The sequence below is a fragment of the Pinus tabuliformis genome, chromosome 1_1 (assembly GCF_031772625.1).
Source record: "Pinus tabuliformis cultivar Carrire ecotype Pingquan chromosome 1_1, CPIR1, whole genome shotgun sequence".
Taxonomy (NCBI): domain Eukaryota; kingdom Viridiplantae; phylum Streptophyta; class Pinopsida; order Pinales; family Pinaceae; genus Pinus; species Pinus tabuliformis.
In genome coordinates this window covers 973,356,644-973,428,732 of record NC_142297.1, presented here as the reverse complement: position 1 = coordinate 973,428,732, position 72,089 = coordinate 973,356,644, and the positions used below count along the sequence as shown (strand labels likewise).

General features: G+C 40.6%; 2 protein-coding genes across 2 annotated transcripts; both read right to left on the bottom strand.

Annotated features, from left to right (window-relative positions):
• Positions 1 to 34,246: 34,246 nt before the first annotated feature.
• Positions 34,247 to 34,726, bottom strand: LOC149217757 (uncharacterized). The gene has a single exon (XM_089390342.1). The coding sequence runs from the start codon at positions 34,724 to 34,726 to the stop codon at positions 34,247 to 34,249; it is 480 nt and encodes a 159-aa protein (XP_089246468.1).
• A 4,637-nt stretch (positions 34,727 to 39,363) lies between these two features.
• On the bottom strand, positions 39,364 to 42,239 carry LOC149217756 (uncharacterized). The gene is made up of 2 exons (XM_089390341.1): positions 40,670 to 42,239; positions 39,364 to 40,439 (listed from the first exon to the last, which is right to left on the bottom strand). The coding sequence occupies exons 1-2, from the start codon at positions 42,237 to 42,239 to the stop codon at positions 39,364 to 39,366; spliced, it is 2,646 nt and encodes an 881-aa protein (XP_089246467.1).
• Positions 42,240 to 72,089: the final 29,850 nt, after the last annotated feature.

Sequence of the window (72,089 nt, the reverse complement as noted above, 5' to 3'; positions counted from 1 at the left end):
CCCAAATGTGGATGGTGTGGCGAGGACCATGGTGATGAGACCGGTGAATGAAACAACCCAACCCGATGTGATACGGAGGACAAAGTGTCATGTTCAAGAGCGACTTGCTACCATTAAAGCTGTGAGGTTCTCCCAATTTTTCCCCAGTCATTGCTGACCAGTACCTCTTTATTTTTATCAAGCTTGAGGAGGATAACATATGCTTGTTCTATAACCTGCCCTTCGGGCAAGCCCATCGCTATGTTTTAACGAGCCTAGCGATAGGGAAACTCGTTCTCGTCTAAAGACAAGTTTGTCGCTATTTAATGAATTTAACGAGTCTAACGACAAGGATAACTCGGTCCTTTTCATTTTTAGAGAGTCTGAAAAGTACATAAAGTCAACTCCAGAATTCCTTTTTCGTCATCTAATCCCTTAAGTCCGAAAAAGTATAAAACAATACAGAAGGGATGAATTTTCGATTGCTTTAATGAGCCGAACAAAACAAGCGCTCGATCTTTTTGTGCAATAATCCCTCAGGTCCAAAAAGATTAAAATCTAGAGGAGGGATAGCTCTTCCGGTCGTTTAACGAGCTGGAAGGCCAAAACTCGGCAAACTTTTCATATTTTACGAGTCAGGAGAAAAGAGCTCAAAGAAGACTCGTCTTTTGAGGAACGAGTGATAAACAGGGATAGCAGCAGATTCCAGGTACAGGTTGGAATATTCCAATCACGGCAGTGTCACAAGGATGGCTAAGTGAAATCACTCTTCGCAGCTGTTCCTCAAAATGGGTAAACAAACATATGGAGATGAACGATTGGCCAAATGAACGGATGGAGGTGAGACTGCAAGAACACGACCAAGGGCTTTAATATGGCTGTCAAAGGTTACATTTACCAAGGTTATTTACCGGTTCATTTTTTCTGGGTGAGCTTGAACTCTAGGGGAAGATTGCTCACAACTTATGTTTATTTTTTAACGAGCATGAACTATGTGCTAAAACTGCTCGGATCTTGCGTTTATTTTTTAACGAGCATGAACTGTGTGCTAAAACTGCTCGATTATATGGTTTACTTTTTGATTTTTTTTTTACCATAACTAGCTTCTCTTTTTCACTGATAGCACTGCATTTTCAAATTGCTGCAACAAACTAGTTAGAAATGAGTAATATTTACTTGAAAATGAGATTAACACATTAATATTTACCTTGAACTACGTAAAAAAGCAAATAAAAAGGGTTTTTACCTCTCACTTTACCATTTCATTTGCATTTTGCTTGTTGGAGCTTTGGAGGAGCCTCTTTCCCCTTGATTTTCATCAGCTGATTCAGGGAGATTCTGCGGACGATTTTCAGCGCCGTTTGGACCAGGTAGGAGCTAAACCTTAGCTCTTCATTTTCATGGTTTCATTTTCCTGTTTTATGCCTGTTTTGCTGTCCTATTGAGCCTCTGGGGTTTTGCCAGGGCGCCCTCTGATCAGCGCAGGTTCCCCATTCGAAAACTGCGTTGGGATTCAAGCTGTTTGAAGGAAGCTTGTCCCCCAACGCAGGTAGTACACTGGGCACCTGCGTTGGGGCATAAAAACAACAATTTTTCACAGATTTTGATGAAATTTTCGCCAGTTTTTCATCAATTTCAGGAGCTGACTCATTCTCTTGTTTGTTTTGCAGGGATTCTTGATCAAGATGGCCCTAACATGGCGAGAACGAGAACATGAAGAAGAAGATATGATTGCCCTTCATGATCCTGTTACGGTGGGCACATTACGAGACTGTGGTTTGCTGAAGTTTTTCCGTATCTCTAGCATGAGAGCACAGATTTCTCTACTGCAGTATATGCTTGATGCTTGGGATCCTGTTAACCAAGTATTCCAGATCAGGAAGAAACCTATTCCATTGACCGTGACAGATATTTATTTCTTGACTGGCTTGTCAAGGCGGGGTGCCCCCATTTCTTTATCAGGTACAGTTCGGGGGAATGATTCCGTGAGAGATTATGTCCGCCAGTACTGCAGGGAGGGGTCCCAGCCGAGCAGAGACGGCAAGGTGGTTATCCGTGATGTTACTAGCAGGCTCTCAGGTCCATTCTTTATACTCTTGGTAGGATGGGCGGTAGCGCATCTTTACATGTTGCCAACAGGTCTAATATGCAGCACGCCTTGGAATGTCTCCAACCGAAGATCTTCAACTGGAGTGATGTGGTGCTTACTCAGATGAAAAATCAATTGAACAAGGTGAAGGACGGGAAGCTGAAGAACTTTGGTTTTGGTTCGATTCTGACTGCCTTCGCCTTGGAGAAGATCCCTCTGATGCAACCTCAGTACATTGATCTCGGAGTGCCTTCTCCTACCGAGCCACGTATGCAGCGATGGGTCGATCACATGTCCAGACATGCAGGTCAATCCCAAATTTCTTTCAATGCCGCTTTCTTCAGGTGGTTCGATCGCCAGGAGATGGCTTTTTCCGAGTACCCATATGTTGGTATGGATTTCCGGGGTGATCCGGATATGGTACTGCCAGACGGTGCTCAGTGGGATGCTACTGGTAAGAACTTCAACCATATTACTGTTCATTGTTTTCATTTATAATGTTCTTGTGCTTTATTCTATCAAGACTTTAATTGAACTCATGTGTGCTTGCAGATGTTGGTCCTGTTCGTCCGGCAGTTCGTCTGAGACCACCTGTTGCTGCTCCGGCAGAGGAACCTGCTCGGAGAGTTATTATCCGTGATCTTAGCGATACTGAGACCCTTACAGCTGTGCAGGGGCAAGTTGAGAACCTTACCCGTGGTCTTCCGGATGTACAGATTGACGAGTTACCTTTACCGATGCAGCAGCATACTATCGGTGTACCTAGACGATGGACCCGTCTTCTGCGTATGATAGCACAGACTGTGGCTTACTATCAGGAGCATCACTAGGCTAGGGTGCCCCCTAGCACTTTTGAGTTTTTAGGTCACATGACCAATTTTGTCTTGGTTACAGAACGTTATGTATGAACTTTATGAACAGCTTATATATATTTTGATTTTCGATTTTCATTCTGGTTGATTTGGATGATTCATATGTACACTTTTTATGATGTGTCCCTTTTATAAATGTTGCAGATGTCTATCTAACACATAGTTTGCTAATGAGTCAGTTAATGTGTTTAAATTTCTTGAAATATGTTGATATTGAATTGAATCAAATCGTCTTTCCAAGATCTTTACTCTTAGGAACATGCGATAAATAGCTGGATTACGAACAGAATATATGCCATTGAGTTGTAGTACTACGAGCTGTGAGTCTAGCCTGACAATTAGTCGGCGTATGCCTCGTGTGACGGCATTAGAGAGTAGTTCTATCAACACGCTATACTCAGCGATGTTATTCGTTGATTGCCCAATACATACACCTCTGAAACTTACTAACTCGCCACTTGGATAAAAAATGGCCCATGCTGTAGAGGATAGGTTCCGCGAACTACGACTCGCTCCGTCGGCATATCCAACACATGTCTCCATAAGGTTTGACATCTGCAACGAATGAAAAAGGGGAATCACTCAACCAGAACAAGAACTTTGGTGAAAACAAAATACAACAAAAGCATGCAGGTTACTATTTAAGCATAGTAACGCTTGAGGTACAGCCCGTTCCGGGGCTGCGCCAGTGGAATTCCGTCGTAATCTATTAACTCGTAGGCTCCTTTTGCTAACACTCTTTTAACAATATAGGGGCCCATCCATAAGGAATTGAATTTACCTTCTCCTAATTTATCGGATTCTTGGTCATAAAGCAAGACCAAATCACCTTCTGAGAAGACACGGGGTTTAACATTTTTGTCGAACTGAGCCTTGACTCGTTTCTTATGGGCTTCGTTAGCCAAAGCGGCATCACGACGGGTTTCATCCAAGTGGATTAATTCCAAGAAACGAGCCTCTTCTTCCGAAGTTCCGGGGAGGAGATAAATTGCGAGTTTAAGCGACGAAATTTCACACTGGATCGGTAAGACTGCTTCTAGACCGTACACCAATTGGAAAGGTGTGAATCCAGTTGCGTTTCTTACCGAAGTTCGGTAGGCCCACAAGGCTGCATACAGGATTAGGTGCCATCTTCTTTTATGAACTCCGATCATCCTTTGCAACATACGCTTCAGGACGTTGTTGATTGCTTCAACTTGTCCGTTGGCTTGTGGATAATACGGAGTAGAGCTGTCGTGAGATAGCCCTAGTTTGGCAGCTAATTCGACCATCATGTGATTGCGGAAATGCGATCCATGATCTGTAACTATAGCCTGGGGTACGCCGAACCTGGCGACTACGTGATTGAAAAAGAATAGGGCAGCTGTTTCACCGGTATTGTCCAATGTAGGCATCGCCTCGGCCCACTTGGTAAAATAGTCTACTGCGACTATAATATACCCATGCCCCCCGGTCGAGGTGGGGTTACATTGCATGAAATCGATGCCCCATTTGGCGAAAGGCCCAACTGCAACTATTGGTTGCAGGGGTGCGGGCGGTCTTCTGGTTTTGCTATCAAAGATTTGGCAGGAATGGCAACCTCGGACTGCGATTATGCAATCTTTGAACATTGTTGGCCAAAAATATCCTGCTCTTAATATCTTTTGGGCTGTAGCGAAACCTGATTGATGCCCTCCACACGCGCCTGAATGACACTCATTCAGGGATTTTTCGGCCTCTTCATGGGTGAGACACCTCCTCAGAACTGTATCGATACCACGACGGTAAAGGGTATCACCGACGATCACGTAATCTTTTGCTTGGTATCATATCTTGAAAAGTATCATCAAAAACCTTCATTTCATCAACTCTAAGGGTAATGAATTGAGAAAGGATGAGTCATCTTGCAACTGATGTGTAGCTGCCTTGTGTCCTCTCTCTCTTCAGTTGATCTTCAGTTCTTGAGTCCACTTGGAGAACCTTGCTTCCACTTGGAGAAACAGAGCCTCTGACTCATCATAAGGCGAAATCCCTGATCCAAGTGTCATTTTTGGAAGATTCCAGAGTAATCACTCAGTGTGCCACTTGTCCCATCTCGCTCAGCGCAGGTGGCCTTTGTTCTACCTTCTTTGCAACGTAGGTACACCATGGAGGAGTTGAGTTTCAGCACAGAAGCCTAGTGGAGCACCTGCTTTGATTTCAGGATTGCTTGTTTTTTAGTGTTTTCAGGTGGAGAACTGATCTGAGAGCTGTTGGTTTGCTGACCTTGTTCCTCTAGGGGTAGGAACATCATGTTTAGGGACTTTGGATCCCTTGGATTATTGACAATTCATGCCTGATGCTGCAAGGCACAAAATTGTCTATAACAGATGCCCCCTAAAGTATGAGGTCGTTTATCGGGTGAAATGCTTTATTAGGAGGATCCGAAGTTCATCCAATCTGCTGAGAAGTGTCCTGTAATAAGATACAATACAATACATTATTTTTCATTCTTTTTCATGATCTAGCTGAGGCGGGCATTCCCATGCTCAGCTTTATAAATTCATTTTGGTACATAGCACAGACGATCCTCTGATGATAGACTGATAATTCTCTGCTGAAATTATCATCCTTTGAGAAGGATGATCATCTGCTGCAATGATGTACATATCAAATGTCTTTATATCCTGAATATATATCGCAGCCCGGATGGATGAAGCTAGATCCGGGGTCTTCAATCTCTTCCGATCTTCACTCGATGTACAAGTCGATCCATGTGAGAATTTCTTGAAGTCGAACATGGAAAGACATCGCTTGATTACCGGTCAATGATGTAAACCGTTAACAAGCGCGAGAGGAATCACCGATAAGGCTGATGACCCTCAAGGTACAGCAGTACAATTCACATGGTGGGAATAAAGGACTTGGCGTCGACCACCATGCAAAATCTTCTGGTCGAAGGTCATTGATGTATACCCGTCGCCGGAAGTGAGAAACTTGCCATTGAGGCATGCAAGCTTCAAAGTACTGAAGGGGTTGTTCCTAGATCAACTCCTTGGATAATGAGCTGATGTCGACAAGGAGCGATCCGTCAAAGGAGGGCCTTAATGAATCCCACATCAGTGACATGGAACGGAGCTAGTGATTGTGATGAGGTGAAAAAACAAACTGTGATGTATGATTCAGGGTGGCGGTCATGAAATGGATGAAGGACAATGTATGGCAGTGGATGGGACACAGTTGACTCTTTGCAGAACAACATCTCTTGAACATATAATGACACTGATGTAATGGATCAGTAGCATTACCCCAAATGTGGATGGTGTGGCGAGGACCATGGTGATGAGACCGGTGAATGAAACAATCCAACCTGATGTGATACAGAGGACAAAGTGTCATGTTCAAGAGCGACTTGCTACCATTAAAGCTGTGAGGTTCTCCCAATTTTTCCCCAGTCATTGCTGACCAGTACCTCTTTATTTTTATCAAGCTTGAGGAGGATAACATATGCTTGTTCTATAACCTGCCCTTCGGGCAAGCCCATCGCTATGTTTTAACGAGCCGAGCGATAGGGAAACTCGTTCTCGTCTAAAGACAATTTTGTCGCTATTTAATTAATTTAACGAGTCTAACGACAAGGATAACTCGGTCCTTTTCATTTTTAGAGAGTCTGAAAAGGTACATAAAGTCAACTCCAGAATTCCTTTTTCGTCATCTAATCACTTAAGTCCGAAAAAGTATAAAACAATACAGAAGGGATGAATTTTCGATTGCTTTAACGAGCCGAACAAAACAAGCGCTCGATCTTTTTGTGCAATAATCCCTCTGGTCCAAAAAGATTAAAATCTAGAGGAGGGATAGCTCTTCCGGTCGTTTAACGAGCTGGAAGGCAAAACTCGGCAAACTTTTCATATTTTACGAGTCAAGAGAAAAGAGCTCAAAGAAGACTCGTCTTTTGAGGAACGAGTGATAAACAGGGATAGCAGCAGATTCCAGGTACAGGTTGGAATATTCCAATCACGGCAGTGTCATAAGGATGGCTAAGTGAAATCACTCTTCGCAGCTGTTCCTCAAAATGGGTAAACAAACATATGGAGATGAACGATTGGCCAAATGAACGGATGGAGGTGAGACTGCAAGAACACGACCAAGGGCTTTAATATGGCTGTCAAAGGTTACATTTACCAAGGTTATTTACCGGTTCATTTTTTCTGGGTGAGCTTGAACTCTAGGGGAAGATTGCTCACAACTTATGTTTATTTTTTAACGAGCATGAACTATGCGCTAAAACTGCTCGGATCTTGCGTTTATTTTTTAACGAGCATGAACTGTGTGCTAAAAATGCTCGATTATACCAGTCATAATACAAGAAACGCCTCGGGTGAGATAGCTATTTTTTAAGGAGCTTTATCTCACGAAGCTATGCTCCTATTTGGCAAGTTTTGACTTTTGCCCCACATCCTTTCTTTATGCAAGCTGGAAACAGCTAATCCTACGAGTTTAACGGGTTAGACCTACGGGTTTAAAGGGAGGACCTAAAAATTTAAAAAATAAATAGTCGTCCCGTGCTTGCACTCCAAAAGGTTCGCATGCCCCCAGGTATAAAGTATAATTTCAAGGCTACCCCTCCTCTGTCCCACCTCTGTTTTTCTACTTGTCGTCTTGCTATATTTTTAACGATACTTGTCTTCTCGTTATTTTTCGGTGCCGACGGTACTTGTCTTCCCATCAGTTCACTTTTAGATTTTTGCAAGATCGCAACAGATAAAACATTGGCGTTACGGAGGGAGGCTTGCCTCTTACTTATTATCCGAAAAATGGTTCTGTTCGCTGCCGCAAACTAAACTCTCTTTTCGGCGATGTCTATCATTAGGTTGCTAAGGATGGTGACTACTTGTTGCAGCAATTTCATCTCTTTCTTTGGAGGCTGCCCCTACTTATCCTTCAAAACATATGTTTTAATGGGTGAGGCTTGCCTTCAAAGATGGTGGCTACTTGCCGCCACAAATGGATCTCCTCCCTCAGGAGAGCCTACTTTTTAGACAAAGGGAGCGAGAAGCTGATTATCTCACTCACATAACTTTGACAAAAGAACTTTATCCTAGAACAACCCTCTCTTCCTTCTTTCAGACGGGGTACGGACTAGTCCCATTCTTCTGCGGAAATTAACTTTATACCCAAGGTTTCCTCTGCCCAAGGCAGGCCAGGGTGCATGCCCCCTGGGTCCAGTTCTTTCTTCCGAATCACTCGCATTCATCGGGAAGTAGACCCGGGGGTGGAGGCATTCCTTGAGTGAATAAACTGTTAAGGGATGGTATTTGACTATTTGCGATGCGTGATCCTGGAAATGAAAGTTGGTCTACGAGCTTGACCATTCTTCCTTCGTGCGGAAAACACATAACTCTGAAGAGTGAGGACACTATCGCCTCCATGCAATATATATAGTCTCGTCCAAGGAGTAAGTTATAAACCAAGGGTCCCTGGACGACCATGACGTTCATATGAACTGTCTTCCCCCTCAATGTAATGGGAACATTGGGAGAATCCCTAACGGGCGACTGGTTCCTTTATCAAAACCTGATAGATTTCTCATCTCAAGTAAAAAGCGCCGGGGAACCCAGTGCTTTCCAAGCAATAGAGGAAAGGATACTCACAGATGCCCCTTCATCAATGATAGTTCCAGCCATCACCATTCTGTAGATTTGGACGATGATTCTGAATGGGATACTGGCTTGTAACCGGGGTCTGCCTAGTTGATTCCAATCAAAGGACACAACCAGGTTTTGCTTGGTGGTGACCGAATATACGGGCCGGGATACGACCCTGACGATGTTCCTTCCTACAATAAAGGAATGGGCGCGTTGCCCTGATGCTCATCAGAGTCTGTGTTGATGAAATGAATCTGGATGGTGTCATCCTTGTTCTCTTCAGTGAGGGTGTCATTTCAAGATGAATCTTCAACGACGGTGTCATTTGAGGATGAAAACCTTGAAGGAGAGAACCGGGTCAACTGCCATTTCGACCTTGAGACTTTCGTTGGTCTGGATTCAGTAGGTTCATTCTCAATGACCGACACTTCAGTTGACCCACTTGATCGGGCCAGCTGGATTTTCAACTATCGAGGGACTTGGCACGAAATTTTGGTATCCAGGAGGAAGTCGTAACGGTGAGACCGGACAATCTTCCAAAACTCTCTTTGCCTCATCTAAGAATGGACAACGGTGGATGGCGTGATCGCCTTCACACAGTCTGCAGGGTGATCTTGGTCTCCCTCTTTGTCCTTCACTCTCGCTAGTTGACGGAATGCAATCAACATGTCTGTCAGAGGTTGATGCTACGGATTGTGCAACCTGGGGGACCAGTCCCTTAGTATCCGGGGAAATACAAGGACAGTCACAGTGGAAGTGGGTCCCTTTGCAAATGACACATGGCGATTTAGGCCCGGTCGGTTGCAGTGTGTGTGGATTTTTGTCAGATGTCTTTTGCTTGCCCCCAGTCGCCTTCGCCTTAGGATCCTTCTGCTTCTTTTCTTTCTTCTTCTTCTCCTTCTTCTCCATGGGAGGCTGACTTTTGCGGCTCTACCTTGCGAAGATGAAGGTTCAGAGGAAGAAATTGTAAGAAGTGGAGGGTGGTGGGTAGCTCTAGACTGGTCTGACTGTTGATTCAAACTGCTCAGGATTAGTGGTGATCTGAAACTACATTAGTTGAAAAGAGCCATACAGGTAGGCCAATTGTCAATCCTGGAAGTGACAATGTGGCCATATGAGGCGCACCAACATCTCCCAGAGGAGAAGGGATTGGGACTTCCACCAAGGTGACTTCCTTGGTTGGTGGGCTCCATACTTTTCAACTGAAAGATCAACGTGGGGAATAACAGGTGATTATGTTCCGATTAAAATAAATTTTATTAACGACGCTTTAGACACAATTTTGCTTTTTCATGTTTTAAGAGTCGATATAAAGCTAAAGATGACTCTAGTCTCCTTCGATGTTTTAACGAGCCCGAAGTGACAAATGCTCGGATGGACTTTTTCAGTTATAGAGTTTGAAAAAGGCCAAAAGAAACTACTCTGGAGTTCTAGGCAGAGGGTGTGCCAAACTTTTCGCGAAACCACAGAATACGTTTTACGGTACGGGTGGTCGATCTTCGTGAATGCTGTGTTCACTGCATCGCGATCAGTAGGGCGGCCGACACGGGCTTCCTATGGATAAAGGCTTTGTTCCTATAGGGGTCTCCCAATATATACGCGATGGTACGTGGGAGCACATGTCCGTATTAGTGCACCACGACTCTCAGTGAGGAATCTCCACACCTTCGTATAGAGATCGACAGTCACTATGTTTAACGACGCCGGAACACGTCTCTACCTAGACCTCTATGTGTTTGCGTTATGTTTCAAAGCGTTGTTAAGTAAATTGGATTTTTTTTAATGTTGATCTTGTTTAGCAGTTTGCCTTTAAGGATCACCACGAGATGTATGTAACAAATTCCTGAATGCAGTCTAAGATGAGAAGCAAACTTTTCAATCTTTCAACTTTGAAAATCTTAACTACTGAGGAGAAGAAAGGCAAATCTTTTCACACAGATATAGAGCACACACTAATGCAAAATTTCCTAAAATCAGCATGCAAACAGTCAAATGCAAAATTCACAATGCATGTATTTTCTTTTCCCTTTCTTAATGTTGATGTATTACAAAAAGAAAGTTGTTATATAACTTTGATTTCGATTTCAAGCGAAAGTAAACAAGCTAGTCCAAAATCAAAAGACACCTTAAGATTTACTTGTTTAAACACTGGAAATGCATGAATCAAACCATAATGATGAAAGTAAAAAGACCTAATCAGCTATGGACAAACAAACAAGCTAACTCTTTAGACAGCAAAATGCTAACACAGGTTCAGATCTAAGAGGCCAAAGCAAGACTAGTTCACTTTCGTTATGGGAAATTGTAAATGATGTAAGAAATACAAAAGAACAAGTACAATTTCGTTATATAACAGAGGCGGAATGATGGCAAGTAAGGTTGGTTCAGAACAGGTACAGACTGGTAACTGGGCTGCAAAATCTATAGTGAAAACAGGCAAGAAAAAGGGAAGGAAACCCCAAATGCACAAGGCAAAATTGGGGCCAACGCAGGTGCTGCACAGCCAGTCTGGCTCTCAGCGCAGGTAGCCCCTTCGGGACCTGCGTTGCAAAGCAGGTAGCCTGTGTACTACCTGCTTTGGAAAACGAAAGTTGCGTTTTCTCAGTTTCCGGGGTCACAATTTTCTCAAAAATTCACAGTTTTTGCTCAAATCAGAAGCTATCAGTCAGAACACACTAGGGATGACAAGGAAAGATGAAAAGATATCACTAAGAGCTTACAAGGATCCTTGTAGATCAGCTCTTCAAATCATGAACATGCTCAGAAATGAGCTAGAGTAGCTGCCCCTCTACTTCGCTTTTGTATAGTTCAAAAGCTTTCGATTTGGTACTCTTTTGTTCAGGAAATGAATAGCAAAATACTACAAACAATCAAATAGATACGATCCCCAGTGGAGTCGCCAGTTTGTTGTAGGGAAAAGTATCCGTTCGGGTGACCCTATCCCACTCTAAGGGTGATAGTACCTCAGCAACAACTGTAAATAAAAACTACTTAAGGTTTACTTCTTTATGAAAGCAAGAGAGAATGAAGAAATGCACTAATTGACCGTTGCCTTGCGCTTAATATTTGCTCCAATCTCTTCTCTTTGCTGCTTGCTCCCATCTCCTTGCTCTTTTGCTGACCAGCTACAATGAGTTCTGCAAAATAACAAAGAAGGAAACTACCAAGAAGCATGCCATCTATATTGATTCAAGGATTAGCATAAATTTTCAAATATACAATTATCACAATACATCATTGAAAAACAAATGCATATAGAAGAACTCAATAGTTTTTATTAATGGAAGAAGTAAAGTTCTGAGAAGGTTACAACCATTGAAGGCCCCAATCCAGCAACACCTCCCAGCAGAAAGAATTTCTCCTCTTCACCTCCTTATAGCAATCACCCAATAGTTCTATAGTGAAACCAACAGCATATCATTACTTTGCCCAAAATTCCAGCCCTCTGAGCTCATAGGAGAGAGCTCAATATATAGATGAAATTGAGAAAGGATGAGTCAGCTTGCAAATGATGATGTGTAGCTGCCTTGTGTCCTCTCTCTCTTCAGTTGATCTTCAGTTCTTGAGTCCACTTGGAGAACCTTGCTTCCACTTGGAGAAGAGAAACAGAGCTCTGACTCATCACAAGGCGAAATCCCTGATCAAGTGTCATTTTTGGAAGATTCCAGAGCAATGACTCAGTGTGCCACTTGTCCATCTCGCTCAGCGCAGGTGGCCTTTGTTCTACCTACTCTGCAACGCAGGTACACCATGGAGGAGTTGTGTTTCAGCGCAGAAGCCTAGTGGAGCACCTGCTTTGATTTCAGGATTGCTTGTTTTTGAGTGTTTTCAGGGGAGAGAATGATCTGAGAGCTGTTGGTTTGCTGACCTTGTTCCTCTAGGGGTAGGAACATCATGTTTAGGGACTTTGGATCCCTTGGATTATTGACAATTCATGCCTGATGCTGCAAGGCACAAAATTGTCTATAACAGATGCCCCCTAAAGTATGAGGTCGTTTATCGGGTGAAATGCTTTATTAGGAGGATCCGAAGTTCATTCAATCTGCTGAGAAGTGTCCTGTAATAGATACAATACAATACATTATTTTTCATTCTTTTTCATGATCTAGTGAGGCGGGATATTCCCATGCTCAGCTTTATAAATTCATTTTGGTACATAGCACAGACGATCGTCTGATGATATTGACTGATAATTCTCTGCTGAAATTATCATCGTTTGAGAAGGATGATCATCTGCTACAATGATGTACATATCAAATGTCTTTATATCTGAATATATATCGCAGCCCGGATGGATGAAGCTAGATCTGGGGTCTTCAATCTCTTCCGATCTTCACTCGATGTACAAGTCGATCCCATGTGAGAATTTCTTGAAGTCGAACATGGAAAGACATCGCTTGATTTCCGGTCAATGATGTAAACCGTTAACAAGCGCGAGAGGAATCACCGATATGGCTGATGACCCTCAAGGTACAGCAGTACAATTCACATGGTGGGAATATAAAGGACTTGGCGTCGACCACCATGCAAAATCTTCTGGTTGCGAAGGTCATTATCATTACCTAAAACTCTATCTTACCCAAGGTTTCCCTAAAGTATTGTTATACGAAGTTTGCTTGTCCCACTCTAAGGGTGATAGTACCTCAGCAACAAATACAAATAAAAACTACTTAAGGTTAACTTCTTTATGAAAGCAAGAGAGAATGAATGAAAATGCACTACCGTTGCCTTGCCGCTTAATGTCGAATCCAAACTCTTCTCTTTGGCTGCTTGCTCCCAGCTCCTTGCTCTTTTGCTGCCCAACTACAATGAGATCCTGCAAAATAACAAAGAAGGAAACTACAAGAAGCATGCAATCATAACTGATTTAATGATTAGCATAAATCAAATATATAATTATCACAACACATCATTGAAACAAGTGCATATAGAAGAACCTCAATAGCTTTTATTAATGAAGAAGTAAAGTTCTGAGAAGGTTACAACCATTGAAGGCCCCAATCCAGCAACACCTCCCAGCAGAAAGAATTTCTCCTCTTCACCTCCTTCAAGCAATCACCCAATAGCTCTATAGTGAAACCAACAGCATATCATTACTTTGCACAAAATTCCAGCCTCCTGAGCTCATAGGAGAGAGCTCAATATATAGATGAATTGAGAAAGGATGAGTCAGCTTGCAACTGATGTGTAGCTGCCTTGTGTCCTCTCTCTCTTCAGTTGATCTTCAGTTCTTGAGTCCACTTGGAGAACCTTGCTTCCACTTGGAGAAACAGAGCCTCTGACTCATCAACAAGGCGAAATCCCTGATCCAAGTGTCATTTTTGGAAGATTCCAGAGCAATGACTCAGTGTGCCACTTGTCCCATCTCGCTCAGCGCAGGTGGCCTTTGTTCTACCTGCTTTGCAACGCAGGTACACCATGGAGGAGTTGAGTTTCAGCGCAGAAGCCTAGTGGAGCACCTGCTTTGATTTCAGGATTGCTTGTTTTTGAGTGTTTTCAGGTGGAGAACTGATCTGAGAGCTGTTGGTTTGCTGACCTTGTTCCTCTAGGGGTAGGAACATCATGTTTAGGGACTTTGGATCCCTTGGATTATTGACAATTCATGCCCGATGCTGCCAGGCACAAAATTGTCTATAACAGATGCCCCCTAAAGTATGAGGTCGTTTATCGGGTGAAATGCTTTATTAGGAGGATCCGAAGTTCATTCAATCTGCTGAGAAGTGTCCTGTAATAAGATACAATACAATACATTACTTTTCATACTTTTTCATGATCTAGTTGAGGCGGGCATTCCCATGCTCAGCTTTATAAATTCATTTTGGTACATAGCACAGACGATCGTCTGATGATAGACTGATAATTCTCTGCTGAAATTATCATCCTTTGAGAAGGATGATCATCTGCTGCAATGATGTACATATCAAATGTCTTTATATCCTGAATATATATCGCAGCCCGGATGGATGAAACTAGATCCGGGGTCTTCAATCTCTTCTGATCTTCACTCGATGTACAAGTCGATCCATGTGAGAATTTCTTGAAGTCGAACATGGAAAGACATCGCTTGATTACCGGTCAATGATGTAAACCGTTAACAAGCGCGAGAGGAATCACCGATAAGGATGATGACCCTCAAGGTACGGCAGTACAATTCACATGGTGGGAATAAAGGACTTGGCGTCGACCACCATGCAAAATCTTCTGGTCGAAGGTCATTGATGTATACCTGTCGCCGGAAGTGAGAAACTTGCCATTGAGGCATGCAAGCTTCAAAGTACTGAAGGGGGTGTTCCTAGATCAACTCCTTGGATAATGAGTTGATGTCGACAAGGAGTGATCCGTCAAAGGAGGGCCTTAATGAATCCCACATCAGTGACACGGAACGGAGCTAGTGATTGTGATGAGGTGAAAACAAACTGTGATGTATGATTCAGGGTGGCGGTCATGAAATGGATGAAGGACAATGTATGGCAGTGGATGGGACACGGCCGACTCTTTGCAGAACAACATCTCTTGAACATATAACGACACTGATGTGATGGATTGGTAGCATTACCCCAAATGTGGATGGTGTGGCGAGGACCATGGTGATGAGACCGGTGAATGAAACAACCCAACCCGATGTGATACGGAGGACAAAGTGTCATGTTCAAGAGCGACTTGCTACCATTAAAGCTGTGAGGTTCTCCCAATTTTTCCCCAGTCATTGCTGACCAGTACCTCTTTATTTTTATCAAGCTTGAGGAGGATAACATATGCTTGTTCTATAACCTGCCCTTCGGGCAAGCCCATCGCTATGTTTTAACGAGCCTAGCGATAGGGAAACTCGTTCTCGTCTAAAGACAAGTTTGTCGCTATTTAACGAATTTAACGAGTCTAACGACAAGGATAACTCGGTCCTTTTCATTTTTAGAGTCTGAAAAGGTACATAAAGTCAACTCCAGAATTCCTTTTTCGTCATCTAATCCCTTAAGTCCGAAAAAGTATAAAACAATACAGAAGGGATGAATTTTCGATTTCTTTAACGAGCCGAACAAAACAAGCGCTCGATCTTTTTGTGCAATAATCCCTCAGGTCCAAAAAGATTAAAATCTAGAGGAGGGATAGCTCTTCCGGTCGTTTTAACGAGCTGGAAGGCCAAAACTCGGCAAACTTTTCATATTTTACGAGTCAGTGAAAAGAGCTCAAAGAAGACTCGTCTTTTGAGGAACGAGTGATGAACAGGGCAGCAGCAGATTCCAGGTACAGGTTGGAATATTCCAATCACGGCAGTGTCACAAGGATGGCTAAGTGAAATCACTCTTCGCAGTTGTTCCTCAAAATGGGTAAACAAACATATGGAGATGAACGATTGGCCAAATGAACGGATGGAGGTGAGACTGCAAGAACACGACCAAGGGCTTTAATATGGCTGTCAAAGGTTACATTTCTCAAGGTTATTTACCGGTTCATTTTTTCTGGGTGAGCTTGAACTCTAGGGGAAGATTGCTCACAACTTATGTTTATTTTTTAACGAGCATGAACTATGTGCTAAAACTGCTCGGATCTTGCGTTTATTTTTTAACGAGCATGAACATTGCTAAAACTGCTCGAATGGATGCCCCCAGTATAATAATGCAGACGACGCATATGCCCCCTAAACCTTAAGGGGAAGTTCATTTTTTAACGAGCTTGAATGCGACCAAACCTTGCTCAATTATACCAGTCTTAATACAAGGAACGCCTCAGGTGAGGTAGTCATATTTAAGGAGCTATACCTCACTAGTTACTCCAATTTGGCAAGTTTTAACTTTTGCCCCACATCCTTTCTTTATGCAAGCTGGAAACGGCTAATCCTACGAGTTTAACGGGTAGACCTACAGGTTTAAAGGGAGGACCTAAAAAATTTAAAAAATAAATAGCCGTCCCATGCTTGCACTCCAAAAGGTTCGCATGCCCCCAGGTATAAAGTATAATTTCGAGGCTCTGCCTCTTTCTTATTACCCGAAAAATGGTTTTATTTGCTGCCGCAAACTAAACTCTTTTTCCCGGCGATGTCTATTATTAGGTTGCTAAGGATGGTGACTACTTGTTGCAGCAATTTCATCTCTTTCTTTGGAGGCTGCCCCTACTTATCCTTCAAAACATATGTTTTAATGGGTGAGGCTTGCCTTCAAAGATGGTGGCTACTTGCCGCCACAAATGGATCTCCTTCCTCAGGAGAGCCTATTTTTTAGACAAAGGGAGCCGATTATTTCGCTCACATAACTTTGACAAAAGAACTTTATCCTAGAACAACCCTCTCTTCCTTCCTTCGGACGGGGTACGGACTAGTCCCATTCTTCTGCGGAAATTAACTTTATACCCAAGGTTTTCTCTGCCCAAGGCAGGCCAGGGTGCATGCCCCCTGGGTCCCAGTTCCGTCTTTCCGAATCACTCGCATTCATCGGGAAGTGGAACCAGGTGTGGAGGCATTCCTTGAGTGAATAAACCGTTAAGGGATGGTATTTGACTATTTGCGATGCGTGATCCTGGAAACGAAAGTTGGTCTACGAGCTTGACCATTCTTCCTTCGTGCGGAAAACACATAACTCTGAAGAGTGAGGACACTATCGCCTCCATGCAATATATATAGTCTCGTCCAAGGAGTAAGTTATAAACCAAGGGTCCCTGGATGACCATGACGTTCATATGAACTATCTTCCCTTTCAATGTAATGGGAACATTGGGGAGAATCCCTAACGGGCGACTGGTTCCTTTATCAAAACCTGATAGATTTCTCATCTCAGGTAAGAGCGCTGGGGAACCCAGTGCTTTCCAAGCAATAGAGGAAAGGATACTCACAGATGCCCCTTCATCAATGATAGTTCCAGCCATCACCATTCTATAGATTTGGACGATGATTCTGAATGGGATACTGGCTGGTAACCGGGGTCTGCCTAGTTGATTCCAATCAAAGGATACAACCAGGTTGCTTGGAGGTGGGACCGAATACACGGCCGGATACGACTCTGACGATGTTCCTTCCTGCGATAAAGGAATGGGCGCATTGCCCTGATGCTCATCAGAGTCTGTGTCGATGAAAAGAATCTGGATGGTGTCATCCTTGTTCTCTTCAGTGACGGTGTCACTTGAAGATGAATCTTCAACGATGGTGTCATTTGAGGATGAAACCTCTGAAGGAAGAACCGGGTCAACTGCCGTTTCGACCTTTAGACTTTCATCTAGTCTGGATTCAGCAGGTTCATTCTCAATGACTGACACTTCAGCTGACCACTTGATCGGGCCAGCTGGATTTTCAACTATCGAGGGACTTGGCACGAGTTTTTTGTATCCAGGAGGAAGCCGTAACGGTGAAATCGGACGATCTTCCAAAACTCTCTTCGCCTCATCTAAGAATGGACAATGGTGGATGGCGTGATCACCTTCACACAGCATACAGGGTGATCTTGGTCTCCCTCTTGGTCCTTCACTCTCGCTAGTTGACGGAATGCAATCAACATGTCTATCAGAGGTTGATGCTACCGGATTGTGCAACCTGGGGGACCAGTCCCTTAGTATCCGGGGAATACAAGGACAATCACAATGGAAGTGGGTCCCTTTGCAAATGACACATGGCGATTTAGGCCCGGTCGGTGCAGTGCGTGGATTTTTGTCAGATGTCTTTTGCTTGCCCCCAGTCGCCTTCGCCATACGCCCCTTCTGCTTCTTTTCTCTCTTCTTCTTTTCCTTCTTCTCCATGGGAGGCTGACTTTTGCCGGCTCTACCTCGCGAAGATGAAGGATCAGAGGAAGAATTGTAAGAAGTGGAAGGCTGGTGGGTAGCTCTAGACTGGTCTGACTGTTGATTCGACTGCTCAGGATTAGTGGCGATCTGAGCTACATTAGTTGAAAAGAGCCATACAGGTAGGCCAATTGTCAATCTTGGAAGTGACAATGTGGCCATATGAGGCGCACCAACATCTCCCTAAGAGGAGAAGGGATTGGGACTTCCGCCAAGGTGACTTCCTTGGTTGGTGGGCTCCATACTTTTCAACTGAAAGATCAACGTGGGAATAACAGGTGATTATGTTCCGATTAAAATAAATTTTATTAACGACGCTTTAGACACAACTTTGCTTTTTCGTGTTTTAAGAGTCGAGAAAAAGCTAAAGATGACTCTAGTCTCCTTCGATGTTTTAACGAGCCCGAAGTGACAAATGCTCGGATGGACTTTTTCAGTTATAGAGTTTGAAAAAGGCCAAAAGAAACTTCTCTGGAGTTCTAGGCAGAGGGTGTGCCAAACTTTTCGCGAAACCACAGAATACGTTTTACGGTACGGGTGGTCGATCTTCGTGAATGCTGTGTTCACTGCATCGCGATCAGTAGGGCGGTCGACACGGCTTCCTATGGATAAAGGCTTTGTTCCTATAGGGGTCTCCCAATATATACGCGACGGTACGTGGGAGCACAAGTCCGTATTAGTGCCACCGACTCTCAGGAGGAATCACCCACCTTCGTAGAGATCGACAGTCACTATGTTTAACGACGCCAGAACACGTCTCTACCTAGACCTCTATGTGTTTGCGTTATGTTACAAAGCGTTGTTATGTAAATTGAATTTATTTTAATGTTGATCTTGTTTAGCAGTTTGCCTTTAAGGATCACCACGAGATGTATGTAACAAATTCCTGAATGCAGTCTAAGATGAGAAGCAAACTTTTCAATCTTTCAACTTTGAAAATCTTAACTACTGAGGGAGAAGAAAGGAAAATCTTTTCACACAGATCATAGAGCACACACTAATGCAATTTTTCCTAAATCAGCATGCAAACAGTCAAATGCAAAATGCACAATGCATGTATTTTCTTTTCCCTTTCTTAATGTTGATGTATTACAAAAAGAAAGTTGTTATTTAACTTTGATTTCGATTTAAAGCGAAAACAAACAAGTTTGTCCAAAATCAAAAGACACCTTAAGATTTACTTGTTTAATCACTGGAAATACATGAAATCAAACCATAATGACGAAAGTAAAAAGACTAATAAGCTATGGACAGCAAACAAGCTAACTCTTTAGACCAGCAAAATGCCTAACACAGGTTCAGATCTAAGAGGCCAAAGCAAGACTAGTTCACTTTCGTTATGGGAAATTGTAAATGATGTAAGAAATACAAAAGAACAAGTACAATTTCGTTATATAACAGAGGCAGAATGATGGCAAGTAAGGTTGGTTTCAGAATAGGTACAAGACTGGTAACTGGCTGCAAAACCTATAGTGAAAATAGGCAAGAAAAAGGGAGGAAACCCCAAATGCACAAGGCAAAATTGGGCCAATGCAGGTGCTGCACAGCCAGTCTGGCTCTCAGCGCAGGTAGCCCCTTCGGGACCTGCGTTGCAAAGAAGGTAGCCTGTGTACTACCTGCTTTGGAAAACGAAAATTGCGTTTTCACAGTTTCCGGGTCACAATTTTCTCAAAAATTCACAGTTTTTGCTCAAATCAGAAGCTATCAGTCAAGCACACACTAAGGGATGACAAGGAAGATGAAAAGCTATCACTAAGAGCTTACAAGGATCCTTGTAGATCAGCTCTCCAAATCATGAACATGCTCAGAAATGAGCCAGAGTAGCTGCCCTCTACTTCGCTTTTGATATAGTCAAAAGCTTTTCGATTTGGTACTCTTTTGTTCAGGAAATGAATAGCAAAATACTACAAACAATCAAACAGATACGATCCCCAGTGGAGTCGCCAGTTTGTTGTAGGGAAAAGTATCCGATTCGGATGACCCTATCCCACTCTAAGGGTGATAGTACCTCAGCAACAACTGTAAAGAAAACTACTTAAGGTTTACTTCTTTACGAAAGCAAGAGAGAATGAGGAAATGCACTAACCGTTGCCTTGCGCTTAATGTCGAATACAAACTCTTCTCTTTGGCTGCTTGCTCCCAGCTCCTTGCTCTTTTGCTGGCCCAACTACAATGAGATCCTGCAAAATAACAAAGAAGGAAACTACAAGAAGCATGAAATCATAACTGATTCAAGGATTAGCATAAATCAAATATACAATTATCACAACACATCATTGAAACAAGTGCATATAGAAGAACCTCAATAGCTTTTATTAATGAAGAAGTAAAGTTCTGAGAAGGTTACAACCATTGAAGGCCCCAATCCAGCAACACCTCCCAGCAGAAAGAATTTCTCCTCTTCACCTCCTTCAAGCAATCACCCAATAGCTCTATAGTGAAACCAACAGCATATCATTACTTTGCACAAAATTCCAGCCTCCTGAGCTCATAGGAGAGAGCTCAATATATAGATGAATTGAGAAAGGATGAGTCAGCTTGCAACTGATGTGTAGCTGCCTTGTGTCCTCTCTCTCTTCAGTTGATCTTCAGTTCTTGAGTCCACTTGGAGAACCTTGCTTCCACTTGGAGAAGCAGAGCCTCTGACTCATCACAAGGCGAAATCCCTGATCCAAGTGTCATTTTTGGAAGATTCCAGAGCAATGACTCAGTGTGCCACTTGTCCCATCTCGCTCAGCGCAGGTGGTCGTTGTTCTACCTGGTTTGCAACACAGGTACACCATGGAGGAGTTGAGTTTCAGCGCAGAAGCCTAGTGGAGCACCTGCTTTGATTTCAGGATTGCTTGTTTTTGAGTGTTTTCAGGTGGAGAACTGATCTGAGAGCTGTTGGTTTGCTGACCTTGTTCCTCTAGGGGTAGGAACATCATGTTTAGGGACTTTGGATCCCTTGGATTATTGACAATTCATGCCCGATGCTGCCAGGCACAAAATTGTCTATAACAAATAGTAATTCCAACAACCACCATTAACGCTGTGTCTAGCTTCTTCTACAATTCGACGGAATTGGATAGCTTCTTGGAGAAGTCACCGACTCCAGAAGGTTCTTTATTGTGTATAAAAACCTGTTCAGCCATCAAATGAAAACAAGTTCTGTGTTTATGTGTTCAAATGTGTGTTCTCTGATTTGGTATGAGAGCAAGGTGAGTGCTGCAAGGTTGAGTGCGAAGAGCCTAAGTGATCAAAGTCTGAGATCGCCAAGGGTGTGTTGCAGAGTGTGTGCGCAACACATTAAGCTTTGGCAATGGGAGAGATTGCATAAGGACTCATATTACTACGTCCCTGTGTGTGAGTTTTCGCCGTTGTGAACTTCCAGTTCGTCTGCATGTGCATAAGAACCCTCTGGTGCGAAGGACTCGTTCGTGAGGCTCATCGAGGGAAGCCATCTGTTGCTTTAGCCCCAAGACAAGCAAGTGGGGTAAGCATTTGGTACAAAATATTCTCTTTATTTGCTGGTATCAATTTTTTTTTTTTGTGGAGAATATTGAACAATTTCAAAGAAAAAGAGTTGTATTTCATTCTTTCTGCGCATGAACATAAGTGGGGCAAGCTTTTGCTAGCTGGGTGTAATATTTCCACCGTGGTTAACAAAACATCAGTTTTGACTTTGAGGTTTGGATGTAGTATTCCCACAGTGGTGAATTTTTTATTTTTTATTTTCCGACTTTGTGGCTGGATATGACTTGGTGGGTGGGAATAGTTTTTTTTTTTATGAAAATGAATGCACCTCGGGTAACTCGAGTGAGTGAAAAAATAGTTTAAAAACTCCAACTTTGAATTAACTTAATTTGTGGTTCCTCCAAGTTAAATGATGTGTGTTTGAATTAAGAGCTCCAAGATTGAATTAAATTAGTTTGTGGTGGCTGTGATTGAGTGGGTTTATATTTGTGAAAAATTTGTATCTTTGTGGTTGGTACTAAAGAGTTTATAAGCTTATTGAAAATGGCTAATATACTGGCAGAATCTTATTTATCTAACTCTAACAAGTTAGATGGTGAAAATTATTCAAATTGGAAGTTTAAGTTGCAGACTTTGATGGAAGGCAACAATACATGGGCGATTGTGTCTTGAGCTGAAGTTAAGCCAGTGTCCCCTCAAGCCACAGACGCTGCAATTCAAGATTGGGAGCGACGGGAAAAAAAAGCAAAGGTGCTTTTGCAGATGAAAGTTAAGGACAACATTATTCCACACATTAGAGAGTGCAAAACATCCAAGGAGACATGAAACACTCTCAAAAATTTGTATGAGACGAAGACTACAAATCGAATATTGTATTTAAAGAGTAAGCTTCTTTCAATTAAGATGGAAGAAAATGAAAGTGTGAGTGATTTCATTTCGAGAATTAGAGATCTAAATGATAAATTAGGTGACATTGGTGAATCAATATCTAGTACAGACTTGGTTATTGTGACATTAAATGGAATGCTTGATGAATATCAAATGTTTATCACTGGTCTTTCAGCTAGAGAGAAGGCTTCTACTTTTGATGAGTTGGCAAGTATACTTATGCAGGAAGAAGAGCGGAGAAGAAGCCTTAAACAGAAATCTCTCAATTCAGATTTGGCAGTAATGGCCAAAGGGAAGCAGTCCTTCAAAGGCAAACAGTGGGAGGAAAATAAAGTCAAAAAGCCACAGGTAAAATCATTTCAAGGTACCGCTTTCCCAAGTAGAGATGATGTGTGTTATTATTGTGGAAAACCTGGTCATTTTGCTAAGAATTGTATGAAAAGGAGGTTTGATCAATTTAAACAAAGAAGGCATTCAGGAAATTATGTTGATAGAGATGAAGCAATTAGTCAAGATGTTAGCAATCTTAAATTGCTTGTGTCAAATGCTGCTTTGTTATAGATCTAACCCAAAGATATTATGATAATAGAAATAACCCAAGAATAACAAGATATAATTAGATAGAAATGCTTCTTTATTGATCAAACCCTTAAGGTAGGGCAACACCATACATTCACTCCTTAAGGAAGGAGAACACTCCGCAAGCCATATGCCTGTTCATATAATAATCCTTCACTTCATCCTCCATGTGGAGTCTCTAGCCTCTATATAGGCCTCATACACAATACCATGGGTCATTACCATGGTTCCCTCACACCATCAACTAATACCATGGGCCCATTACATTATTATTAACTACTTGTGGTCCCTTACATGACATGGGTTAACCACCTTATTTATTACTATGGCCCATCCCATTATTACATTATTACCTTGGGTACCACCCTTGGTACGCCATATTATCCCCCTAGGTACATAACATTCCATCCCCCTAAGCATGTTTCGTTCCCGAAACATGGGAAGAACACAAATAATAAGATCTACTCAAAAGAGTAGTCCACTGATACCATGCACGTACATCTAGCCATCCAAGAGAAAGGTGAACCCTCGATCTCGTTGGTGCCTCGCTCGCTTGAGATGGAAGTTGACCGTGGCAGCTCTTCTGTGTTGATGTGTAGTGGGTGGATCTTCTATCCTCGCGATCCGTCATGTGACGACTTGGTTTCCATCTTGATGGTTGTCTCGATGGGTGATGTGGGTGAGGATATGTTGAAGTTTTAACCCATGATGGCTTTTGCTTGACTTCACCCTGCTGTGGTGCCTGTTGTGGTGTCTTCTTTTTCAATATGACTTCAACCACTGAGCCCTCCTCTGATGTATCATCACCTGTAACCTTTTCTTCTGCAGCCTCTGTTTGTGTTTGATTGTCGATCATCAAAGGCTCATCATCTAATATGTCAGTCCCTTGAACATCTTCTACTTCAGCCTCCATGTGCTCTACCTGTTTATGGATGGAAATATCCTGTAATGTAATTTTCTTCTTTTTATACCATAGCTTCAGGAATTTCTTCTGCACATTAATATTGATAGTACCCACGGATTCCATCCAAAGATATCCCAAAACAACATCCATATTATCCATCTCTGACGCATAAAAATCACCATGCAACACATATTTATCCATAGAAATCTTCAAATCCTTATAGATTTGAACATCCTTATCATCAACCTGTGTATTTTGAATTTGTTTTGCTGGGACTTGCAACTTTTTTTCCAAATTAACACTGATAAAATTATGTTTACAACTAGGATTGATAGAAACAATGATCTTCTCTTTCTGAATCAATCCATGAACCTGCAATAAGGATATACCAGTAGGAAATAGACCCACATGTTTCTCCTTATCTTGTTTTCTGGCATGAGACCATCTGTCTAAAAGTAATTTTTCAAATTCTTTATCCGACAAGTCGTCGAACTGTTTGATGCCAAGTGATCTCCACCATCTGTCAGCCTCTTCTGTCAAATTAAGTCGTACCATACCTTTCCAACATATCCAATATTTGGACTTTATTCTTTGTATGAATTCTTCAATAGTAGTACCATCATCTTTTCCTGTAAAATATAGATCCTTGCTAGAAGCCATGAAGAGTGTTTTGAAAAAATTCACTTACTTGGCGAAAAGTTGAAATTGTTGTAATTTAGTCAATATTGCTCAGAATTCTTATTATGACCTGCTTTTGGAAATGGAACAACCCTTCTGCATCTGCCCATGTGATATAAATTTTGATCCAAGCTCTATAATTCCAGATCTACGCTGCAACTTTCCCGTCGTCACCCAAAATTTCTGAAAAAAGAGCTGATTTTAAATCAGCGATATCTTCCTCATCCGGACTCCGATTCACCTGATTTTTTTTTTTGAAATCAGGTGTTTTGTCACAAGGATTCCGGATCTACAATTAGATCTTACAGATCTGGCACCAGGACGTCCAGATTTGCGCTGCAAATTCGCTGGCCCTAAAAATTCTCTGCAACCCCACTGATCAGCGATATCTCCTTCATCCGGACTCCAATTCAACCGATTTTTTTTTGAAATCGGCTATTTTTTTCACAAGGAATACATATCTGCAATTAGATTCTGCAGATATTGCACCAAAACATACAGATCTGATCTGCAACTTTGCCACCCCAGAAACCCTGCAAAAATGAAAAAAAATTCTCCACGGTTTGCCCAAGAAAGAGCTCTGATACCACTTGTTATAGATCTAACCCAAAGATATTATGATAATAGAGATAACCCAAGAATAACAAGATATAATTAGATAGAAATGCTTATTTATTGATCAAACCCTTAAGGTAGGGCAACACCATACATTCACTCCTTAAGGAAGGAGAACACTCCACAAACCATATGCCTGTTCATACAATAATCCTTCACTTCATCCTCCATGTGGAGTCTCTAGCCTCTATATAGGCCTCATACACACAATACCATGGGTCATTACCATGGTTCCCTCATACCATCAACTAATACCATGGACCCATTACATTATTATTAACTACTTGTGGTCCCTTACATGACATGGGTTAACCACCTTATTTATTACTATGGCCCATCCCATTATTACATTATTACCTTGGGTACCACCCTTGGTACCCCATATTATCCCCCCTAGGTACATAACATGCTTTATCAGCAGCAACTGATGATGATAATGCTTGGTTTATAGATTCTGGTGCATCAATCCATATGTCATGCAAAAGAGATTGGTTTGATACTTATCATGAGATCAATAATGGTGAACACATCTATTTAGGAGATAATAGATCACATGAAATTAAAGGATAAGATAATATAAGTGTTATGATGCCTAATGGACAAGAAAAACAAATTCAAAATGTGGTGTATGTTCCAGGATTAAAGAAGAACTTAATTTTAGTCTCTACTATCACAGATCAACATTTAAAAGTTGAATTTTTGAAATCACGTTGTTTGGTAAAGGATGTGCAGGACAACTACAAGGTTGTTGCAAAAGAAATGAGAATTGGAGGCTTATACAAGTTGGATGTAATGAAGAATGGGCATCAAGCTTTGGCATCAACAGGGATGTCAACTATAGAACTTTGGCATCAAAGGTATGGACACTTAAATCATAATGACCTAATGTTACTACAAAAGAAAATGATGGTAGAAGGTCTTCCAATTATAAAGGGTGAATAGTTTGAATGTGAAGGTTGTGCACTAGGAAAACAACATAGGGAAGAATTCCCTGTGCATGAAAATAAAAGAAAACATGAAATACTTGAACTAGTGCATACTGATGTATGTGGTCCAATGCAAACTAAGTCACTTGGTGGAGCATATTACTTTCTTATATTTATGATGATATCACTAGATACACATGGGTATACTTTATAAGAAACAAAAGTGACGTGTTTGGATACTTTAAAGAATTCAAGAGTATGGTTGAAAAGAAAACAAGAAAGAGCATTAAAATTCTTCGATCTGATAAAGGTGGTGAGTACACTTCAGGCCCTTTTACCAAATATTGCAAACAAAAAGGAATTATGCAACAATTTACAATACCACATACATCTCAACAAAATGGAATAGTTGAAAGAAAGAATAGAACATTAGTTGAATGTGCTCAAAGTATGTTAAAAAGTAAAGGACTTTCTGATAGTTTTTGGGCTGAAGCCATTAATACAAATGTATATCTTAAAAATAGAAGCCCTGCTAAGTATCTTGAGCACAAAAAACCATTTGAAGCATTGTATGGTTTTAAACCTAAAGTTGGTCATTTAAGGATATTTGGATGCAAGGCCTTTGCTCATATTCCTAAAGTGGATAGGGGAAAGTTAGATGCCAAAGCCATGAAATGTATTTTTATTGGATATATTGCTCTGATCAAAAAGCATATAAAATGATCCAAGTACTCACAAGGTCTTTGCAAGTAGAGATGTTATATTTCATGAGCATGTAAATAAACAAATAAAAGAAGATGAACATAATACATGGTAGTCTTCTTATGAAAGCTTTAAGGAAGAAGAAGAAGTTGTGGAATCAACTCAAGAACTAGAACACAAGGACATTCCAAAAGACACATCAAGGAATCAAAGTCCACAAAGAAATGAAGGCACTCCACAGAGAAGAAAAGGAGAAGGTACTCCACAAAGTAATGAACCTCTAAGAAGGTCAACACGACAAATTCAAGCCCCCATCAGGTATAAAGATTATGCTTTAATGTCTCAAGTAATGATTGTTTTTGAGCCCTTAAATTATGAACAAGGCAAAAATCATAAAGAATGGATGGAAGCTATGAAAGAAGAATATGATTTTATAATGAAAAATGAAACTTGGGAATTAACATAATTACCTGAAAATAAAGTCCCTATAGGATCAAAATGGTTGTACAAGACAAAGTTTAATGCAGATGGTAGCATAGACAAGTATAAGGCAAGATTGGTTGCAAAAGGTTATTCACAAAAATAAGGTATCGATTATGAAGATACCTTTGCTCCAGTTTCAAAAATGAATACAATTAGAATAATGATAGCATTGGCAACTAAATATGATTGGAAGCTACATCAATTAGATGTAAAGTCAGCTTTTCTAAATGGTGACTTAAAAGAAGAGATTTATCTTGTTCAACCAGAAGGATTTGTAAAAAAGGGTCCAGAACATCTTGTATGCAAATTAAAAAAGGCCTTATATGGACTAAAACAGAGCCCTAGATATTCATATGAGAAAATCGACAAATTCTTCTTTCAGCGAAAATTTAAAAACAGTAAAAATGATCCTAATTTGTATATCAAGACAGACAGAAATGGGGATATAGTATTAATTTCTATATATGTTGATGATCTAATAATAACAGGGAGTGCTGATAAATTAATTACAGATATAAAAATGAATTCAAGATGAAGGATCTTGGTGAGATGCATTATTGTCTAGGTCTTGAAGTATGGAGGGATGATGGAAGAACCTTAATCACACAAAGCAAATCTAAAAATGAAATACTAAAAAGATTTCATATGAATGAATGTAACGCTGTTATGAAACCAGCTCAAGAAAAGATAGAAAAGATAGATCAACGCCTTAGAATTCAGCCTCTTCGAGGGGGCAACCTCCTTTACATTACATAAATGAACAATTCTTTTATGATTCAAATGAAAAAACCTCCTTTCTATATATAGGAGTCTAAAGTGTCACAATATAATGCAGCCGACCTAACAATAATAATATAAAGCCACAAAAATAACAATAGAGGGATTCCATGGGGCACAAAAATAACAATATGGGGGTAATAGGGGCACAACAATATAAACAAGGGGTATAACTAAAATAGTAATGGAGTAATCACTAGTATTATAGGGACCCAACATGCCCCCCTCCTTCAAAAAAGTGTTGTCCTCAACGCTTGAGTAATTCTGGATACTTCTGCATAAAATTCTCATCCTCCCATGTTGAATCTTCAGCGGATAAGTTCTTCCACTTGATAAGATACTCTGAAATTGATCGATTTCGTAGTTGTCGAGTTCTTGTTTCTGTGACTGCTTCCGGTTCCAATATAATTTTTCCTTTCTCGTCAAGTTCTGGCAATATTGTTTGAATTGGGAGCTTGTCGCCTATAACCTTCTTTAAACATGAAACATGGAAAACTGGGTGCAATCAAGAAGCTGCAGGAAGCTCCAATTTGTATGCCATAGTACCAATCTTTTGCAACACCTTGTACGGACCATAATACTTTGGTGATAGTTTATTATCCTTCTTAGCTTGCTTTAGGGAAATTTGCTTATATGGTTGTAGCCGTAGGAATACCCAATCCCCTACATCAAAACCTCTTTCACTGCGATGTTGATCTGCCTGTTGTTTCATTCTATTTTGTGCCAACACGAGGTTATCCTTTAAGAGTTGGAGGACTTGTTGTTGATGTTCGATGTGATGTTCCACTGCCTGAACCTTAGAATTTTCTCTTAAATATGACGTGATGGATGGTGGTTGATACCCATAAAGTGCCATAAATGGGGTCATTTTTGTTGTTGTATGGAAGGAAGTGTTATACCATCATTCAGCCAGAGGCAACCATTTGACCCGTTGTGTATGTTTATCAGATACAAAGCAACGAAGATATCCTTCCAAACATTTGTTTACTATCTCAGTTTGCCCATCAGATTGAGGATGGTAAGATGAGCTATGAGCTAACTGAGTACCAAGACAAGAAAATAATTCTGTCCAAAAATTTCCAGTGAAAATGGGATCTCTATCACTTACAATAATCTTTGGGTTTCCATGTAGCTTTTGAACTGTTTCCATAAATGCAGTAGAAACTGTACTGGCTTTAAATGGGTGTGATAATGCACAAAAGTGTGCATACTTGGTAAGTCTGTCAACTACCACCATGATGACACTTTTTCCCTCAGACTTGGGTAAACCTGTGATAAAATCCACTGAAACCTCCTGCCAACGTTGGCTTGGAATGGATAAAGGCTGTAATAGACCCGGTGTCTTAATTGTTTCAACTTTATTTTGTTGGCAAACCAAACATTCCGCCACAAACTTTTGAATATTTGATTTAAGGCCATCCCAAAAAAATTCCTTCTTAACCCTGTGGTAAGTTTTCAAAAATCCTGAGTGCCCTCCTAAGGGAGAAGTGTGCAATTCCATAAGAATCTTTTGTTTTAGCTCGGAATTCTTACAGAGGTATAAGCGATCTTTGTACCATAACGAATCATTTTGCCAGCTAAATGTATCAGAAGTACTAGAATCTTGTTGTAGCTTTCGAATAAGTGCCCACACTTCTTTGTCATTCTTCCATTCCTCCCTTGCTTCATTTATCCAATCTGGTTGTATAATAGAAATGGCACACAACAATGCTTCCACATCCTCATCCTTTCTTGAGAGTGCATCTGCCACCACATTTTGCTTCCCTTTTTTGTAGATGATTTCAAAGTCATAACTCAACATCTTTGTGACCCAATTTTGTTGCTCTTTAGACGATAATATTTGTTCTAAAAAGTATTTAAGGCTATCATGATCCATTTTTACCTTGAAGTGTCTTCCCATTAGGTAGGGTCGCCATTTCTTAAGTGCATGGAGTATTGCCAACATTTACTTCTCATAAATAGCTTTGCTTAAAAACTTCCCTTGATTGGACGACTTTCAAAAGCAATGGGTCTTTCATCTTGCATTAGAATAGCACCAATTCCATTTCCTGAAGCATCACATTCCACAATAAAGGTTTTTGTGAAGTCCGGTGTAGCTAAGACCGGTGCTTGGCACATTGCCTCTTTAAGATGTTCAAAGGCCTTTGTTTCTTCCAGAGTCCATGAAAATGAATCTTTCTTCAATAATGTTGTTAGAGGTGCTGCTATTCTCCCATAATTCTTAACAAACTTGCGATAATACCCTGTCAACCCAAGAAATCCTCGCAGATGCTTTATGGATGTGGGGATTTTCCATTCCTTAATGGCTTTAATTTTGCTAGGGTCTACCTTAACTCCTTCATGAGATACAATATGACCCAAATATTCCACCTCCTGGACTCCAAAGAAACATTTGGATCTTTTTGCATATAATTGTTTCTCCTCCAATAGTTGTAGCACCCTGTCAACATGTTCAACATGATCCTTCCAAGACTTGCTGTAGATTAGTATATCATCAAAAAATACTAACACAAATTTTCTAAGGAATGGAATTGCACACTTCTCCCTTAGGAGGGCACTCAGGATTTTTAAAAACTTACCACAGGGTTAAGAAGGAATTTTTTTGGGATGGCCTTAAATCAGATATTCAAAAGCTTGTGGCGGAATGTTTGGTTTGCCAACAAAATAAACTTGAAAAAATTAAGACACCGGGTCTATTACAACCTTTATCCATTCCAAGCCAACGTTGGGAGGAGGTTTCAATGGATTTTATCACAGGTTTACCCAAGTCTGAGGGAAAGAGTGTCATCATGGTGGTAGTTGACAGACTTACCAAGTATGCACACGTTTGTGCATTATCACACCCATTTAAAGCCAGTACAGTTTCTACTGCATTTATGGAAACAGTTCAAAAGCTACATGGAAACCCAAAGATTATTGTAAGTGATAGAGATCCCATTTTCACTGGAAATTTTTGGACAGAATTATTTTCTTGTCTTGGTACTCAGTTAGCTCATAGCTCATCTTATCATCCTCAATCTGATGGGCAAACTGAGATAGTAAACAAATGTTTGGAAGGATATCTTCGTCGCTTTGTATCTAATAAACAGACATAATGGGTCAAATGGTTGCCTCTGGCTGAATGGTGGTATAACACTTCCTTCCATACAGCAACAAAAATGACCCTATTTATGGCACTTTATGGGTATCAACCACCATCCATCACATCATATTTAAGAGAAAATTCTAAGGTTCAAGCAGTGGAACATCACATCGAACATCAACAACAAGTCCTCCAACTCTTAAAGGATAACCTCGTGTTGGCACAAAATAGAATGAAACAATAGGCAGATCAACATCACAGTGAAAGATGTTTTGATGTAGGTGATTGGGTATTCCTACGGATACAACCATATAAGCAAATGTCCCTAAAGCAAGCTAAGAAGGATAATAAACTATCACCAAATTATTATGGTCCGTACAAGGTGTTGCAAAAGATTGGTACTATGGCATACAAATTGGAGCTTCCTGTAGCTTCTCGATTGCACCCAATTTTCCATGTTTCATGTTTCAATAAGGTTATAGGCGACAAGCTCCTAATTCAAACAATATTGCCAGAACTTGACGAGGAAGGAAAAATTATATTGGAACTGGAAGAAGTCACAGAAACAAGAACTCGACAGTTACGAAATCGATCAATTTCAGAGTATCTTATCAAGTGGAAGAACTTATCTGCTGAAGATTCCACATGGGAGGATGAGAATTTTATGCAGAAATATCCAGAATTACTCAAGCGTTGAGGACAACACTTTTTTGAAGGAGAGGGGCATGTTGGGTCCCTATAATACTAGTGATTACCCCATTACTGTTATAGTTATACCCCTTATTTATATTGTTGTGCCCCTATTACCCCCATATTGTTGTGCATTTTCTTTCCTCGGGGCATCAGTTACCGATAATAATTCTCTACTATTCCCTTTGAATTCCTTCAAAATAAATTTTCAAACCAAGCTTAAGCAAAAATTTAAAAAAATCTACACACCTTTTTTCACTTTGTAGGATCTCGATATTGCCTCTGATGTATCTCTGTACTTTCCAATCATCTAGTTCTGAATTTGTGATCTGTAGTAGCTCTTTGTGTCCTCTTTCCAATGCCACCAGTCTGATCCAAATTGGATTCTCCAAGAAAGAGTTATGCACAATCTCCCAAGATGACCTGATTATAGACCTTTCCAGAAGAGCGAAGTTGTATGAAGTTCCACGTGTACAATTTTTGATATTTGGTTCTGAAAAAGATATAAAAGAAACTACAGTCCGTCCTCTTTCTGTACCTTCTTACGAAATTTCAATCTGATTCCCAGAGAGAAAGTTATGACAATTTTCCCCAGGTCACCTGTTTTGAATGTAATTCAGGAGTCTGCAAAAAGACCAACTTCCTCAGATCATATCTCCGAAAATATCACGCGAAAAGCTCTGAAATTTGGACCCAAGGTTCAGCGCGATTTTTCCTCAAATGGGTTTTTTTGCGACTTCTGAAACGTCAGAGAAAAAAAGTTATAACGAAAATTCCACGATGACCTGTTTGGAGCAGCGAAACCCTAGAATCCAAAGCTCTGATACCAAATGATATGAAACCAGCTCAAGAAAAGATAGATCAACGCCTTAGAATTCAGCCTCTTTGAGGGGGCAAGCTCCTTTACATTACATAAATGAACAATTCTTTTATGATTCAAATGACAAAACCTCCTTTCTATATATAGGAGTCTAAAGTGTCACAATATAATCCAGCTGACCTAACAATAATAATATAAAGCCACAAAAATAACAATAGAGGGATTCTATGGGGCACAAAAATAACAATATGGGGGTAATAGAGGCACAACAATATAAATAAGGGGTATAACTATAATAGTAATGGGGTAATCACTATTATTATAGGGACCCAACAAAAGCAGTGAGTACTCCATTGGAACAAAATATCAAATTAAGAAGTGATGATGGAACAAAAGAGGTGAATGGAACATTGTATCGACAATTAGTGGGAAGTCTACATTATCTCACTACCACTAGACTAGACATTGCTTATGCAGTAAGCATACTTAGTCAATTCATGGCTAAGCCTCATGAAAGCCATTGGATAGCTACAAAAAGGGTCCTTCGATACTTAAGGGGAACTATCAATTTTGGTATTGATATACTAATGCTTGTAATGTTGAATTGACAGGTCATTCTGATTCTGACTGGGCTGGAAATCCAGATGACAGGAGATCCACCACTGGATACGTCTTCAATAGAGGACCGGGAGCTATATCAGAGAGCAATAAGAAACAGGGAACAATTTCCTTGTCATCAACTGAAGCAGAATATAAAGCATTATGTAGTGGCACCTGTGAAGCTATATGGCTCAGAAGAATACTTGAAGATGTTGGTGAAAGTCAACAAGAACCTAAAGTGATCAGATGTGACAATCAAAGCACCATCAAACAGGGGAACAATCCTGTATGTCATGCAAGGTCAAAACTTATAGACACACAATATCATTTTGTAAGAGAAAAGGTCCAATCAAAAGAAATTTCTCTAATGTACTGTAATACAAATGAAAATGTAGCTGACATATTCACTAAACCTCTTGGGAAGACAAAATTTGAGTTTTGTAGAAGTAAGTTATGTGTTGTAGAAAATCAAGATTATATTGTAAGCCTAGTTGAGACTTAGACCAGCAGGCATGTCAATTAAGAGTATGTTTACAGTGTCTTATATATTTTGTATTTGTCATATGGTTGAAATTAAGGGGGAGTGTTGGAAAAACAATAGTAATTCCAAACACCACCATTAACGCTGCGTCGAGCTTCTTCTAGAATTAGGCGGAGTTGGATAGCTTCCTGGAGAAGCCACCGACTCCAAAAAGACTCCAACAACAAACTGATTCATACAACAAACTGATTATGTGTTCAAGTGTGTGTTCTCTGATTCATACAACAAACTGAGGAATAATGGTATTCCTCTCCAGATTCATCATTATGGTTATGAATATCGAATAAAGGTTGCACTTGTACTTTAGCTTTACCAAACCCACATGACAATCTTCTGCTTTTTCTCTTCTTCTTATGCGCTGATAGCGTAATGCTAATCTTGGAAAGAAGAGAAGCCATGTCTGAGTCCGTAAGCGCAAACTGTAACTTTCGCTGAGGAAGAAGAAAATACAGCTGACCAATCTGCAATCGATCATCATCGCTCAGAACCTGGGAGATGTTCTGACCGACAAATAAACCGTCTGAGTTACAGATGAAGTGGTCCTCATATTCTTCCAGAATCTCTTGGATTTTCGGCTCTTGAGAAAACTCCTGGATGCTCCCATCCATCAGTATGAGCTTTGCAGTAACCACTGTCACGAATGAACTGGTGGCATTTGAAGAAATGCAAATCCTCATCTTTGGAATTCAGATGGAAAATATTGTTGTCTATATATAGAGAAGGGTATTCACCTAACTCAGATAAACCATGACAGGTTTTATGTGCGGTCGTCAAACCAGAGACGGTTTAAGAAGTTCATATGAGATCGAGAAGCGCTAACGAAAACTGTTGGCTACCCGATCATTTGGTGACCATTGAGCGTCGGCAATACCGCCTAATTTCCAAAAAAAGGGAATTTTGTTTTTCGAAGTTTTTTTTTTTTTCTAAATAAGACTGAACTATTATATTACAGCAAGAGCAAAATTACATCAGCAGTATTACAACAGGGCCGAGGCCCTGTAAAACTTGTCCTGGGACAGACACTAAACTCAGGAGTATTCATTCCAAGATTACAAAAGATGGAAACCAGAGTGATACTCATGTAACCAACACATTGACTGTAGCACTAGGAGACTGAAACAACAGAAACACATGGAGGACATCGACACCATGACAGAGATAACAGATAACCGACACCATAACAGAGATGGACAGAGATACATAGTGACAAAGTACAGACACATATATGATCGCGAAGGGAGCTGACAGAGAGAAAAATTCGTGCAGTGAAACCTGGAGCGCGAGCTGGGCATGCTAATCTTCTTCCGTAGTCTGCGGTTCATCCTCCATCTTGCAGCAGGGAGGCTGGAGAATAGCCTTACCAGCATTGCGCTGCACAGGTTCACTCGGGCCTGCTCCAGGATCATGTACAGGCCTCAGCATATCTATGGCAGGAAATTCCATGTCCACTGTGGGAACAATCCCAGGAATACGCGGAGGGTTGGCACGAGGAGCTTCATCTTCACCCCACGGATTGCTGCAATGCTCCACTGAAACAGTTACGAAGAAAGTGGAATTGGACAAAGTACATGGAAGGCGGTATCTTACCATTGGGTGCTCAGTGTGCCCACATTCCATTCTCTCTGGAGGTTCCGCCATTCTTCCTCTGCCCGGGGGCCTTCCCCTCGGCCTTCTGCGTTCAGAAGATTCTTCAATTGAGGAAGAGGGCGAAGGGGCTCTTCCACTGTAGCTGCCACGCCGACTTGTTCCCCTTTGGCGTTCACGCTGCATATTGAAAATGAGCGGGTGGCGAGAGTGCACACACGGATTGTCCCTCTGAACTAGACGCCCAATCCCCCAACCAGATTGCGGATGGCAGGTTTGCAACACCGCCAATCTCCCAGGTTCACAACCAGACTGCCCGTATGCTCTCCAATTTCCCAAGTCTATGGCCTCTAAACCATCACAGTCGCTCTCAGAGCCTGAATGAGAGCCGAAACAATGAGCCTCCGCCACTTCCCTCAAGACAAGAACAGGAGCAGACGAGAAATGCGGGAGAATGTCTGAGAACTTCCGGCTATGAAGCGCCATGTTTCGTTTCTCAAGGCGAGCAGTGAATGTCGAAGGGACGTCTCTGCAGTGAACCATAACTCCTCTCCTTAAATGCTGCATGCCGGAATGGTTAAGGCGAGTCCTCCTGGTGTACGTGGCTTGTCCGGGCGGACACATGCCCTGCTGACAAGCCATGAGCCATATGTATCTAACAACCACCCGCATCCGGGGGGGAAAGATCCTTTTGCACCAAAGTGATGCAGTCTTTTTTGAGTTGTTCATCTTCAACTATGTCCAGGGGACCTGAAAAGTATGTTGATGTCTGAGAAACTCCTTGGTTAGCCAATCTATCGGCTACCTGATTTGCTGTTCTTCGCACATGCTGAAAGGTAAGGCTATGTGGATTTGTAAGCTTTGCTTCCAAGGATTCCAACCTGCTCAAAAGTCTCCAGCTGGTTGCTACTTTGTCCGCTGTTGTTCCTGCTTGGATTTTCTTAGCGGCATTGATTAGTATGAGAGAATCACCTTCTACCTCAAGTGGAAAGAAGTGAAGTTGCTCTGCGAAACAGATCCCTTGCCAAAGTCCTTCCATTTCCGCTACATTATTAGTATCTTTGCCGAGAGAGCCATAATAGATGTGCATGGGTGCGCCTGTATGACTTCTTATGATTCCTCCATAACCTGCTGGACCAGGATTACACTTTGCTGCTCCATCAAAGTTGAGCTTGAAAGAGTTGAGAGCTGGTGAGGACCATGAGGACGGGGAGGTGGGGCTGCGAGGGGGACGTGTGATGACCTTTGCAAAGGTTGAAAGGTCAAGATTCCATTCTTTAAAAATATCCCTTTCTTGTTGCACTTCTGGCATATCAGTGTCAAACCAGGTTCTTATGGCTAAGGTTTCCTGGATATTTCTTTTGTAGACAAGCCACAGAGCGTCTATTGTTCGGGAGGTATTGTTGAAGATGCGTGAGTTACGCTCTTTCCAGAGAAGCCAGTACAGAAAACCTGGAATAAGATCCCATAAGGTATTGAGGAGTTGGCTTCGGAACGGGTTCTTGTCCCAGTTCCTAATATTGTCTGTTACATCCTCGCCTCTTGGTGCTGCTCTTTTATTGCAGTACTCCACCCTCTCCCAGAGCTGCTTTGCTAGTGGACAGGACTCCATTAGATGGTTGATTGTCTCAGAGTGAAGATTGCAGTTTGGGCATCTAGAGGGCCCAATGAATCCTCGTTTTATTAAGTTATCCCAAGTAAGTATACGCCTTTTGCTGAGCAGCCATAGGAAGGTTGAAATTTTGGGCCAAAGCCCTGGAAGCCAGACTCGTGCCCAGATTTGGTCTTGATTCTCTTGGTTGTTTGAGTAGCGCAGCTGATGTGCTTCTTTAGTGGTGAATGTGCCTTTGTGCTTGTGACCCCATCTGAGCTTGTCCTGCTGGTTGGAGTAGCGTATTCTGCGTTGTGTGAGTTCCTGGTCCAAGTCTGAGTATGTTTCGCCTTCCCAGTCCCTTTGCCAGCTGTTTGCGGGTCTCCATGTTTGGTAGTCTTGATGCTGCGTTTGCTGCCAGAATTGTTGCACTTGAATGAGGTTTTCTTGCTGCATATATGAGTGCCAGAGTGGCATCTGGAATAGATTTGCCAGCTTGGGAAGCTGCTGCCACGAATCCTCCCAGAACTTAGCTGACGTGCCAGAGTGTATTTCCCAAAAACTATGTTCCTGTATGAAACGGTTGTGTATCTTAGCTGCATTCCAGATTGGAGAGCCTTGGGCGCTGGAGTTGATTCTGATTAGATCTTGCCATTGACTTCCCATAGCATACTTTGCTTGCCATAAGCGAGCCCAAGGTGAATGAGGCTTGGAGAGCCAGTTCCACCACAGTCGGGCTCCCATAGTGTTGTTACTTTGAAGTGGATCTCGAAGCCCTAGTCCGCCCTCTGTTTTGAGTTTGCACACATCTTTCTAATTCACAAGGGCCCATTTTTGATTTCTTCCCGTAGAGCCCCAGAGGAAGTTGCACTGTAAGTTGCGAATGGCTTTAAGGACCCATTTTGGAGCTGCCAGGGTGCAGAAGAGGTACAACGGCATAGCTTGAAGGACAGACTTGATCAAGACCAATATACCTGCCATGTTGAGAGCACGAAAGGTCCACGAAGAGAGTTTTGATTCCAGCCTGTCAAGGAGGGATCGCCATGAAGCGTTTTTAATAGCTGAAGCTGAGAGGGGTGCTCCAAGATATTTAGAAGGTAGATGGGAAATGGTGAATCCCAAGATTCTGGCAATATTCCTTTGTGTGGAGGGGGGGGGTATTGAAAAAGAAAAGTTGCGACTTGGAGGCATTGATGGAGGTACCAGAAGCATCGGAGTAGAGGGAGAGGAGCGATTTAAACATAGAGGCTTCTTTTGAGGATGGATGGCCAAATAACATGGTGTCGTCCACGAATTGTTGATGGGACAGCGGATTGAGACCATGTATTGAAATACCTTTAAGCTTGTGAGAGGCTATAGCTGCTTTGAGTAGTCTGCTGAGACCCTCAGCCATTAAAACAAAGAGAAAAGGAGAGAGAGGATCCCCTTGTCTTATGCCACGGGAGGGCCGAAAGGGAGAAGAGGGAGATCCATTCAAAAGAACTGAAAAGCTAGGGGAGGTAATAAGATTCATGATCCACCTGGTCCATGTTGCACTGAATCCAAAGGCTAGAAGCATTTTTTGAATAAAATTCCAACTAAGCTTATCAAAAGCTTTGGAGAGGTCGAGTTTTAGAATCATACCTGATTTCTTGAGGATCTTTAAAGAGTGTATAACCTCATTTGATAGTATGATTCCATCCATAATCTGCCGTCCTTCCACATATCCTGTCTGTTCCGGAGATATGAGCAGGGGAAGGAGAGGTTTGAGTCTGTTTGCAATAACCTTTGAGATTAGCTTGTATATGACATTGCAAAGTGCGATAGGTCTAAAGTTTTCCGGCCTATTGGGTTCTTCACCTTTGGGAACCAGAGCTAGAAAGGTGGTATTGAGGGACGGGAGGATCCAATGCATACTTCTGGATTCTTCAACCAGATTCCATACTTCATTCTTGATGAGGTCCTAGAATTCGTGGAAAAAATTGGCCGTGAAGCCATCGGGACCAGGAGCTTTTCCGTCCTTGAGTTGAGCCATGGCTTCTTCAACTTCTTGCAGGGTCGTGGGCTGGAGTAATCTGTTGTTGTGATCCTCAGTTATGATGCTCGGAATGTGCTGTGTGATGGCCTGGATTGCTGCTTCCCTGTTCTCAGTGGGCTCCGTTAAGATTTCCCTAAAATACCCTGTGAATTCCTTTTCCATGTCCTCATGCTTTCAATTCTTTCGCCTTGTTGGTTGTTGATGAACACTATATTATTGTGCATTCGCCTTTGAATGGTGGTCTTGTGAAAGAATTTTGTATTCTTCTCCCCTTCTTTGAGCCAGTTGATTCTCGATTTTTGCTGCCAGAGTATTTCTTCTTGCTTCCTGCGTTCTTCGATTTGGTTCCAAAGTTCCTGTTCCTGTTGTGCTTGTTCTTCTGTTCTGCCTTGGAGAATGAGATTTTGTTGGAGTTTACTCCTTTGCTGCTCTAATTGGGAATGCTTCTCCTGAATGTTGCCAAAACTTGTGTGATTCCAGACTTTGAGGACATATTTCAGATTTTTTAGCTTTTGTTGGAATTGATACATTTTGGCCCCCTGCGGCAGAATGTAGGCTGCCCAAGCGTCGCTGACTACCTTTCTGAAAGTGGAATTTGTGAGCCAGAACGCTTCAAATATGAAGGGTCTATTGCATTGATTGCCTGGTCTGGACCATTGTAGCAGAATTGGCCAGTGATCAGACCCACCATGGGGAAGGATGGAAGCATTGAAATCCCCTCCTAGATGGATTGCATTGTCAAAGAGAAAGAATCTGTCAAGGCGGGAGGCTATGTGTTGAATGCCTCGTCGTTTGTTTGTCCATGTGAAAATTCCATTAGAGGTAGGAATGTCCATGAGGTGATTGGTTTGAATGAAATCTTTGAGGCTTTCACTGTCACTGTCGAGCCCGATTCGGCCTCCCTGTTTCTCTGCCATGGAAGTTATTATGTTGAAGTCGCCGCCCCCGATCCATAGCGGGAATTGTCTGTTTTCATTGAGAAGAGCAAGCGTTTCCAGAAGTTCTATTTTTTGCTGAACTAATTGAGGAAAATAAACATTTGTGAGATGACCATGTATGCCAGTGCCCACGAGGTGGAATGAGGCTTGAATGAGATGGAGTGTGGCGTGGAAGTCATATAATGTGATGATCTGAGGGTTCCAAAGGATAGCTAAACCCCCTGAGGCTCCGGAGGCATCAACAGAGATGGCCCTGCTTCCTGCCCAAACTTTGCCACGGATTCGTTCAATAGCATCAGTGTTGCTTTTGGTTTCTTGCAGAAAAACTATGGTTGGTTTTTCTTGCTGAATCAAATGTTTGATCATTCTGTGTTTTGAGGGACTGTTGAGTCCTCTCACATTCCATGATATTAACTTCATGTAAACTGTGATTTGGGTTTGTAGAACTTTGTCAACTTAGGGAATCGCCCTGATTCCATAAGTATTTCACCTATTGCTATGGTGCGCTGGAGGTCTGTCTTTCGTCCCCTTTTCTTGAGATCCTTGAGTAACTTTTTTCCATCCCATGGACTGCCTCCCTGGATGCCCAGGCTTTTATTATGCTGCGCCTTGGCTAGGACTCCTTCCAGCTTGTCGATTTGCCAAGGTTGGATGGAGTTGTATTCTTTTTGTTTGCATGCTGCCTCAAGTGTAAAGATATCTAATCCATCAATAGTGACATCCGCTTGATCTTCTTCCATAACAGTAGTTTCACCTAGAACTTCCTCATCCGCTTCTTGCTGAAGCCTGAGAGCCAGAGTAGTATCGGTTTCCATATCAGCGTCCTGCTGCTCATTATCCACTGAGGTGTGCTCTGTAGAGAACGAGAGGGGACTGAATCTTGATATGGATTTACCTTTTTCCAGAGAAGGGCTGGGAGTGGGTTTCATTGGATCAAGGTCAGAGGACTGCAAGGGATCTGAGTGAGGGAGGGAGGAAGATGGCGCAGAGGGTTTGTGAGGGGATTCAGAACTAGGATGGTCATTTTTTCCATGCATTGCAAGAACAGAGAATTTGTTCTGATGGTCCACTTTGAGAGTGTTGTCAATAACTGGCTGACTCTTTTTGGCATGCCTGCGGCGGTTGGGGATTTTGATGAAACCTTCAGAGTCTATATCAGAGACAACAGCAGCTGCTTTGGACGGGGAATTTAAAGGACAGTCACGGAATAGGTGGCCGTGCTCAGGACACTTACGATAGCGGAAGGGAATATGTTCATAATCTGAAGGTTGAGTCCATTCATAATCATCGTGATAGAGCTTTACCGTATCTGCGAGGGATTTGGTCAGATGCATCTGGATGCAGATCCTAGCATATGAGGTGTACTTGCGAGTTTTTGTCTCCGCTACAACTCGGATGAAGGTGCCCAGTTTGTTGCCTATGTCCGCCAGTGTTTCTTCTTTCCAGTATTCTGCAGGAAGGGAGTACATCCTGATCCAGACGGGTGCCCAGCTGAAATCTTCCTTGTCGGGATTGAATCTGGGCTTCCATTCGGTGAGATAGAGGCCTGAAGAGTTGAAGAAGTACGACCCTCCTTCGAATATCCTCACTCTGTCCTCCACACAGTGAAATATAGCTGTAAAGAAGCCCTTTGGTCCTAGTTGCAGAGTTATTTGTCCTTTGGGCTTCCACTTTGAGGCTATCCAGCCTTGTAAGGCTTTTTCCGTAGGCCAGAAGCCTAAAATTTTTCCTATGAGTGCATGATCTTGCATGTACTGGATTTCACCATTGATGCGGTGGCTGGGCAGGTCCACCTTGATGGGTTCAACAGCTTTTGGGATACAAGTGGCTGAGGTTGCTTTAGGCTGAGTCGCCTTGGCTTTATTATGGGTCTCTTTGTCAGCTTCATCTTCGTCTGTCGGGGCCGTATGAATCCTTGCCTCAGCTTTCCGATTTTCGCCTTGTCCTGCATCTGGGCCGGCGTCAGAAGGGTGCAGAGGCTGAGAGTGTTGGGTATTGTCAGAACTCGCAGAGTATTTTGGAGGGGGAGCAGAGCTCTCCCCTCCTCCCGCCATGTCCATTGCTATCGACCAACAGGGGAGCGGCGGCAGTAGCAGGATAAACAGTCAGAGGCGGGGGCTAGTTAGGGTTTGGCTGCAGTGTTCAGGAATTCGCATCAGAGCTGAGTTCGCCTCAGAGAAAACCCGTTTGTACGACATCAATTACATGTTAAAATTTGACAGAATTAATCGTTTTTCGAAGTTATTAATATCAATAAGTTTGGAGTTATGCTGGCCAGCATTTGATAAATTGTGATAATTATTTTTTGAAGTTATTAATATCAGTAAGTCTGGAGTTATGCTGGCCAGCACTTGATAAATTGTGATAATTGATTTTTGAAGTTATTAATATCAGTAAGTCTGGAATTATGCTGGCCAGCACTTATAAATTGTGATAAAGGCACCTACTTCTGTTTCCGTTTTTATTATGCTGGCAAGTTGTCTATTGACAAGATAAATTGTGATAAAGGCACCTACTTCCTTTTTCGTTTTTATTGTGCGAGCAAGTTGTCTATTGACAAGAATTTTGCGTGGGATCTCCACCAAGAGTTTTGTTCAAACGTTTGATTTGAATAATTAGAAAAGGGATGATGATGTAAAAAATATTACACAAGAATTAATGAATTTTGGGGACCAGAAATATAAGAATTTTGGTGAAAGGCCATTCATATTCATTTGTATCTACAATGTTCATTTACATGGTACAATTCTATAATATAGAAATGAAATTCTTTCATTTATTTTATATTTAAGTTTTATTAAGAGATAAAGAAAGTGAGAATAAAATAAAACCCAATATGTAGTAATTATATCAAGATACAAAGATTTAGTATCACTTCATTATTATATAAAGTGTTAAGAAGGTAAATATCACCCCATCAATCTTAAGAATGAACCATTAATTATACCAATAAGGTAGGATGGAACTAGTATCATTTCCAACTCCCCATTTATTTTGAAAATATTTGAAAATGTGTGGATTGGCCATTTGGTGATCATTATGCAATGACAATATTCTCTGATGAAAATTTGTGGACTTGCCTTGTTGACACAAAGGTTTAGTATCACTTCATTATTATATAAAGTGTTAAAAACATATATATCACCCCCTCAATCGTAAGTATGAACTATTAATTATACCAATAAAGTAGGATGGAAATTGTCACACCCCCAGGCCGGCAGTAGTCTTCCAATCACTCTTGGCGAGGTGCGGCATCACCGAACACTTTCTTTTCACCAATACTTATGTTCATGGACTACGCCTAACCACTTGTCCTACTTAGTTTGTGTTTCTCAACCAAGTAATTATTATGTTTCCTTTATACCAATGAACACCCATACACATTTATTATCATCAGCAATTATAAATGAAGAACACAATCGCATAGTATAAAGGGAGGGGAAACTCCCTGAACAATGAGTCTGCCCGAATAATATATTATACAATCTTTCAATGTTACAAAGCTTACAAGTATACTTGGGAAACACCAAGTTTCATACATAGCCAAAATTACAACTTTCCACACCTCCGTGTGACAACCAAGATTCCTTTCCCAAGCTGGGCGGACGCGCCCTCACACGAGATGCCAACTGCACTTCTCAATCGAACCTTGTTTCATCGGGCGAGCGACCTCACCTAAGTCACCCTTCATTTACTTCCGCACGGTGGGTAGGCGACTTCACCCGAGTCCCATTTTCCACCTCCACGTTTAGCCTTGCATGACGGGTGGGCACTCACCCGAGTCACCCGAGATACCCGTGCCAACGTCCGGCGCCTTCACCCGTGCCCTTAACCGATAACCGAAACCTGTGCGATGTCACCGTGTGCCTTTACCCAAGAGTGGGTGCATTACGACCTACGCCTTTTCCTACGACCTGCTCCACCCTTCGCACTTTTTCCTTGTTATCATGTGCTTCTCCCTCGCATTACTCCTTGAATGGTCGAGTTCGAATGATGCCTTTTGCTCCAAACTTCATCATGTATATATAAGGTGCGTTGGGCAAGTCGAGCTGCCCAAGCCGACTTGCCAACACCCTACACTTCATCGCAAAACCTTCCATAATGTTCGTCGGCCTTTGCTTAAGTTGTAGGTTGGCTCGTGGGTTGAGCCCATGCTCCCCACACCATATAAACATGTCGCTCTTCCTCCCTTATGCGTATTATTACATATGCATCCACGCACATTAAGTCAAGAGCTCGCATTTCTTTGTCCAAGTCGCTCGTTTCACCAACAAGCCTTCGCACATTGTGCTGGTGGGTGTGCCAAGTATCGCAGGTCCTTACATCCTCTTCCACCTGAAATCGTGGTCGTCCTTGACAACATCCCATCCTGGTAACCATCCACCAAGATCATCATGAACAACTGTCTCATCCTTGGTCCATGATATCAACTCCTCCACATACTGCAAACATCCCTGCAACATATGTAGAACTTCCATCTCCATCATGTGTCGTTCCATCCTGTGAACTGTCCTCCTTACCTACCTGATGCCAACATCTCTCCGTGAACTTCCGGACCCTATGTTCGAACTAGTTGGGCAGCTAATCCAACTATCACACTCAAGCCATGAGAGTGAACATCCCTGTGCCTTCACTAGTCTATCTCGGATTCTGCCACATCCTGGACTCACCAAGAATCTCTCCCATGCTTAGGTCCATGGAAACTCCATCCCATCTGCAACATGTCATGATGCTTGATGCCCAACAATCCCTGCACCATCTGTCATACCTGCTCAACCTATATCAAGGACTCACTACCATGAGCAACTAACAATGAGCCCCATCTTCTATGTCATCTAAGAAGATGTAGAGGGAGTAGAGCCTGAAGGCTCACCCTCACTAATAATCTCAATCCATTTTTCAGGATTCTCTTTCTCCATCCTCTGTATATAAGTGACCCGATCCTCCTCTCGGACATTCGGCTTCACATAAGCCTCCTCATCATAATCATCATCCTCCACTTCTTCTAGCCTTCTTGACAAATCCAAGATACTATCAGAAAGTGTCTTGATAACCAATGACTGCTCGGTAAGCTTGGCCTCAACAGTAGACAACCGCTTACTCATGTATTTCATTCGCTTCTCATCCTCCATTTGAATCACTGCCAGTTTACAATCAGGCTTGGTCACACCAATGGTTGGAACACTAATGGGTACATCTTCCCTTCCACCGTAAATGTACAGCTTCTTCAAATGTGGAACAATCATAGCATCAAATTGTTTCAAGAATTCCATCCCCAGCACAACGTCATAGTCATCAATGCACACTATAGTGAAGTCGACTTTCCTGGTCCACTCACCTAGTGTTGTATCCACTCTTTCAGCGACACCAAGTACCAAATCAGGAGGAGAATTCGCCGTCTTCATTTGTGCCTTCACTGGTACAAATTTCAGCCCAATTCTTCTCGCAACATCTTCACTCATGAAGTTATGAGTAGCTCCACTATCTGCCATAGTAAGTACCTCCATACCTCCGATATTCATCTGAACATACTCCAATTTGTTCCTTTCAGGATCTCTCTGAGAGACCACTTCTGTAGCAGCAGCAACACCAAGAATCTGCATCATCCCCATAGAAGGTTCTTCTTTCTTCGCATTAGATTGTGCAATAGCAGCCACTTTCGGTCTAGAAGGAAAATTCTTCACCGTATGTGGTTCAGCACAAATCCAACACTTCAATGGCTTCTTCGTCTTCTCATCCGACTTCGAAGCTTCATCTTTCTTCTTCTCTTTTAGCTTATCAGACTTCTTCTTCCTCTCATCAGAAGTCTCATCATAATGCTCCACCAACCTGTCCACAACAACAAAAGCTTCTTCAAGTGTTTTAATCTTCTGCCTCTTCACTTCATTGCGTGCCCAAGGTTTCAATCCAATAATGAAGTTGAACACCTTGTCCCTCTCCACCATGTCAGGAAGTTCTAGAACCGCACTTGCAAACTCCCGCTGATATGTCTGTAGGTTCCCTGTTTTCTTTATGAACTTAATCTTCATCCTTGCTTCCCATGTTTCATCCTGAGGACTGAAATGAGCCTGCAAAGCTTTCTTCATATCATCCCAAGAAGTAATGTCATCATCACTGCCATTGGCAATCTGATCCATTCGTCTTCTCCACCACATCTTAGCATCTTTTGTCAGGAATTGAGCAACCACTTTCACCTTTGTCTCATCATCATATAGACTCAAGCGTTCCAAGTATTGCTCCATATCCCAGAGAAAGCTACCAAGAGTCTTTGCACTTCTTGTACCATCATAAGATTCCGGTTCCTTGACTTTCACATGAGACACTCCTCCACCTGAGTTATGTCTCACGGCCTTCTTCAACACCACGATCTCATTGTTTGCACCATCAAGATATTTCCGCAAGTTCACGATCTTTGCCAGACCCTTGTCCCTTGCTTCTCCAATCTCCTTGACTTCATTCTCAATTTGTGTACACTTAAGCTCAGTGTACTCATGCCGAGTCCGGAGTTCATCAAACTCTTCCCTCAACTGCACATGATCCTCTAGTTCCTTTACGACTAGATCCATCTTTATAGTCCAGTAAGATTCCAATGTCTCCACTCTCTCTAGTATCTTGTTTATCCAAGCCTCAGTCACAATGTGGCTAGAGTCACTTGATCCAACACGAGATTCACTTGCCATTTTTGCTTCCTTCTTCCTTCTTTGTGATCGAGTATCAACCATCCAACAACTTCACCAAGTTTCTTGCAACCTGAACCAGCCCTTGTTCCACTTGTATGTGAAACAACTTCCTTCACTTGCAAGTATCTACTTCACTGTCACCAGCTTCCAAGCTTCTTCAACCCTGAATACCACTTGTCAAGCTTTCCACCTGTTACTTCGTTCATCAGCTCCAACCGTGAGCTTTGATACCACCTGCACTTCAGTGTAGGTGTGTAGCAGCTTCAACCTTCAATACCCGAATCAGCTGCTAGCTCTGATACCACATGTCACACCCCCAGGCCGGCGGTAGTCTTCCAACCGCTCTTGGCGAGGTGCGGCATCACCGAACACTTTCTTTCCACCAATACTTATGTTCAGGGACTACGCCTAACCATTTGTCCTACTTAGTTTGTGTTTCTCAACCAAGTAATTATTATGTTTCCTTTATACCAATGAACACCCATACACATTCATTATCATCAGCAATTATAAATGAAGAACACAATTGCACAGCATAAAGGGAGGGGCAACTCCCTAAAAATGAGTCTGCCTGAATAGTATATTATACAATATTTCAATGTTACAAAGCTTACAAGTATACTTGGGAAACACCAAGTCTCATACTTAGCCAAAATTACAACTTTTCACACCTTCGTGTGACAACCAAGATTCCTTGCCCAAGCTGGGCGGGTGCGCCCTCACACGAGCTGCCAACCGCACTTCTCAATCGAACCTTGTTTCATCGAGCAGGCGACCTCACCTGTCATGCCCCCATTTCTTTTTTCTTTAAATTGACCAGGTGCGGCACCGCCTAAGTAACCAACATTTTCCATTGTTATCTCACTTTACGAACTATGCCTTAAAATTCATCTTTATTCATGAATAATATAACATTAATGTGCAGAATCCATTAACATTATAAATATCGACAATATAGAACAGCAGGAGAACACATCACATGTAAGAACAATCTTTTATTATATATGAGAAGATTTACAAATTACCGGGAGCTATGCTCCACCGGTGTTACAAAGTCGGGCGCCGACCCATGCACGACCGCACGGTGGTCTCACCCTTCAACCAAGCATACAACATACGATACACACGAGTTTCTTTGTCACGTTGGGTGGGCGCACCCATGCACGTCCCACCGCCCAAAACCCAACCAAAACTCGTTCAAGACTTGGCGGGCGGGCACCCTTACATGCCTTTCACCCACACTTCGACCAAACCTTAACTCATGCAAAGACCCGTGTAGCTTGCCTGGCGGGCGGGCGCATTAGCGTTGCGCCTTGTTGCGGCTCTACCCTTCCTTCACACCTTTCTCTTGGTTGATTGATGCCAAGTGAAATGATGAAATGCCATCTCTCCACTGCATGTATATATGCCTCCTAACATGGAGGTCGCACCCTCAACCGACTCTCCATACTTCTCAAACCGCGTGCTCTATGCAATAACCGTGTCGCCCTTGTGTGGTTGGCCTGCCCATGGCATGGGACCACCCACCAACATCGCCCACACTTGAATTTGCTCCTTGGTCGGCTTGACATGACGAACTCCTCCAACTCGCCATATAAACAAGGAACGCCAACCTTGCCCCCGCATAATGTATAACACCTCATCCTTGGTCGCTCCTTTGCATAATTTTATAGCTTGGCTACTTCGCACGGTGAGAGGGCGCGCCTGGTTGGTGAGCCAACCGCAGGGCGTTACATCCTCCCCCACTCGAAATCGTTGTCGCCCTCGACAATCTCGACCTCCTTAGTAGCTTCCTGTCATACTTCTCAATCTTCTTCTTCCATCTCCAAAGTGAGTCCTCTGATTCCCAGCTTTCCTCCTCCGGTGCATTCTTCCATCTGACAAGAAACTCCCGTTTCATGTGGCAACCAATCCCTGTAGTTCTGAAGCTCAAAATCTTCTCCAACTCCAAATCTGGCTTGTCCACAATCCTGGCTGGTCCTCTCGGCAGTTCAGCTCTCTCTGAATGATCAATATCAAGTTTGCATCTCTTCAACTGACTCATGTGAAAAACCGAATGCTTCATGTGCATATGGTGTGGAAGCTCCAACTCATAAACAACTTCCCCCACTCTCTTCTTCACTCAGAATGGTCCCTCATACTTCCGTGTCAGCTTGTTCGTAGTCCCCTTAGGTACCTAAAACTGCTCCCCGGTTATCCTAAGAAACACCATATCTCCCACACTGAAGTGTACATCCCGTCTTCCCTTATCTGCCCATTTCTTCATTCTCCTTGTAACTTCGTGCAAGCGCAACCGTGCCAGCTCCAAGGTCTCATCCCAAGATTTCATGAACTTCTTCACATTAGGGATTCTCAAGAAACCTCCTATCACTACGGTATGCGGTGTGACTGGCATTTGTCTATTCACAAACTCAAATGGACTATACCCCGTCGCAGAACTCTTTTGAATGTTGTAGCTAAACTGAGCAACATCCAAGAGTTCAAGCCAATTCTTCTGATCATCCATCACATAATGTCTCAAGTAGTCCTCCAGCAATGCATTGATCCTCTTGGTCTGCCCATCTGTCCGCAAATGGTAACTCGAACACATCAACAACTCTGTCTTGACTAGCTTGAACAATGTAGTCCAAAATCTTCCTGTAAAACGCGGATCTCGGTCCGACACAATGCTTAATGGCATCCCCCAATACTTCACTATGTTCTTAAATAACAACTCTGCAGTTCGCTCGGCTCCACATGGTATCTGTGTTGGAACAAAGACAACATACTTGGAAAAACGCTCAACCACGACCATAATCCCATTATACCCCTGAACCTGTGGCAACTGAGTGATGAAGTCCATCAAGACACTCATCCATGGTCTCTCAGGAATCAATAAATGTTGCAACAAACCTCCTTGCCTCTGAGTATCTGATTTGTCCTGTTGTCAAATGATTCACGTATGTACATACTCCTCTACATCCTCCCGCATCTTCTCCAAAAAAAATCCTCTCTCCAACAATGCCAAAGAACGACGCATCCCTGGGTGGCCAGCCCATGGCAAGTTGTGACACTCCTTCAAAATGTGCCTCCTGAGCCCAGATGACTTTGGAACACAGAGCCGGTTTCCAAAGAACAAGAATCCATCTTGGAGAAAGAACTTTCGTGTCTTCCACTCCTTCACCTGCTTCACTATAATCTACACCTGAGTATCGGTCTCAACACTTTCCTTGAGCTTATTCTACATCTTTTCGGACATCTGAACTCGACTCCTACTCCTAGCTGCCTGGTCTTCTCCTTCCTCTAATGCTACAAGTTGTCCCTTCCTGCTAAGGGCATCTGCTACCACATTGTGTCTTCCTGGTCTATACTCAATAGTCATGTCGAATTCTTCCAAGAATTCCTACCAATGAGCTTGCTTCACAGAAAGCTTCGGTTGTCATGCAAAATAACTTGCTGCAATGTTGTCCGTCTTGACAACAAACGGTTTCCCAATCAGATAATGCCTCCACACATGAATACAGTGAATGATCACAGTCATCTCCTTCTCATGAACCGAATACCTCCGTTCTCTATCCTACAACTTTCGACTCTCGTACGCCACCGGATGCCCATCCTGCATAAGAACCCCTCCTATGGCAAAATCTGAAGCATCTATGTGTACCTCAAACGGTCGCTCAGAGTCTGGCAACTTTAGTATCGGTGTTGTAACCATCCTCTTCTTCAAATCATCAAATTCCACCTGACATTTATCTGTCCACTTCCATCTCTTGTCTTTCTTCAATAGGTCTGTTAGTGTTGATGTTACCTTGGAGTACCCCTCTACAAACTTCCATTGGTAGTTGGTCATGCCCAAAAACACCCTCATCTCATGGACATTCTTCGGTTCAACCCAATCCTCGATCGCCTTCACTCTGCTCAGCTCCATCCATATGTACCCTTGACCTACTATATGCCCAAGGAACAGAATCTCAGTCTGAGTGAATACACACTTAGACTTCTTCAAGTACAACTGATTTGCCTTCAGTGCCTCGAACACCATCGCCAAGTGCTTCTTATGATCCTCCATGTTGTCACCGAACACCACTATATCGTCCAAGTATACTACTATGAACGAATCCAAGTATGGTCGTAGAACATCATTCATCAAAGTGAAAAACATAGCAGGAGCATTGCACAACCCGAATGGCATAACAAGGAATTCAAAACTACCATACCTCGTTACTATCGCGGTCTTCTTCTCATCTCCTTCAGCTATCCGCACCTAATAATACCCATGCCTCAAGTCCAGCTTGGAAAACACTCGGGCTTTCGCAAGCTTGTCAAAGCAATCAGTAGCCAATGGCAAAGGATACTTGTTCCTTATCGCCTGCTTATTCAATGCACAGTAATCATAGCACATCCATAGCTCATTTGAATCCTTCTTCTGCTGGAACAATACCAGAGCACCATAGGGGGACCTTGAAGATTTGATGAAACCTGCATCAGTTAACTGCTTTAACTATCGTTTCAACTCCTCCAACTCGGGTCTTGACAACCAATAAGGTGCTTTAGCTGGAGGTTGCTTCCCTGGCTCAAGCTCAAATGTTATGGTCCACTTCACGCCTTGGTGGAAGTTTCTTTGGTAGCTCATCAGGCATCAAAGCCGCATATTTGGTCAGTACCTCAGAAATCTCAGCTAGAACAGGCGTCTCCACTCCATCACCTTTGACATTCTTGAACATCACCGCATATGTCTCCATATCTAAGTCCTTCATAGCCTTCTCCAAACTCAGTGCCGAAACATGATGCACCTTGACTGCCCTCCTTTGCCTATGAGTGGGCAAAGTCCAAGTTTGTGACTGCCCAACCAACACCACCTCATCACAGAAGGGGACAACAATTTCCTTGTTTCCCTTCAAGAAATCTTGCTCCAATATCATATCAAAGTCGTTCATCTCCATCACTGTGAAGTCCAACTGACCCTTATAGTCTTTTATCTGCACAGGCACTTCGTGTGACAAACTCGCCACTTTAGCTCTAGAGTTCATCGCCTTGACTTCCACATTCAATGGGAAGATCATCAATCCAACCTCTTTTGCTAATTGTGTCGTCATGAAGTTATGAGTGGCCCCCGTGTCCACCAGAGCTTGAATGGTCTTGCCATGAACCATCAAGTCCACGAAACCCAGACTAGTAATCCATGATTTCTACATAACTTTTCCCTGCATACATGTTTACCTGTGAACCTGCTCTGATACCACCTGTCACGCCCCCAATTCTTTTTTCATTAAATTGGCCGGGTGCGGCACCGCCTAAGTAACCAACATTTTCCATTGTTATCTTACTTTACGAACTACGCCTTAACATTCATCTTTATTCATGAATAATATAACATTAATGTGCAGAATCCATTAACATTGTAAACATCGACAATATAGAACAACAGGAGAACACATCACATGTAAGAACAATCTTTTATTATATATGAGAAGATTTAAAAATGATCGGGAGCTATGTTCCATTGGCGTTACAAAGTCGGGCGCCCACCCGTGCACGACCGCACGGTGGTCTCACCCTTCAACCAAACATACAACATACGATACACACGAGTTTCTTTGTCACGTTGGGCGGGCGCACCCGTGCACGTCCCACCGTCCACCACCCAACCAAAACTCGTTCAAGACTTGGTGGGCGAGTGCCCTTACACGCCTTTCACCCACACTTCGACCGAACCTCAACTCATGCAAAGATCCGTGTAGCTTACCCGAAGAGTGGGCACATTAGCGTTGCGCCTTGCTATGGCTCTACCCTTCCTTCACACCTTTCTCTTGATTGATCGATGCCAAGTGCGATGATGAAATGCCATCTCTCCACCGCGTATATATATGCCTCCTAACATGGAGGTCGCGCCCTCGGCCGACTCTCCATACTTTTCCAACCGCGCGCTCTATGCAATAACTGTGTCGCCCTTGTGTGGTCGGCCCGCCCATGGCGCGGGACCGCCCACCAACATCGCCCACACTTGCATTTGCTCCTTGGTCGGCTTGACACGACGAGCTCCCCCAACTCGCCATATAAACAAGGAACGCCAACCTTGCCTGCGCATAATGTATAACACCTCATCCTTGGTTGCTCCTTTGCATAATTTCTGAGCATCGGATTGAAATTTCGTAAGAAGGTACAGAAAGAGGACGGACTGTAGTTTTCTTTTATATATTTTTAAGAGTCAAAGGTTGAAACAGTGACACGTGGCACGTCGTACAAGTTCGCTCTACTGAACTAGTCTATAATCAAGTCACTGTGGGAGATTTCGCATAACTCTTCCTTGGAGAATCCAATTTGGGTCAGACTTATGGCACTGGAAAGAGGACACAGAGGGCTACTATAGGTCATAAATTGATAACTAGATAATCAGAAAGTACAGAGATACATCGAAGGCAATATCGAGCTCCTACAAAGTGAAAAAAGGTGTGTAGATTTTCTTTAATTTTTGCTTAAGCTTGGTTTGAAAATTTATTTTGAAGGAATTCAAAGGGCATATTAGAGAATTATTATCGGTAACTGATGCCCCGAGGAAAGAAAATGCAAACACCTAGTAAGGAACCTGAAAGCTCTAGCATGACTCATGAAGAAGAAGAAGAAATGCTACATGATATATCAAAATTACAAGAACAAGTGCAACAAGTGTCACTTGCACAAAAAGCAACAGAATCTAAAATGGATGGTTTAAGGAAAGATGTAGAAGCTAAGATGGACGGTTTAAAGAAAGGTGTAGAAGCTAAGATGGATGGCATGGAAGCTAAGGTGAATGGCATGGACGCTAAAATTGATGGCATGGATGATAAGATGGATAAGTTGCTACAAGAAATGGTCACTAAGGGTGAAAGAGTACTAAAGGAAACTCATGATGAGAACAAAAGAAATGTTAATCATGATTCCATAGACTCTAATGTTGGATCGAAGACTCACCATGTTCCAAAAATCGATATGAGGAAGTTTGATGGCAAGGATCCCGCCACATGGATATTACAGATGGAGCAATTCTTCGATCTCAATAATGTGCAAAACACACAAAAGGTACGTATGGCAACTTTATATTTGGAACCAAATCAGTTTGTATGGTATCAATGGCTTTGTTCTCGTAAACAATTTATCACTTGGGCAATTTTTACGGAAGAATTGATAGCACATTATGAGGATACAAAAAGCAACACTTTTTTTAGCCAATTGATAAGTCTCAAACAAAAGGGTTCAATAATGGAGCACATTGAGGAGTTCCAAAAATTGAACATAAGGGTAAAAGATATTCCAGAGGAGCATAGGATTGATGTGTTCATAGGGTCTTTAAAGGATAATATCCAACATGATGTGCGCCTTTGGGAACCTGATTCATTAGAGAAGGCATTCAGGTTAGCAAGAAAAATGGAAAGCAAAATTATGGCAACTAGGAAGCATACCATTCACAACTATAAAGACGGAAGTGTTGTTGCCCATAGTCTTCCACAACCTACAAGGTTGACACCACAACAATTGGAAGAAAAAAGAGCAAAAGGGCTTTGTTACAATTGTGATAGCAAATACACAAAAGGTCATAAGTGTGCTGAGAAGAAATTATTCTACATAGATTGTGAAGAGGAAGAAGAAAAGGAGCAAGAAAGGTCAAAAGAAGAGGATATATTCCAGGAACAAAGCCTAGATGAAGAACAAATAAATCCGACCATATCTTGTAATGCATTGGCGGGAATTACCACTCCTCAAACCATCAAGATAGAAGGACAAATCAAGAAGAAAAAGGTAATAGTGTTGATTGATTCAGGAAGCACCCACAATTTTATTCATTGTAGGGTAGCAAAAGAATTGAATTGCTTCCTATATCCAGCACCAGAGTGTCAAGTGATGATTGCAAATGGAGGAACAATAAATTGTTCTGGAAAGTGCCATAATATCAAGCTATCCATGGGAGAATATGTATTGACTAGCCCAATGCTTTCCATTCCAATGGGAGGTGCTGATGTTGTACTAGGAGTCCAATGGCTACAATCCTTGGGTACAATAGCTTTTAATTTTCAAGAACTTTTCATGAAATTTTCTGTGGAAGGAAAGGAAGTTGAATTAAGGGGTATTGCAGGGAAACCAGGAAAGATAATCAGCTCTAATGGCATGACAAAGCTTCTAAAAAAGGAGCAAAGAGGTGTAATTGCACAATTATGTTCGCTAGATGTTTCCACATTGGAATCATCTATTTCTCCAGATCTCCAAAAAGTCCTGGACAATCATTCCAAGGTATTTGAGACTCCCAAAGGTCTCCCACCTATGCGTGATCATGATCATGCTATTCATCTGATTCCAGGAAGTGTTCCTCCAAACATCAGGCCGTACAGATATCCATATGTCCAAAAAAGTGAAATTGAACGTATGGTTGCAGAAATGCTAGAGGCTGGTATAATTCAACCGAGTCAAAGTTCTTTCTCAGCTCCAGTAGTATTGGTGCACAAGAAGGATGGATCATGGCGCATGTGTCCAGATTATAGGGAGCTCAACAAGCTCACTATTAAAGATAAGTTCCCCATTCCTGTCATTGATGAATTACTGGATGAATTGCATGGATCAATTTACTTCACCAAGTTGGATCTTCGTTCAGGATATCATCAAATCAGAATGAAGATTGAAGACATTCCGAAAACGGCATTTAGAACTCATGAGGGTCATTATGAATTTTTGGTCATGCCTTTTGGCCTTACCAATGCACCTTCAACATTTCAAGGTTTGATGAATTCAATTTTCAAACCATTCCTTAGAAAATTTGTGTTAGTATTTTTTGATGATATACTAATCTACAGCAAGTCTTGGAAGGATCATGTTGAACATGTTGACAAGGTGCTACAACTATTGGAGGAGAAACAATTATATGCAAAAAGATCCAAATGTTTCTTTGGAGTCCAGGAGGTGGAATATTTGGGTCATATTGTATCTCATGAAGGAGTTAAGGTAGACCCTAGCAAAATTAAAGCCATTAAGGAATGGAAAATCCCCACATCCATAAAGCATCTGCGAGGATTTCTTGGGTTGACAGGGTATTATCGCAAGTTTGTTAAGAATTATGGGAGAATAGCAGCACCTCTAACAACATTATTGAAGAAAGATTCATTTTCATGGACTCCGGAAGCAACAAAGGCCTTTGAACATCTTAAAGAGGCAATGTGCCAAGCACCGGTCTTAGCTACACCGGACTTCACAAAAACCTTTATTGTGGAATGTGATGCTTCAGGAAATGGAATTGGTGCTGTTCTAATGCAAGATGAAAGACCCATTGCTTTTGAAAGTCGTCCAATCAAGGGAAAGTTTTTAAGCAAAGCTATTTATGAGAAGGAAATGTTGGCAATACTCCATGCACTTAAGAAATGGCGACCCTACCTAATGGGAAGACACTTCAAGGTAAAAACGGATCATGATAGCCTTAAATACTTTTTAGAACAAAGATTATCCTCTGAAGAGCAACAAAAGTGGGTCACAAAGATGTTGGGTTATGACTTTGAAATCATCTACAAAAAAGGGAAGCAAAATGTGGTGGCAGATGCACTCTCAAGAAAGGATGAGGATGTGGAAGCATTGTTGTGTGCCATTTCTATTATCCAACCAGATTGGATAAACGAAGCAAAGGAGGAATGGAAGAATGACGAAGAAGTGTGGGCACTTATTCGAAAGCTACAACAAGATTCCAGTACTTCTGATACATTTAGCTGGAAAAATGATTCGTTATGGTACAAAGATCGCTTATACCTCTGTAAGAATTCCCAGCTAAAACAAAAGATTCTTATGGAATTGCACACTTCTCCCTTAGGAGGGCACTCAGGATTTTTAAAAACTTACCACAGGGTTAAGAAGGAATTTTTTTGGGATGGCCTTAAATCAGATATTCAAAAGTTTGTGGCGGAATGTTTGGTTTGCCAACAAAATAAAGTTGAAACAATTAAGACACCGGGTCTATTACAACCTTTATCCATTCCAAGCCAACGTTGGGAGGAGGTTTCAATGGATTTTATCACAGGTTTACCCAAGTCTGAGGGAAAGAGTGTCATCATGGTGGTAGTTGACAGACTTACCAAGTATGCACACTTTTGTGCATTATCACATCCATTTAAAGCCAGTACAGTTTCTACTGCATTTATGGAAACAGTTCAAAAGCTACATGGAAACCCAAAGATTATTGTAAGTGACAGAGATCCCATTTTCACTGGAAATTTTTGGACAGAATTATTTTCTTGTCTTGGTACTCAGTTAGCTCATAGCTCATCTTATCATCCTCAATCTGATGGGCAAACTGAGATAGTAAACAAATGTTTGGAAGGATATCTTCGTTGCTTTGTATCTGATAAACAGACACAATGGGTCAAATGGTTGCCTCTGGCTGAATGGTGGTATAACACTTCCTTCCATACAGCAACAAAAATGACCCCATTTATGGCACTTTATGGGTATCAACCACCATCCATCACATCATATTTAAGAGAAAATTCTAAGGTTCAGGCAGTGGAACATCACATCGAACATCAACAACAAGTCCTCCAACTCTTAAAGGATAACCTCGTGTTGGCACAAAATAGAATGAAACAACAGGCAGATCAACATCGCAGTGAAAGAAGTTTTGATGTAGGTGATTGGGTATTCCTACGGCTACAACCATATAAGCAAATGTCCCTAAAGCAAGCTAAGAAGGATAATAAATTATCACCAAAGTATTATGGTCCGTACAAGGTGTTGAAAAGATTGGTACTATGGCATACAAATTGGAGCTTCCTGCAGCTTCTCGATTGCACCCAGTTTTCCATGTTTCATGTTTAAAGAAGGTTATAGGCGACAAGCTCCCAGTTCAAACAATATTGCCAGAACTTGACGAGGAAGGAAAAATTATATTGGAACCGGAAGCAGTCACAGAAACAAGAACTCGACAGCTACGAAATCGATCAATTTCAGAGTATCTTATCAAGTGGAAGAACTTATCCGCTGAAGATTCCACATGGGAGGATGAGAATTTTATGCAGAAGTATCCAGAACTACTCAAGCGTTGAGGACAACACTTTTTTGAAGGAGAGGGGCATGTTGGGTCCCTATAATACTAGTGATTACCCCATTACTATTGTAGTTATACCCCTTATTTATATTGTTGTGCCCCTATTACCCCCATATTGTTATTTCTGTGCCCCATAGAATCCCTCTATTATTATTTTTGTGGCTTTATATTATTATTGTTAGGTCGGCTGGATTATATTGTGACTCCTTAGACTCCTATATATAGAAAGGAGGTTTTGTCATTTGTATCATCCAATAATTGTTCATTTATGTAATGTAAAGGAGGTTGCCCCCTCGAAGAGGCTGAATTCTAAGGCGTTGATCTTTCTTTTCTATCTTTTCTTGAGCTGGTTTCATAACAGTCCCCTTTTCCACCTCCATGTTTAGCCTTGCATGATGGGCGAGCGCTCACCCGAGATACCCGTGCCAACGTCCGACGCCTTCACCCGTGCCCTTAATCGATAACCGAAACCTGTGCAATGTCACCGTGTGCCTTTGCCCAAGAACGGGTGCATTATGACCTACACCTTTTTCTATGAGCCGCTCCACCCTTCGCACTTTTTCCTTGTTATCATGTGCTTCTCCCTCGCATTACTCCTTGAATGGTCGAGTTCGAATGATGCCTTTCGCTCCAAACTTCATCGTGTATATATAAGGTGCGTTGGGCAAGTCGAGCTGCCCAAGCCGACTTGCCAACGCCCTACACTTCATCGCAAAGCCTTCCATTATGTTCGTCGGCGTTTGCTTAAGTTGTAGGTCGGCTTGTGGGTTGAGCCGATGCTCCGTACGCCATATAAACATGTCGCTCTTCCTCCCTTATGCGTATTATTACATATGCCTCCACGCACATCAAGTCAAGAGCTCGCATTTCTTCGTCCAAGTCGCTCGTTTCACCAACAAGCCTTCGCACATTGTGCCGGTGGGTGTGCCAAGGACCGCAGGTCTTTACAGAACTGGTATCATTTCCAACTCTCGATTTTGAAAATACTTGAATTTTTTTTAGGATTGGCCAAACATTTAGCATTATGCAATGACAATATTCCCTGATTTTAATAAAATGTTTTTTTGTTCTATAAACTTAATAATAGCAATAGCTCTTCAATTATGTTTGCTAATAGTTTAATGATTGTAATTGAGGTAGTTATGTGATAGCTTATTGAAAAGATAATCGGATGAGACTCACTAAAACCTTTATTTAGAAATTATTTGAATAATTAAAAATAAAAATGATATTGTTAAAAAATAGAGTATAAGAGTAAACAAAAGGATATAAGAATTTAATAGAAAAAATAGTAAATCATATTCTCTTGGATTCTTAATGCTTATTTCAATGCTAATTTTATATCTCACCAATAAAATTATCGGGTTAGCTTTCACATTAACACTTCATTAAAAAAAAATAGAAAAATAGAATATAATACATAATTAGGACAATCTCCTCACCAAATTTTGATTAAATGGCATGGTGAGGGTAACTGGAGAAATCTTCATGAGAAAGCAGATCATCATGCTTCAAATTTTCAATGCACGGATCGTTATTTCTATAACTAGATGAAATGTAGTTATAACCCATGCATCTCACTGAAATGTAAAGCCTAGGAATTGGTGCAAAATGTTTGAATTTTTTTCAAAGATATGCTCGTAGCCTGAAACCAGCCTGAATCCTTGAGTTATGGATTTTCGTGATACGACCTGTTACCTGTTTACATGCACATCATATATTGGTGTTCATCAGATAAATTGTACCAATCACAATAGTAGTTAGTAGCTTGGTTAGATTAAACATTTTAGACAGAAGAGCCTTAGATCATATAGGTGATTTTTATGTGAATTCTTTCGTTATCAAGTTCATTTCATAATTAGTTTTAATATTGAATTTCTTCTTATAGGTTTAATTTTTGTTAATTTTAATTTTAGTTAAATAAATTATTTAAATTTATATCATTAAAGATTAATAAATTATATTGGTTAGTGAAATTTCTTTTACTTAAAATTCAAATTCATTTTATAATTAATTTTAATATTGAATTTTTTTATAAAGTTAATTTTGTTAATTTTAATTTTAATTAAATATATTATTTAAATTCATGTTATTAAATATTAATAAACTATATTGGTTAGTAAAAAAAATTACTTAAAATTGCTCATTGTGATGAATTTAAAAGAACAATATTAGATAATTAATCATATTCGCCTATATCAGAGAATTAATCATATTCACCTATGAAGCTATAGATTAGATGGTGAGAGAGTTTATTGGGTGCACTCTTAAAACAGTATGTATATGTATATTAAAGTTTCAAGTTAGAAATCTTGTAAAGAGAAATCTAACAATGTGATAAAATTTAGGATTTAAAATTTAAGGTTTATAATATTTGGTTTATGACATTAAAGTTTATTACTTTGAATTAATTATATTTCATAAATAATCAATTAGATAAATATAAAATTTGATATTTGAAAATTATTTTATTTTATTTCAAGAAATGTAATATTCAATTATTGCAATGAGTATGAGATTGTAATTTATAAAATTAAATAAGTGAAATACATTAAATGCTTCTAAAATTTGATATTGAAAATAGATATTTTAAAATGACTGAAATGGGTTAAATGCATCATCTAATTTTACAATTCATTTAATTACCAATTATAATTCATTTAATTACCAATTATTTATAATCTATTTAATTACCAATTATCAAATGGAATAACATTTGGTTTATAAGATTGGGGTCTGTAACATTGAATAATTGTAGTTCCTGGCTATAGAATTTGATAGTGGGAAGTTATGGAACCGTGTTTCAATTATTTTAATATTTGATTATTGAAATGATTAAATAAGTATGAGATTTTATTTTATAAAGTTAAATGTTTATGAAATTTAATATGAAAATTAGACATTTTAAAATTTTTAAAATGTTTAAATGTATGATGTTGTTGTACAATTTATTTAGTTACCAAATATTTGTAAAATCAATTTAATTTTCAATGATTTTAAAATTTATTTCTAATTGTTAATTTAGGTTTTAAAATTTATATATAATTATAATTATAAAATTTATTAAATGATTTTATGAAGTTTATACAATTTAAAGTTTGGTGTATAACATTGCGGTTTATAGTTTATATCTTGAATTAATCATAGTTTACAAATAAATAATTAAATAAATATAAAATTTGATATTTTGAAGTTATAGAATTATATTGGATTACTAAAATGATTAAATGAATATCAAATTTATTATAAATTTAAATAAATAAAATACATTTATTATTTCTCATATTGAAATTTGATATTTTAAGATTATTAAAATAACATAATGCATGATAGGGATATTTTAAGATTATTAAAATAACTTAAAAAGCAATGAGGGGTGGTCAAAAGATATTAAATGTAATATTGGAGTTAAACAAGGTTGCCCCCTCTCCCCTACCCTATTTGGCATTTACATCGACAAGCTTGAAGGTTATTTAGAGGAAGCAGGTTGTGCTGGCACGATCTTAGCTGGGATAGTCATCATCCTTCTTCTCTATGCTGATGATATTGTTCTTCTCACAAGGTGCCCATCTAATCTTGATAAGCAACTTATGCTTCTTAAGGATTTCTGCTCTACCATGGTTATGACTATTAACACTGACAAAACAAAAGTTATGATTATCAAATCCAAGAAGGACACTTATGCTAATTTTATGTATGACAATAATAACTTGGAGGAAGTGTATTCTTACAAATACCTAGGAATTGATATTCATCACAAGCTCAACTGGAACTATAGCATTGAGAAAAGGATTAATGGGGGGTGGAAAGCTTATTTTGGTCTTGAAAATAATTGTAAAATGACAAACCTCGTAATGTGGGATAAAAAGAAGTTCCTCTTTGAAACTTTAGTCACTCCTGTTATCTTATATGGATGTGAGGTCTGGGGTTGCAGCATCTCTAGAGAATCCTGGAGAAATATTGAGCAAATCCAGAAGTGTTTTATAATGTATAACCTAAAAATTAAAAGCAATACACCCTATCCTATTCTCCTTATAGAAGTAGGTATTTCCCCTATCAAGAGCCTAGCTATGGCTAGGATTCTATTGTACAAGCACAAATTCAATAACATAGGAGATCATAGACTTCCTAAGCTAGCTTTAAATTCCAGCCAAAACCACCTAAGGCTCAAGCGAGGGTGGTATAAAGACACGAAGGCCTGGTTAAACCTTTGGGAGATCAACAAGAATGATGCTTTGCAAAAAATTAACAACATTAAAAATATTGTTACTTCTAAGTTCAAAGAAAAAATGTGGTGTGAGAAAGATTTAGCAGCTAAAAGAAAATTAAGTTATTATAAGAAGGTCATCAACCCCACTGTAGAAGATCAAAAGTGTCTCTCTATTTTAACTAGCTCAAAGAAGAAAATTAATATAGCGAAGATTAGAACGAATTATCATGAGCTCCATAGTGAAACAGGTCGTTGGGTAATTCCTAAAACACCATGGATGGAAAGGATCTGCCATCTCTGTGAGAATAGGAACATCGAGGATGAAAACCACTTCCTCTTAGAGTGCCCCGCGTACAACCACATTGGATCTCAGTTTCATAATCTTTGTCACAATACTGACCTTCCTAGACTTTTACGATGTCAAAATTATAGTGAGCTCGGGAGGCTTCTCTCTAAGCTTTTTGAGCATAGGAATAAAATCTTAAATCAAACTAAATAATTTGTTTCTTTAGGTCCGATAGACCAAAGTTTGGTCTCAGTGGACGTTAACCATCATCATCATCACAATCCATTTAATTTCCATACATACTCTATTAAATATGAAATAGTACATTGAAATATATCATGTGACACTTTCTTTGAAAATGTTACTATATATATATATATATATATATATATATATATATATATATTGCATTCAAATATATTCAATGACAATTGCTTTGAAGAAATTACTAGATTATGTGTGGATACTCTTGATAAGTAAATGAAAATGACAATTTCTTTCCCTTTGAAGAACTTACTAGATTGTATTTCTTTGAAGAAGTTACTAGATTGTATGTGGATACTCTTCATAAGTAAATTAAAATGACAATTTCTTTCACTTTGAAAAATTTACTAGATTGTATGCCCATGCTCTTCATATATATATATATATATATATATATATATATATATATATATATATATATATATATATATATATATATATATATATATATATATATATATATATATATATATGGGGTTTATATATAATGGTTTATTATATAATTATTAATATTGAAGCATAGTCAATTAGTTAAGTATAGACAAACATAGTCAAAGTACCTGGAAGTTGATCATCTTTCTATGTGACAGTTATTAGCTTGAACCATTCTACTTCTACATCTTGCTGTAACATCTCCAAAATTATGACATATAAAACTTTAAACATTATTCATTAGAGGAAAGAATCGATTAACACTTCCATAGTTAGGAGTAAATGATTTTCTTTGAAGACATTCTTTCCTTGGTTGCTGATGGGGTTCCCCTATTATCTCCTTGTTGAGCATTTCAGATTTTGCACTAGAGTTCCTTGCTTCAGTTTGTGAGCTAGATTCACCTTTAACAATTTTATGAAAACCAAGACCAATGGCAAGAGACCTTTGACTACTAAGAATATCATCCAAAATCTTAGTACTGTCTTGAAATCGTAAAAGTTTATCCTTTTATTCTAATTTACCTTTTAGGATATTTACCTCAACCTGATATTACAGTCTGTCGGCTCTCACACTTGACATCTCAACCCTAACCCTATTTATCTCTACTGTCTCTCTCCTTTGTAAATCAAGTCCTGATGATGAGTCTGGGTCTAGACTGGAAATGTCGACAAAGCAAAAAAAAATGAAAACTGTGGAATATCCGAGTGTAGATTCTAAAAAACCTAACCACAGAAATCTACAATCCATTATCTTAACCCTATCCGGAGGGGAAATATGGAAGGAGATACGTAATCTCGAAAAGACAAGGGTTAAAATACAAAGGAAAGAGTCAGACCTTCACTTTCTCAAGCAATGCAAAGATTCTAATCTAACCCCTTCCTTTGCCTGCACCAAACAAAAATTACAGTCTGTCGGCTCTCACACTTGACATCTCAACCCTAACACTATTTATATCTATTGTCTCTCTCCTTTGTAAATCAAGTCCTAATGATGAGTCTGGGTCTAGACTCGAAACGCCGACAAAGAAAAAAAAATGAAAACAGTGGAATATCCGAGTGCAGATTCTAAAAAACCTAACCACAGAAATCTACAATCCATTATCTTAACCCTGTATGGAGGGGAAATATGGAAAGAGATAAGTAATCTCGAAAAGACAAGGGTTAAAATACAAAGGAAAGATTCAGACCTTCACTTTCTCAAGCAATGCAGAGATTCTAATCTAACCCCTCCCTTTGCCTGCATCAAACACAAATTACAGTCTGTCGGCTCTCACACTTGACATCTCAACCCTAACCCTATTTATCTCTACTGTCTCTCTCATTTGTAAATCAAGTCCTGATGATGAGTCTGGGTCTAGACTCGAAACGTCGATAAAGCAAAAAAAAAAATGAAAACTGTGGAATATCTGAGTGCAGATTCTAAAAAACCTATCCACAGAAATCTAAAATCCATTATCTTAACCTTGTACGGAGGGCAAATATGGAAGGAGATACGTAATCTTGAAAAGACAAGGGTTAAAATACAAAGGAAAGAGTCAGACCTTCACTTTCTCAAGCAATGCAGAGATTCTAATCTAACCCCTCCCTTTGCCTGCATCAAACACAAATTACACAACCCGCGTAAATTTATCTCTACTGTCTCTCTCCTTTGTAAATCAAGTCCTGATGATGAGTCTGGGTCTAGACTCGAAACATCGACAAAGAAAAAAAAATGAAAACTGTGGAATATCCGAGTGCAGATTCTAAAAAACCTAACCACAGAAATCTACAATCCATTATCTTGACCCTGTACGGAGGGGAAATATGGAAGGAGATACGTAATCTCGAAAAGACAAGGGTTAAAATACAAAGGAAAGAGTCAGACCTTCACTTTCTCAAGCAATGCAGAGATTCTAATCTAACCCCTCCCTTTGCCTGCACCAAACACAAATTATAGTCTGTCGGCTCTCACACTTGACATCTCAACCCTAACCCTATTTATCTCTACTGCCTCTCTCCTTTGTAAATCAAGTCTTGATGATGAGTCTGGGTCTAGACTCGAAACGTCGACAAAGAAAAAAAAATCAAAACTGTGGAATATCCGAGTGCAGATTCTAAAAACCCTAACCACAGAAATCTACAATCCATTATCTTAACTCTGTACGAAGGGGAAATATGGAAGGAGATACGTAATCTTGAAAAGACAAGGGTTAAAATACAAAGGAAAGAGTCGGACCTTCACTTTCTCAAGCAATGCAGAGATTCTAATATAACCCCTCCCTTTGCCTGCATCAAACACAAATTACAGTCTGTCGGCTCTCACACTTGACATCTCAACCCTGTCAGACCTTCACTTTCTCAAGCAATGCAGAGATTCTAATCTAACCCCTCCCTTTGCCTGCATCAAACACAAATTACAGTCTATCGGCTCTCACACTTGACATCTCAACCCTAACCCTATTTATCTCTACTGTCTCTCTCCTTTGTAAATCAAGTCCTGATGATGAGTCTGGGTCTAGACTCGAAACGTCGACAAAGAACAAAAAATGAAAACTGTGGAATATCCGAGTGCAGATTCTAAAAAACCTAACCATAGAAATCTACAATCCATTATCTTAACCCCGTACGGAGGGGAAATAAGGAAGGAGATACGTAATCTCGAAAAGACAAGGGTTAAAATACAAAGGAAAGAGTCAGACCTTCACTTTCTCAAGCAATGCAGAGATTCTTGTCTAACCCCTCCCTTTGCCTACATCAAATAGAAATTGTACAGTCTGTCGGCTCTCACACTTGACATATCAACCCTAACCCTATTTATCTCTACTGTCTCTCTCCTTTGTAAATCAAGTCCTGATGATGAGTATGGGTCTAGACTCGAAACGTCGACAAAGCAAAAAAAATGAAAATTGTGGAATATCCGAGTGCAGATTCTAAAAAACCTAACCACAAAAATCTACAATCCATTATCTTAACCCTGTACAGAGGGGAAATATGGAAGGAGATATGTAATCTCGAAAAGGCAAGGGTTAAAATACAAAGTAAAGAGTCATACCTTCACTTTCTCAAGTAATGCAGAGATTCTAATCTAACCCCTCCCTTTGCCTACATCAAACCCAAATTACAGTCTGTCGGCTCTCACACTTGACATCTCAACCCTAACCCTATTTATCTCTACTGTCTCTCTCCTTTGTAAATCAAGTCTTGATGATGAGTCTGGGTCTAGACTCGAAACGTCGACAAAGCAAAAAAAAATGAAAACTGTGGAATATCCGAGTGCAGATTCTAAAAAACCTAACCACAGAAATCTACAATCCATTATCTTGACCCTGTACGGAGGGGAAATATGGAAGGAGATACGTAATATTGAAAAGACAAGGGTTAAAATACAAAGGAAAGAGTTAGACCTTCACTTTCTCAAGCAATGCAGAGATTCTAATCTAACCCCTCCCTTTGCCTGCATCAAACACAAATTACAGTCTGTCGGCTCTCACACTTGACATCTCAACCCTAACCCTATTTATCTCTATTGTCTCTCTCCTTTGTAAATCGAGTCCTGATGATGAGTCTGGGTCTAGACTCGAAACGTCAACAAAGCAAAAAAATGAAAACTGTGGAATATCCGAGTGCAGATTCTAAAAAACCTAACCACAGACATCTACAATCCATTGCTCTTCCTTTTCAAGATACTCCCTCTTCACAATTCCTTCAAATTTTCTTCCTTCTTCCCCTTGTTGCCTTAATTCGAGAACTTCATTTTCTTGTTCTCCAAATACTTGAAGTAGTTATTCATTCTGCTTATTTGAATTTTTAAGATCTTCCTTTAGAGAAACGACCACAGCTTCAAGACCTTCACAGTAACTGGTTCTCTCTATAAGTTCCTTGGTTTTTGTGTCCTTTTCATTAAGTTCATTTCTCAATGATGTCACTTCATCCTACAGCATTTGAATTTGATCTTCCTTTTCTTTGTACTGCTTCTTTATTTTGTTTCCTTCCTTCAACTGAGATTTTAACCTGGTAACTTCTTCTTTGTAGGCACATTCCCTTTTATCAATTAGATCTTTTTGATCTCTAATTATGTTTGTGAGCTTTTTAAATTCTACCTCTATTTGATTTCTTTCTCTTTCACCCATAAGAGAAAATTCAGTTGTTTCACTATCACATTCATTATCTTCAAATGAACAGAGTAATGTATCACGAGAGGACAACAAATTCATACTTGATAGTTGTTTTGCTTGTTCATCTTCATTATGAGGTGATTCTGAATCTGAAGAGTTGCTTCCACATAATAGCCAATCATCTCTCCCACTGTCACCGTTCCTTTGATATGTCTTCTTATTTTGAGGTGCTTTCTTCTTTTGCTTCTTTCCCATTGATACTACGGATCTCGTTCAAGCGATCAAGCTTCTGCCAAAGTACCTACTCTAATACCAATTGTTGGGAATAATACTGAGAGGGGGGGTGAATCAGTATTTACAAGTCAATAACGTTTTCCATTTCATAAACAAATTTGTATATGCTACTTTAATGAATGGAACTCATGTGTGCACACAACTATTATTAAGGAAACTAGAGTATATCTAGTGAACTTATGATTCAGTTAATTCATCCTATTTTGATCTTTAATCAGTGCATTAGTAATTTATTAAACATTAAAAAGTTACCATGTGCAGTAATAACAGAATAAACCATCACACATAAGCAACACACATGAACACCAACATTTAAGGTGGAAACCCAATGTGGGAGAAAAACCACCTGCTATTGTTGTCTCTGCCTTTTTTTAATATAAAGAATAATATGTTTACAATCTTGTACTGGTGCAGGATCATACTAATACGCAGGCACCCACCTGTAGAAGGCTACAACCTTCTTTCGTTCTCCAGCTTCTACTAGAAGGGAGCTACAACCCCCTAGCTCTTGTACTAGCTGATATTCTTAATAGTACATAGGTGCTAGCCTAGAGAAGGCTACAACCTTCACTCATTCTCTAGCTGCTATTGGAAGGGAGCTCCAACCCCCTGATCAAATCTCCAGCCACTACTCACAGGAAGCTTGGACTTCCTTACTTAAGGCTCCAACCCTCAGTATCCTCTAGGGATCACGTTTCATAACTTTTCAGATTGGATACTCCTGGTACACAACAACACACTATGAAGGCCACGTTTCATCAATTTTTCATACTGGACCAATCAATAACATTAAAGCTCAAAATCAATCACAACTGCACTACATCCATCAAATACATATGCATCAACCAATCCATGAAACCCAATCATCACTTTCTGAATCAACCAATCATTGGAACAATCACTGAACCTCTGACACAACTGAATCGACCAATCACTGAACTTTTGACACAACTGAATCAACTATTTACTCAAAACCCAATCGACCAATATATAATCAAAATTCAACCAATCAACTTGAACAGTTAAATCATTGTAACCAGAACACAGATATGAACCCAGAACACTACATCAACAACCAGAACCAACTGTAACTTCAAAAATCATGTTTCAGAATGTATAAGCTACTTCATTGAAGCCAACCGACATGTATACGTAACCTCCTTTAAAAAAACCTATGTAGGCCTCCAAAATTACTGAATCATAAAAACCTCTTAATAAAAACTATACCAACCAGTAAGAATCTAAAGATCTACTATCAAATTACAGATATCTAAATAGACAGTAACAAATATCACCCTTCTCACTTAATTAATCAATCAATCAGACTCAATCTCCTTATGCATTCAGTTCTTCTTTCTGATCTAAGAATACATCATTGACAGACATCAATAAAACAACAACATTGATCAGATAGATTAGTCATATCTGAACAACAAAATTTTCTTTTGCATACGCTACTTGGAAGTGTTGAACCAATGTGTATGTTGACACCTAATCCTCTGCGATTGGGTGAATTTGTGAAAATTGTTAAATTAGGGCTGTGAACAGTCATCAGAAGATGAACTGAGGAGTCACATCATTTGTATATAACAATAGCTACCTAATGAAATAAATGGAATCCGTTTTCTATCAAAGTGGAGTTACTCCTGGCCTGACATGGTATCAAAGCCAGCTCCCTGTTTACCCTTTATGTCTTTGTAACTCCTGATCTGCTCCATTGCTCTCTCTATAATTCTATCTTCCATACCTACGTTCTGTCTGCCACACCTGCGCTGCCCTGACATATTCTATTTATGATTTTTTTTGCGCCCTGTTCATTTGAATGCGCTCAGAATCCAAAACCGTTTCATATTCTCTACAAACTCATCTCTGTCCATAACGCGCTGCCTTTCCAGCACTGCCTCTGCTACAAACTCACTATTGAAACGTTGAATGATGGTAATGCGTTGTGCTCCTCCCTTGGTTTGGCACCTTGCGTGTCATGCTTCCTAGTGCTATGTTGTTGGCTCTGTAATCAGTGAGCTTTGATGGTATCGAACGCTCAATGGATCCTGATAGCTAGTTGTATTTTCATCCAGTAGCCTTGTTGAAAGAGTAATTGAAATCATAGAGACATGTCGAGTAGTTTCTAGAGGCAATAGTCCCAAGCATCAGTTATGCTTGTCAAGCTGAGCTCTATATTCTGATACAGTCTAGGAACCTTCCGTTTTATAATCTCTGCGGTAGCTACAGTCTTGCTTATTGCTTGTCCCATTGCTTTCAATACAATTTCTGGCGCCTTTTTTCATTGAATGTTGACTGATCCATCACTTCCTTAGTTGTCCAATTGCACAATACCCTACTGGATATGAACCGGAGACCTTCTGCGTAATGGTGTGGCTGCTCTGCAGAGTGGCAACGTAATATTCGTGTTGTGAGAGGGGCCCAGTCGCAGCATATTCGTGTTGCACTCTGTGGTATTGCAAACTGCTAAAAAAAAAAGGGACGATTGCAACATAACGCTCTGTGGATGTTCTATTAACCGTGCCCGATGTATTTTAATGTTTGTCTCTACTTGCCATACTTCTTTCTTTTAAAAGTCTGGTCAATATATATGTTGAATGACAGAGCGTTTTGAGTATTTTGAACTATGGTATGAACGCTATTTGAATAGTTCAGCACTGTGCGGTTGAAATAGTATTTAAATTGTGGCTTTATTAAGTGATATACACCGCCTATGAACTGAATTTGAAGTGGTCCAGCGAATGGTCTATGGTATATATATATATATATTGAATGATATATATATATATATATATATATATATATATAGATATTGAATTGTTTTCATTTGTGCGTGGAGCTCTTGTTTAAAATAAAATAAAAGGGGAGGTGATATGGAAATATTATATGAGGATATTTTATAAATTTTGGAGACATTTGAAGAAAACATAGTGCATAAATAATTTGAAATCTTTTTGCCCTTTTGAGTACAATTTCACTGTATATCAACAGAAGTATTTTTTATCAGAACGCATTCAATCATCTCTATGGTAGGAATAGTTCTCACTGGCAAGGAGAACTATCCTGAATGGTCCCGGATGATAAAACACACCCTCATCTTCAATGAGTTGTGGAAAGGAGTGTGTGTCGGAGAAGCAGACAATGACCCAGTGCAGCCTACATCAGACAAAGAGCTCGTCATTTGGGAAAACAAGAATAGCAAAGCCTATGCATTAATCGCTGCATCTGTAAATGAAGAGGTGAGTCGCCATATTTCATCATATTCAACTGCCTTTGAAGCTTTACAAAAGCTGAAAGAACTCTATGACTCACATTCTGCACTTGAAGTTGTTCAGCTCATGATTAAACTCTTCACTCTTGAACTGAAAATTAATGATCCTCTTTCTCTTGCATCTGAAGTAAAATCTATAATGCATGATATCAAATCCACTAAGGTTGAGCTGGATATCCCTCTTATTGCTTTTCTCAAGGCACTCTATCCTACTTACTCCAATTATCTTGAATCTTTACAAGCAAATGGAAATCTTAAAGATATAACCTTTGACTCTCTTGTGAAAAAGTTTGCTGAAAGAGAGAAAGCCTTTGGAAAGAAGACAACCCCTGAATCTTTTGAAGAGACTGTGTGCCTTGCTCATAAAGAAAAGCATCCTGCTCAAGATTCTACAAGAGGAAGAGGTGGACGAAGAGGAAGAGGAAGATACTTCAGAGGCAGGGGGGCAGACATTCTCAAGGAGAAAAGGCAGACTTACATTGCATTCACTGCAAAAGAAATGGATCACATGATGCCTCTACATGCAAACTACCATGGGACAAAATTGAGCAGAAAAGAAAGCAACAGAAAGGTAAAACTGATGATACAGACAAAGGTAAAGCACCTGAATCCACTCACTATATTGAGGCACAACGTAACATTGGAGTAAATGAAGATTTGTTTAATGCTTCACTTGCTTCTTCGAAAAATGATTAGTTGCTTGATTCAGGAGCAACCTGTCATATGACTCATAGAAAATATTTTTTTGAAGATTTCATTGATAATGTTGATGGAGCAGTATACTTTGTAGATCAGTCAAAAATCAAGCCATCAGGGCTTGGCACAATCAGGCTTAAACTGCCTGGTCTTCCAAAATTTCTTCTGGATCATGTTCTATATCTCCCACAGCTCAAGAGAAACTTGTTGTCCTTGGTCCACATCCGCCAGCAAGGTCACTCCATTCATATGTTTGATGGCAAACTTGAGGTAAGAAAATCTTCTGACCACTAACTTTTCATGAGGGGAATAGAAGAAGAAAGGCTTCTCAAACTGCAAGGAACCTCTGCTCATGCACAACATTTCTCATATATTTCTCATCATGAAGAAGGTAAACTTCCATCAAGTTTATTATGACATGCTAGATTTGGACATTTAAACTATGACATTCTCCGCTTATTGAAGAAAAATGGTGTTGCTGGTTTGCCTACAAATCCTAGGAAACATAAGCAATGTGATGCTTGCATTCTAGGAAAGCATAGCAAACAGTCTTTTCATGATTCACATTCAAGAGCACATAGGAAGCTTGAACTCATTCATTCAGATTTATGTGGTCCAATGCTTGTTCCTTATGAAAATGGAAATAAA

What these genes read in the sequence shown, in the direction of transcription:
- LOC149217757 (XM_089390342.1), bottom strand. Translation starts at nt 34,726, where the DNA reads ATGAGGATTTGCATTTCTTCAAATGCCACCAGTTCATTCGTGACAGTG.
- LOC149217756 (XM_089390341.1), bottom strand. Translation starts at nt 42,239, where the DNA reads ATGGACATGGCGGGAGGAGGGGAGAGCTCTGCTCCCCCTCCAAAATAC. An exon ending in CCAGCGCACCATAGCAATAG is followed by an intron (nt 40,440 to 40,669) that starts GTGAAATACTTA and finishes AAGTTTGGGCAG; the next exon opens with GAAGCAGGGCCATCTCTGTT.